Source organism: Prionailurus bengalensis, chromosome C2 (genome assembly GCF_016509475.1).
Source record: "Prionailurus bengalensis isolate Pbe53 chromosome C2, Fcat_Pben_1.1_paternal_pri, whole genome shotgun sequence".
In the NCBI taxonomy this organism is placed as follows: Eukaryota; Metazoa; Chordata; class Mammalia; order Carnivora; family Felidae; genus Prionailurus; species Prionailurus bengalensis.
The window spans coordinates 15,018,575-15,090,663 of NC_057350.1; positions in this window are offsets into that span (position 1 = coordinate 15,018,575).

Consider the following 72,089-nt stretch of genomic DNA (forward strand, 5'->3'; position numbering starts at 1 on the left):
ATTCAGTTTTAGATCATAGACACTGCCTAATAATTTACAAATGGTCTGGTTATTTCTCTTTCTTCAGAGTACCTTTTACCTTGGCAAATGGCCATAGATTTCTTTTGGGAAGACTGGAGGGAAGATTTTCAATACACACCTATTGCATTATCACAGAGTTCCTCCACATAGCCCTTAGCCTGTTGTAATTCAAGGGGATCTAGGTTTGGGAATTAACTCAAGTGAGATTAAATAAGAGGCCATAATTCTTTCATGTTGAATCCGTCCTCTGTATGCAATGCTAGATTTTTTTCCACCCATGGTGGAATTACACCTTTAGTGGACTGGCTTCTATTTCATTTCCATGAGTCCTGTGATCAGTTAACTACCTCCAAAGATCCTTTCAGGTAAAACCGTTCCGGTTATCGCTCCTGCCTTCCTGTCTTTTACAGGATAAGTATGATGGATATTTCTTGGCTCCTGCCATGCTGGGACCTTATTGGCCACCTTGGCTCCTTAATCTATGGTAAAACACACACGCGCGTGCGCACACACACACACACACACACTATACCTTTTCAAGGTCACTAGAGCTGCTCTTTACCATTATAACTTTCAATTTAGTTGGGAAGGAAGTGGGTATTCTGAACTCTCCCACAAGACATAGGAGAGTCATTTATGACAAATTCACTGTGACATTCCCCAAAGACAGCACAAAAGCCAAGCTTCGGGCAACTGAATGAAAACACAACCATAACGCTTCTCAGTTGTCATAGCCAGTACCTTGCATCCACAAACTTGGATAAGTACAACCATCTTAATAAATTCAACCAACACAAAAATTCTGTTTCTCCATTTCTAGTCTAACATCAATAATCCATTCTTATTCATATCACTCAAGTCTGTTTGTTTCCGAAATAAATTAAAAAAAAAATCTTGCCAAGAATTTTTCTTTCTAGGTGTTAATTCTTATTTCACCCAGAGCTTGCTGACCTGGTTAAAGATCTGTGAGAAATGATACCCGGGAGGGATAAAGCATGGACAGAAATTACATCCTCTTTCAAGACATTTTTCCCGATGAGCTTGTAACTAACCCCTTTAAGCATTGCAGGACCAGTCCCTTCACAAAGGGTGGGAAAGTCTGCTTCTGCTCACAGGCTTGATAGGGCTTGGGTACCTAGGTATTAATGAGTCATATAAATATTCCTAAATTGCTCTTCTAATTCTCAAGGTTTCCCTCTTGCCCAATAATCACTTAACATAGGAATTCAATTTATATTATAATTGAGTAATAAACAAAATTAAACTCTTAACTTTTTGCTACACTAGGCTTGAGACCTAAAGAAGTTAGGATATTCTTTAAGTCAGTCTTAGAAAACTTATGTTCTCCAAAAATGCCTTGAGTCAAGAATTTCAGATGTTGACTTTTAGCACTTTCTATCTTTAAGGTCCCTATTTCAGTTTATAGGCCTTCTGTTGTTGTGTTTGTTTGTTTGCTTGTTCGTTTGTTATTAATTAAGATTCATGCCCAGCACGGAGCCCAAGGCAGAGCACAATGTGGGCCTTGAACCCACAACCTGAGATCAAGACCTGAGCTGAGATAAAGAGTTGGATGTTTAACCTAATGAGCCACCCAGATGCCCCCAGGCTTTCTCTTACTTTAGACCGCAGTAAGATGGCCTGTCCGAACAGTAACTTTGTCCAACGAAATCTTGTCTTAATTTGGCATCTTACACATTCCTATGTTCTAATAGTTAAATGGCTTCTCACTACTTAAGATGCAAATAATTAGTGGTGACTTCCTAAATTCACATCTTCTTGAAGGTTTATTGTACTTTACCAATTCTGCTGTCAATTATGATGTTGGTCAGTGTTGAGTTTTTGACAACAGAATCTACTTTAGCTGGTTTAAACAAACACACATTTTATGTGAAGATTTAGGAGTTTACAAGGTTGTTGGAAGAGGTAGAGAAGGCATTAGATGACTTCCTAGAAATAACACCCCATCCACCAGTTATTCATGTTCTTTTGAATTTTCCCTTTCCCCGGTAAGAAGCTGACAATCTGGAAGCTGCTAATTCCCCACTCTTAAGCCACGCTTTGTCTATCATGTTTGGCAAGAGCTTTCCTCTTCCTCCACTTAGCTGATGAATCAAAAAGCCAATAAATGTGCCATGTCTGCCATGATGTGAGTCACCAATGGATATATCACACCATGCCTGTCTCAGTGATTCAGTTCCTAATCTGGATCTCATAGCAGAATGTCTTAAAGGTAGAATAAAAATCAGATCCCAAATCCTATTGACAAGTGGAGGAAGGAATTGTTCATTTGGTCCTTCCATCTTCAACATCCTGTAACTCTTAGAATGGGTATTAGCAGAACCAACCCAAGAATCCATAACAAATTTTAACACAATCTTTGGGCCGTTGCTTACTGTTGTGAAGGAACATCATATTCCCTACTCTTCCCATGTCCTTGTCTCCAGGTACTATAATAGAATGTTCCAGTCTTTGGCATTTATTTCTACCTTGGACTACAGCTTTTCTATCTCACTGAAACGAGATATAGTATTAGTGACCTAACCTAATAATATTCCATTGTATTTGTCCTCATCCCTCTTGATTCATGAATTAGTCCCATTATCCTAACAGTCATTCTCTGTTTTCCAAAGTCAACCATGAATGCCCTTGGTTCTAAACTCTGTAATTGAAATGATGCTGAGATGGCAGAGGAGGAGAAAGGATGGGTGAGGGTGCAGAGGAATGTGGGGTGGGAATAAATTGGGTGACATGGTTGTTTAGCATCTGTTTGCCAGACAAAGTGAAAACAACATTATCTGCCGAGAGCCAGAAAAATGAAAATGAGTCCTAGGGTTTGGAGATCATAAGGAACAGAACATTGTGGGAAATATCTCTAATGATTGCTAAATTTTTCAGTTTTCCTTCTGATTCATATTTCTTTTTTACTTTCCCTGATGTACAGAATCCTGAATTGTGGCGTCAAGCAGAGACTTTGTCAGCCTGGTCATTAAAGCCACCCCCCACTCAAGTGAACTAGCATGCAATCTACAACATTTGTTTTAACCCAGTAAAGTTTGAGGACTACATTTTCTGGAGCAAAACAAAGCCTTGTGTGTCTTTTTAAAACAGTAATTCAGCTAATTGCCACAGATTCAATACGATTGCTGAGAAAAATAGAAAATTCTGTTGTATGTATTAAAATTACAATAATTGGGGGTGCCTGGATGGTTCAGTTGGTTAAGCGTCTGACTTCAGCTCAGGTCATGATCTCATGTCTCATGAGTTCCAGCTCGTGTCGGGCTCTGCGCTGACAGCTCAGAGCCTGGAGCCCACTTTGGATTCTGTGTGTCCTTCTCTCTCCACCCCTCTCCTGTTCATGCTCTGTCTCTCTCTCCTTCAAAAATAAATGAACATTAAAAAAAAATTAAGATTATGATAATTGATGTTGTTAGTTCTTATTGATTACTTCTTCCTTTCTTCCTTTTCTTTTCTTTCTTCTTTCTTTCTTTCTCTCTCTGTTATAGCAATTCTTTTTTTTTTAATTTTTTTTCAACGTTTATTTATTTTTTTGGGGACAGAGAGAGACAGAGCATGAATGGGGGAGGGGCAGAGAGAGAGGGAGACACAGAATCGGAAACAGGCTCCAGGCTCTGAGCCATCAGCCCAGAGCCTGATGCGGGGCTCGAACTCCCGGACCGCGAGATCGTGACCTGGCTGAAGTCGGACGCTTAACCGACTGCGCCACCCAGGCACCCCTGTTATAGCAATTCTTGATAGCCAAGGTATGCAAAAGAAGAATATACTTGTAAGATATTGCAAAAGGCTAAGAAAGCAGGAAAATTTAAGTCCTTAGTAAAATCATTGTGGAAATGAATCATTGTGAAATAGAGGCTTTGAAGAAGTCAAGTCATGGAAGATCTAAAATATGGGGAGGAAATATATTTAGAAAAGAAATGAAAATCATAACAGAAATGATGATGTGGTTCAGTAGAGGGAAAGAACTCTGTGGTATCAGATACGGAATGAAAGCAGTTCAGGTGACAGTGATATCTAAGGACTGACTGCACCAAGAAGGCTATATAATGAAGTAGAGTAAGAGTTCTTGAAATGGAGAGATTGTGTGGAATTTGAAGAGATGTGCATGGGGAGTGCCATTAACGTGAGCATTGGTATTGCCCATTGTGATGGCAGAAAGCACTGGTGAGTGACTGGGCACATTAGAGTACATCATGCAAAATACCGCATTTGTGATTTTCTTGAATTGTATTTCCTATTCAGTACTTAAACCTTTTCATTTGACTTCTAAGACAAACGAGAACAAAACTTGCATGTCATAAGCAAGGTTTTGATCATGAGATGATCTCATTCAAGTGCTATGTGATACAAGAGTAGAAAATAGAACTTTTTCTACATTTTTTTCTGTTCTTTAAACTCTTTCTTTACTTTTAAAAATAGCTTGATACTTCAGTTTATTTGGAAAATTTGCATATATAATGTCAGAAAAATAGTATTTTCCCCTCAGTACTCTAAGACATGTCTATATACTTCAAATACAGCAAATGGAACAGGAGATGAGCACTTCCAGAAGTTATATAGCCCACTATTTGATATTAATAATGATGGTTTTCTTCTTGTAGTGGAGCCACACATGAATTTGTGACAATTCTCTAATGGAATGATCTGCAGCCATCCACCAATACAAATCTAAATTAGGATAAAAATAGGTTGCCTGTGAGTGGGTCCAACTGGAAACAAATAGAATTATCATTTCCTTCCTCAATTCCCACATACTACTTTGCTTTTCATACGAGCAGATCCTTTTCAGGATTTGAAACCACTGACCTCTATTATAATCCGTTATGCTTTTCAACTTTTCACAAAAGAGAAAGATGAGGCTATTAATCCCAATTAAGAGAGTTCTCTCTCTGTATCCCTATTTTGTAAGTTTAGACACTAACATTTTTATCTTTGCCCATAAATTGGAACGGGTTTATATCCACGTTTATTTGTAAGCCAGTTCATAAATTGTAGACAGCTTCCATTCATTGTAGCTATTTCTTGGGAATGTAGAAATGGATTGCCACTCAGAGACTGTGTTTGCAATCCCCTCACTTCCCATCAGCAAGCTCTTATCTCCAATGTCCGAGAGGAAATAACATGGAGTGAGTGAGTGGTAGCAATTTAATTTGTGTAATGATGGTCTAGGTAATAAAAATGAGTCTTTGGAGTAGAGAAACTATAACTTCTTTTCTGGGAATCAGAGAGGGGGAAAAAAAAAGAGAGAGGAGCATTTCAATGCCGGAGATAGCTACGTATGTGGGTTATTTGAGGACAATGATCCATTGATCCTCTTAGCTCTTTTGGTTCTCATGAGAAGGCATGCTGCACAGCAACTTTCTAAATCTAATTGTCTTGCTTTCTTACCTAAGATGGTTATAGCTGTCTATCACAGCACCCTGTGCCCCGTAACCAATTCATTTGCACTTGAACTGACAGAAGGAGAGGTTATTGTAAAAGGAAGATCTTAGAAGTAGATAGGCATGTGTTAAACTCGCTTGAATGTACACAAAGTAATTGAAATTGAAAAATAATGAAAACATCAACAATTTGACAAATATGGAGGGTTTTAACACAGAAATACAGTATAGGCAAGTCAAAGCACACTTTTCCAGTTTAGTTTGTAAGGATGTGAGGAGAAATTAACTACAAAGCCTGTGTCAGTATTACGTCAAAACATTCCATCAATCTGTTTGCTATTTCAGTCAATCAATGAAATAAATAAATGAAATGGATCGAAGAAGATCCATTTTAACAATGAAATCAATAAGTATTTGAAGGCTTGACTCTTTAAATGTCATATAGCAAATCTTATAAGAAATTGGTTGAACAGAAAAATGTCATAAGGGTAGAGAATTAACATAACATGGTGAAAATCACCAACATTTAAGTAACTAACAAAGCCTTCTCTCCTAGAGGAAAAGAAAAAAAAAAGATGAGTTCCAAGGCTTTTGTTTATTAAGAAACTCTGAGCAGTGACATGTAGTTCAACATATCAATTATAGCTAATGTCAAGCAATGCAACAGGAAAACTAATTAAACCAAATATTTCACTTCTTTCAGAAAGACATGTCAGTATAACCTAGTCTATCATTCACTCAGGATGCACAGAGGAAACAGAGACTACCATCTAACTGAGACAAAGACAAAATATTATCATCTCCATATATTGCTTTTGTCCTTTCAAGAGTAAATTTCCTCAAACACTCCTAGCTCGGAGATTCCTCACCTCAGGCAGGTAAAAGTGGAAGCTTGGAAGCGTGAGATGCTGTATGTCTCTATGGATAAAAGGAAAGTTCAAGCTGATAATTGTAAACACCATGAGAAATGCACCTCTTCTGACATAAGCTTTCTGAGGGGGAATAATAACAGGTTGTTTGTGTTCATGGCTAACTCTCTAAGCTTTAAAGAAAAATATGTATCCTATTTAGGGGAGCCTGCCTACCATTTAATGTATGCATTATAGAACAGTGATTTCCTAACTTTATGGGCATAGTAGGTCTGGGCCAGGGTCTGAGATGAGATGCTGTATTTCCAACAAGCTCCTCAATGATACCACTGCTATTGGTCCACAAAACACTTCAGGGGTACAGCTCGAATGTAAACTATATAAGGTAGAAGAATGTGTAACCTAGAAGGCACCTTACCTAATAGGTAGTGCAACATCTCATTGTATAGGTAAATAAATGAAATCTCTGGTCCACGCAATAACGTAATCCTCACAATTCTTTATTAAACTGAAATAATTAAAATCGAAACTCCTGAGTCATGGTCAAATATTCTTTCCCATAGGCAATGAACAGACACCGCCAGGATCTTAGTCCTCAGCGCACTGTAGCACAATATAGTGTTTCCCTTAGAGGTATTTAAAAATTTTGTCTCCCTGGTTCGAGCATCCTATGCAGTTTTCATCTATTGAATGTTTACATTCAGAGCAACGTTCCCCTAAAAATAGCAAATCATATTTTAGGTCCTGGTAGGATACATAGGCCAATTTGTAATGATGTCGATGAAACTAGACAGTATAATATGAAGTGAAATAAGTCAGAGAAAGACAGATATGATTCCACTCATGCATGGAATTTAAGAAACAAAGCAAATAGAAAAAGAAAAAGAGAGAGAGAGAGAGAAACCAAGAAACAGAATTGTAACTATAAAGAACAAAATGCTGGCTACCAGAGGGGGGGTGCGTGGGGAGCTGGGGGAAATAGATGATGGGGATTAAGGAATGGACCTGTTGTGATGAGCACTGGGTGTTGAATCACTATGCTGCACACCTGAAACTAATACCACACTGTGCATTAACCATCCTGGAGTTTAAAAACAAAAGATATATAGGCCACATGTGAAAAGCCTTAAAAGATAGGTCTGCACAAGTAAAGAGAGGCTATGAAACTGCAAAAGGTAACATCAAGCCTTCATTCACTCACGTACTCATGTAACCAGCCATTATTGAGCAATTAGTTAGGCAATATTGCCAAAGAAATATAAAGCATGACACCTGCTCTCTCAGAGCGTTTTTAATCCAGTGGAAGAAATCAGACATAGACGCAGGAAAGAGTAAATAAAAATATGTGTGGTATACAGTTCATGAAGTTCAGAGGAGAGAGAAGAGAAGGTTTGAAAGATTTTGGAAAAGTAAACTAACTTTAATGTCATGTAAGTTTAAATTGGGTCGTGAAGGAAAGAATAGACATACAGGAAGACCAGGGATCATGGTGGACACCTTTCCACACCTTGCAAAGAACGGCACAAGATCAGGCTGAAATGGAGTAAAGCTAAAAGAGAGTGTGGAAGCAAAGGTGGAATGCTTAAGCTCCACGTGCCCGCTGTCCTTCCTATTATTCCACGTATGGACCAGCTGGTGGCAGAGGACAGGCCAGGGGTGACTGCCTACGGCATCTACAAAATCTCTGAGCAAGGAAGGCAGTTGATGAGCTCACTTCACCATACTGCTTTATGACCCCAGGTATGATCTGTCTTGGTGAATATTTTCATGTGTACTTGAGAAGATTGTTCACCATGCACTCGTTGGATTTATTGTTATATAAATAAAAATTTAAATATTCAATCAGATCAAGTTGATTGATGATATTCCCCAAATCCGCTATATCCATATTTGTTTTTTTTTTTTAGTAGATTTATGCTATCAATTATTAAGAGGGGAGTGCTAAAATCTCTAACTTTATTTGTGGGTTTATTTCTAATTTATTTCAGGCAGCTTTAGCTCCATTTATTTTGAAACTCTGCTAATAGATGCCTACTTATTTAGGGCCATTATGTCTTCTTGATGAATTGACCATTTTGCCATTAGGAAATGACCCGATTTCTGGTAATACTCTGTCTTTAAGATCACTTTGCTGGATATTAACATAGCCGTTCCAGGTTTCTTACGATTAGTATTTTCCTGGTATATCTTTCCATTTTGTCACTTGTAGGCAAGGTGTGTCTATTTTTAAAGAGTCTCATTCCTTGTCTGCAAGCATGATTTTCATTTGAAGATCGAGAACTAAGTCACCTACACCTACAAGTCTTCCTGGATTCGTTAGTCCAGCCAGCTTAAGCTGTTAGTTGGACTAACTCTCCAGAGAATTTTATTGTTGTCTTTTATTTTCATGTGTTTGCTTGTTATTTTTAATTCAGTACTTGCCAGATCACGTTTGTATATACTTTACTCTTTTAGGATAAAAATTTTATGATCAATGATGAATACCCTCTTCCTTGCTCCAGAGTTATGTGGTATCTGCTTCTATATGGATTCTGTCTCTTTCTTGACTTTAAGCAGTCAAAGGGAAAATCTTTACTTAATTTTTTTTCTATGCAGTTTGGTCTAGCACCCTGTTCAATAAATGCCCTTAAAATACATGCCAAGTAAATGTATCACAGGCTTGGCATTGATGATAGTGGAATAATTCGTTTGATTAATTTAGCATTTTTGTGAATACAAGTGAACACAAGGCTTTCAGAAAAAAAATATATGTATATATATATACATACATATATATATATGTGTATATATATATATGTATGTATATATATATATATATATATCTCAAGGCCTTATCAAAAGATTACCTGAATTTAATCTAGTCTCTCCTTCTGATTTTCTTCCTTTACCTTCTAATTCTTGTCTCTGCAACACACAGAACTGATTCATTTCCCTTCTCTTTAATTAGCCTCTCCCTTCCTGGATTTTACTCAGTGACTCATATAATACTTAAATCTCTCCCCCAAATGCCAAACCCTCCCTAATTCCTTCTCCTCGGATTTGTATTTAGCTTCCTCCACCTTTGTTGATACTCCCAACATGAATTACTAGTCAATTAGACTTGAGGTGGCCAACCCTGCCTTGCTCCTGGGCCCCATGAGGCCCACCTTTACCCTTAGCAGGCCTACCACCAACTGTGTTCAGTGTAAGTTTTGCTTTCTTGCCTTCTGGTTTTTAAAATAGATACACAGTGAAGCAATCCTGTAACCTTGCTTAAGAGACTTTTCTTAAGATGACATTAAAACTCTGTTGTTGCCAGAAGAGTCAAGATAAGGCTAAGCTCACATAGTTCGAACACTGTCCTAAGGAGGCACTTGAGTGTCAAGTCTGAGTGATGAAATTAGCTTCATTTTACACCAAGGCTAACATTGCCCAACAATTACATAGCTCTGGGTTCAAATTTTGGTGGATTAACTCCAGGAAAATGATTTTACTCCTTGTGACTCATTGGGCTCATTCAACAAATGAGAATGAGCCTACCTATCTTAAAGGTATGCTGTTAGGTTTAAATGTAATAAATATGTAAATCAGGTCGCAATGTTGCTGTAGTGGGAGAGACAGGAAAAGCAATAGTTACGCTAGTAATAGACTGTATTTCTTTCTTTCTTTTTCTTTTTTCTTTTTTTCTTTTTCAAATAAGCAGGCATTTTCAGGTACATCCAGAGGGCAGGCTGTAGGAGTTCTGCCAGATGGCCATTGGAAGATGATAAAGAAGTGAACTCACTCCAAGGAAAGGGTGTTGCCATGACCTTTGTCCAAAGGAAAGCGCCGTCCTCTGAGAATTGAGTACATTTAGTCCACTCTCTGTGACCCACATCTCCTTACCATTCCTCCTACATTTAAGCCAATTTTCTAGGGAGAGAGAAATACTGGAAAACAGATGGCCATCCCACTACATATCTCCATAGATGTAGTCAGCTTGAGAACGCCTGTACACAAACAGAATGGAAGATGAAGCTGGCTCACTTGGAAGTCTCATTTGAAACATACAGGAGCATTGACCAGAGAAGAAAGGGAACAACGTACAACAGAAAGGAGGTAGAAGGAACAGTGAATACGGGTCCTTGAGGTCCGATCAGTGAGCCAACCCTCACTACTCCATGGAATTTAAAAACACTTTGCTGTGTGCCATCTGTAGTGCACATATGACATTTATAAAACAGTAGGATTCGGGGGCTGTGCTGTAGACCCTGAGCACAACCTCATGATGGTAACTTCCCGTGTATGTTTTAAACCTATAGTGGGAAGAAAACAGGATATAATGTTTGAAGTAAAGTTATAGCTAAAAGGACTACTTTTAGTATTCACCCCATAAACCAGCTTAAAGAAATTTGAAAGGATCTCCTATTTCCCCAGTCTGTTAGATGGGACTGAACTAAATAATAATAGTTTATGTATTTGTGATCCTGTTGTAATTTTAACACAGACTCGCTTGAACCAACATGTATTACATGACGTCTGGGGATTGTCGATGGCAAATTACTTTAAAAATATAAATAGCGATGGATAATTTACATTATTGATTGTAAGAAGGGCAAACAAACACAGAGCACTTGCTACTTCTAAATTCACTAAAGTATATTCCCTGAGTGTAGACTAGAGCATATACGTTTCAGTTGAATCTTGAGCTTGGAAAATACCAAATGTTCCATTGTTTAGATTCTTGCTAATAGGAAAATTAGAGTATAGTCTGATTTCTAGGAAAGACTATCACATACAGAATATCATTTAAACTTACTTTATAGGCCTTTGTCTCTTTTAAATTATTCCAGTTGACATGATTAAACACTTCCCAAAGTATGCCCCAATAAACATCTGAAGAAATAATATTTTAAATGGTTTTATGGTTAAAGAAATTTGGTGAGTTTACATTATATCCATGTTCTAATACTTGGTGCTTTGAGGTAGCCATGAGCATATTAAAATCCCAAAGAATTTCCACGGTAAAAAAGACTTAGTAGGCTTAACCTGAAATTTCCAGAACCCATCAACTATGGAACTTAGTTATTTGAAATAACATCTTTTAAGAACTTGGAAGCTCAAGGTTGGAAAATGCTGATATCACTATATTTATTTTGCAACATCTCAAGGTCTGAACAGTTGTGCTTCTATGTTTAATTTCCTTAACTTGTAACAAGGGCTTAATTTTAACTATCATCGCACAGAATTGTCAAAGAATTATCATAGATAAAAATGTGACAGGACCCACATATTACCTGGTACATAGGTGTCACTCAGTAAAAGAGTTCACTTAATTTAATACAACTAATCACGGGCAACTGATTCCGTTGGATATTGATAATAAAGAAGATACACCTTTAGAATAACTGCTTTCAAACTAATTTTTTATTTTGTCCACTGTTAAAAAGAAATACACACACATGCACATACAGTGTAACTAAAAGTTTCAATAACACACTATTATTTCTCCTTGGAATATAATCCATATTCTATTTTGTGTTATTCTAGTCAGCACCTTTTTTTTATGAATACAATTTATTGTCCATTTGGCTTACATACAATATCCAATGCTCATCCCAAGCCTAGTCAACATCTTAATTTTAAATCTGATCGTGTCCCAATAAACTGATTTTGTAGGCACTAGTGATTAGAAAAATTCAGCTCTAAGAGCTTAACGTCCACAGCAAAATTCTGTCGCCTAAAAATGGAACAAAACTATCTGTTTTTATTGCATAGATCTAGACGTGACTGTTGTGACAGGGGATGGTTTGCTCCACACCCACAAACCACAAGTGCTAATTAGGAAATTTATCCACGGGGTTAGTGTTTGGAATTTGTTTCTGAAAAAAATAAGTAGTTAAAGTGATCTGCCTTAGAGACTTGCACTGACCACCAATGTGTCTGAAAGGCTCAACCTGGCTGGTACCTCAAAGGTCCTATTAGAAATGAATATTTTAGGGGCGCCTGGGTGGCTCAGTCAGTTAAGCATCCGACTTCAGCTCAGGTCACGATCTCGCGGTCCCTGAGTTTGAGCCCCGCATCCGGCTCTGGGCTGATGGCTCAGAGACTGGAGCCTGCTTCCGATTCTGTGTCTCCCACTCTCTGCCCCTCCCCCTCCCCCATTCATGCTCTGTCTCTCTCTGTCTCAAAAATAAATAAATGTTAAAAAAAAAATATTAAAGAAAAGAATATTTTAATTGTCATAGTTATTTTGTAATTTTTTTTAATTTTTAAAAACTAGAGTCCCACATCCTTTGACAGTCAGAAATTCTTCCATGTGCTTGTATCATAGATAATTGCATTGGGATTTCTAAATCCATGCTTTAGATATAGATTCTTAATTTCTGGTCTTTTTTTGTTACTGAAAAATAAAATCGCACAAAATTTTCATATGTCAAAGATGGTAATGAAATTATTATTTTTCTTCCATTGCAAGATTTTTTGATTGACAAATTGATAAACAATGTTTATTCATTAAAAATTTTAATAGAAGGTTAAACTTTTTAAGTTCATTAAAAACCTTTAATGGAAACTGATTTTCCAGACAGTGCCCTAGGGGAATATACATATTTAATAATTAATATAATATTAAATATAAATATTTAATAATTAATATACTATATCACATGTAACATAAATAACAATTTACATAAAAAATAACAATTGCATACAAAATAAACATTTACTTTCTGTGAATACCTCCAAAAATTTCCTGAAAAACAACCACAACAAACACAAATCAAAGACAAATGTTTCAAATGTTCAGAGAAAAATCTATGAAATAAATAAATGCATTTTTAAAAGTCTCCAATTTGAGGTAGCTAAATTGATTTATAATCTCTAATTTGTTATGCTCTTCTGTGGGGCAGAGCATATAAATCTACAAAGCTTGCTCAGCATTTCTAATTATATAGCCATGCAATGCTGAATACAAACTGTCTCACTGCTATACAGAGGGCAAAGGAGGAGGAAAGTGTTGAAAATAAACAAGCATAGCACGTGTAAGCATGCAAGCCTTTATGTGCTATTGAGCAAAGTAAAATCATATGCATTTCCCAGACTTCATAAGTGTAGCCACTGTTTATCTTTATCTTTGCATCCTTAACTAGAGTTCGCCGGGATACCCCTATTAAATATTCAGCCTAAGTTCCCTCTCTCGAAAGAAACTGGTGGAAATGCTCCCAAGTATATGACTACACAGATTCAGGTCTGGATTTCAGGCAGGGCCTGCAGACAATGAACTAGTGAATGTGGCCATTTTGAATGCTCCTTGGGTGATCATTGTTTATTAATTTGCATGTTGCAAAATTTTGAACGGGATCAGCACTGATTTTTCTATTGTGCTGTTTACCTACGACTATAAGGAGTGATTCCTTTTATCTAGGCATCAAAACAGAATATCTGGGGAAAGAGAAGACATAAGGTTTGAATCTAGGAATTCTTATTGTCAGGATTCTTCCAAATGTCAAATAAATGCTAAACAAATAGAAACTTAACCCCAGAAGGCTTTCCAGAGATCACTAACTCTAATCAGGGTCCACAGAAACCTTTTCTACCAAATGAGTAACTATGCCATTTGCAAACACTTCCCAGACAGAGTAGTATTTTAGGCATTTTAGGCATTTCATTCGAATATTTCAAAGGATTTGTAGAATTGCCTACTGCTTTAGTTCAAAGGAGGCGTTCACACAGATAATACCTTGAGTATGAGAAAAGATGGGCGCTGCATTTTCTGTTAGAGTCTAAGTGCAAGATATTATCCATGCGGAAATAATAAATGTTCTTAACCTGTTTGATTTTCATTCTTTCCTGGGTTAACCACACCACTAGCCACGTGATTCACTAATACTGTCTCACAACGGGTAAATCTGTCATTTATCTTCTGTGGTTTTGGTATTGATCTATGATTCCAATGAAATATTTCCACGTAAACCCCAGTAATGGAAGTTGTACTTATTCATCTAGATTAAGACAAAAATCTCAGTTCATAAGTAAAAGGGAGTGTCATGGCCCTATAGCTATAATTTTTAAACCACAAATTCCAGAAAACGTCCTTAAAATTGATTTAACTTAAAGTTGTGTAACATTAAAAGTAGAAAACCCAAGTGAGATTTTTGGGGAAACATTTCTATATCATGAGCATAATGTCTCCATTTAAAGAGGGAGGGAAAGCAAACTATTATTTAAGGAGTAATTGCACAAATTAGTAATAAGTAATGATTTAATTGTAGAATTTTCTTAAAGAAAAGGTTAAGAAGACTAAAGAGTTTTTATTAGTGGAAATATTAACTAAGCAAAAGCTAGGATAGATCAAAATGCAAATTCAGAAAACACCTCAGATAGGATTTTTCTTTAAGAAACAACAGTTTACATAATAGCATGGGAATATTGATATTTGAATTCACAAGAAGCTTACTATCACCAATAAAGTAATACCAAGTTGGCATCTTATTTATTGAGAGGGTAGAGATTGTGCTTTATATTTTTCTTGTTGACCCCAGCACTTAGCATCATGTTGGGCACACAACAGGAGATCAATAAATACTTGGAGAGTGATTGATCTATCCACAAATAAGCGCATGCGGTGGATAATTAGTTGCCACAGGGAAACTAGTCTCTCAGTGTTAGTCTTCCACACTGATTAAAATCAAGGAGAAGAATATTCAAAGAGGCTTCTCAGCCTTTATAGTTTTTTCTTTGAAGAAACTCCAACCATCATATTGATCACAAGTTTGACAGTGAGAGTTGACTATTTCTTCTTACCATACCATGTGGTTGTTTATGATTTTGATAAAATTCATACATTCATGAAAAGTAGATTCTATCATTCCAGGCAATAGGATCAACTCCTAAATACTGAATTTCATCATTTATTTTGCTGAGGTCTTGCTTCTCTTGTTTCAGATTCCTTCATTCTGTTCGCTGTGCCTTCACCAAAACTTCTAGTCAGGGGCGCCTGGGTGGCGCAGTCGGTTGAGCGTCCGACTTCAGCCAGGTCACGATCTCGCGGTCTGTGAGTTCGAGCCCCGCATCGGGCTCTGGGCTGATGGCTCGGAGCCTGGAGCCTGTTTCCGATTCTGTGTCTCCCTCTCTCTCTGCCCCTCCCCCGTTCATGCTCTGTCTCTCTCTGTCCCAAAAATAAATAAAAAACGTTAAAAAAAAAATAAAAAAAAAAAGAAAAGAAAAGCCCTATGTTAAAAAAAAAAAAAAAAAAAAAAAAACTTCTAGTCAAACCTCTCATTGACCCAGACCGTCTGCATTGTTCCAGCACACTGGGTCTCTTTTGAAAGAGCCCAGATTCTAGGTTTGGTTATGTAAGTGCTAACTTAACAGCCACCTTTATTTCTACCCTAGACCCCACTACACACACACATATGCACGCGTGCGCGCGCATGCACACACACACACACCCACACACACCACGCTAAACATTGAATCAATTCTCAACCTTGAGTTTCTACCAATTTCCAAGCTCTTTCTTTGAATTACCTCTAGAGAAAGATGCAGAAATCATCACTTGGTCTTTGCTACCTAGTTTTAATCTGCTACACTATTTTAATCTGCCCTTCTCAACAATTTTATTCTTTCTTAATGATCTATAAGGTCACTCCAAATCTTTATTATTTCGCTTATTTGTTTGCATTTCCCCATGGCCAAACACTCATTCTGCAGAGACTCTCTGCCCTCATGTTTCCACAAAGAGCATTTGTACCTTAATTTCTCCATTTATCTTTTTTTATATTGATATAAATCTGTGTCTATGCCATTCCTTCCTTCACGTACTCAGTGAGTACTCACCAAGTAATTACTCTGGCTTCTGTTTTGGCAGATACATGGTGAACAAGACAAGTAATGCCCTCAAAGAATTTACCTTCTATTGGGGGTAAACAGGAGATTACAATAAATTGTTATCATGGTCATGAGCAATATATAAAGGATGTTCTGGGAAGCACATAGCATTGGCACCCAAGCTGGAATTGGTTGTATGATAGGTGACAGCTTCCTGGAAGAAGTGACACTCAGCTTGATATTACTGATATGGCATTTCAGTCAGTATGAATTAACCAGAAAAATGGATTGAGATGGGATGAAGAATGAGTTTCAGGTATGAGAAAGTATGTTCACAAGAGAAAGCACATATAGAGGCTGGAAAGAGCGTCACTCTGGGTGGAGACAAAGACGTGAAGATAGAGTGATAGAGATGTCTCTGGAGATGTCAGCATGGGTTCACCATGAAGGGCATGGGAAGCAGTTAAACATACTGTTTATGAAGAGTAACCCTGGAGTAACGCAGATCTGGTTTACATCATTCACAGGGTTAATGTGAATGATCATCACTAAGGATTAAGTGAGAATGTCTGGCATGTAGTTAGGTGAAAAAAAGTTAATATTGGGCACATTAAGGAGCTTGTATGTTATACAGAGCCAAGGGGGGAGCTATGTAAATATTTTATCCAATATTTTATCCATGTCACTTATGACATGGCTTGATTTATATCTCAAGGCTGTCTTGTGGCTTGAAGAAGAAATGGAAGGCGAGAGGTTGGGCAAAGTTAGCATCAAAGGCACGGGTTATGGGACTTTCTACAATAATCGAGACAAAAATTACAGTGGCCTGAATAAGGGTGGTGACAGTAGAGGTGAGAAGACATGGATGGACTTAGTAAATACTTAGGAAGTAAGACCAAAAGGAGTTGTCAATAGATGGGCTATGAAAAAGGAAGGAAAATGAAGGAGCAAGGACAACATTGTAATTCCTGGTTTGCCTGACTGGGGGTGGAGAGTGGGCCATTACTGAGATATAGAATGTTGTAGAGGGACAGGATGGGGATGTCGGGAAGAAATAGCTTCAGGAAGACATATGTTGAGTTGGAGGCTATGTGGAATCTAGCATCCAATCCGCAGGTCAAGAGAGAGATCTGAGCCATTATTCAGAATTAGGACTCACATGTATATGGGTGACAGCTGAGACCACAAAGGTAACACACAGGGGTATAGACCAAGCGAGAAGAGGAGAGGAGAAAGTTAGCCAAAGAACCCAACAGATTAGAAAGCCAGGAGTGTGGTCTAATGAAAGTCAAAGGAAAAGAATGTTTTCAAAGGCGGGGGGAGGGGGCAGCAGTTTTATCTGGCAACAAATGTCAGCAGTTTTATTTGGCAACAACAGGACATTAGTAATCTTGATAAAAGGTATGTCTGTAGAGTCATATGGCAGAGACAGTGTGAAGCTGTGACTAAGAAGGAAGATGTAGTAAAAGGGGGGAGGAAAATTCTATTTATTTTTATTTATTTATTTGAATGTTTATTTTTGAGAGAGAGAGAGAGGGAGAGAGAGAGAGAGAGAGAAAGGGAGCATGGAAGAGCAGAGAAAGAGGGAGACACAGAATCCAAAGCAGGCTCCAGGCTCTGAAATGTCCTCACAGAGCTTGATGCGGGGCTCCAACTCACAAACCATGAGATCATGACCAGAGCCGAAGTCGGATGCTCAACTGACTGAGCCACTCAGGTACCCAAAGGAAAATTCTATTTAAAAGTTTGGTTTTGGGGGGCACCTGGGTGGCTCAGTCGGTTGAGCATCTGACTCAATTTCGGCTCAAATCATAATCTCATGGTTCTGAGTTTGAGCCCCACATCAGGCTCTGTGCTGAGCGTGGAGTCTGCTTGCAATTCTCCCTCTCTGTCTCTCTCTGTCTCTGTGTCTCTTTCAAAAAAAATAAATAAGAGTTAAAAAAAAATTGAAGATTGGTTTTGAAGAGATAGCCTGTGGGTGAGAGGTATAGCGCACATCAGAGAAAATAACTTGTGAATGGGGAACCAGAGAACGCCTGCAGGGACAGGCAAGAAGTCATGGCAGAGGGCTGCTGGAAAATGCAAACCTCAAAGGCAGTAACCGATGATACAAGCTTTTGGAAGAGACGGAAAGAGATGCACTGAAAGATCCAGATGAGGAGGTTAACATGGGAAGGGAAAGAAACATGCCTTATCCTTTTACGTGCGCTTTAAATCCATCCAGCTTCCCAGGGATCCTTCCTCTTGGATACTTTTCTCACAGAGAGAGAAATCCCCTTATTTGGCAGGGGGGTGGGTGGGGTGGGGGCGTGGGGGGTGAGAGGGGTTGGGGGTTATGCTTTCTCTTCTGTGTCCTCTAGCTATTGACAACACATCTTTTACATGCAGCTTCAAAAATGTTGTCTCCTGCGCTGCCTCCATTTTCCCACCATGCCTTATTCCCTTTTACACTGCAGTTAGGATTTTGTTCCTGGAATTAAGTGAAAGACCTTTATTAAAAGTCATCATTCATCACTCCTGGTCTCAAGGAGCTTTTTTCCCTCTGCTTTCTTATTTGCTTTCATGTGAAAAAGGCCCATACACTTAACCAAGTGCTCTCTCTCATAACACCCTTCTACTTTGACTTCTATGACACTATTTTGGAAGATCTCCTCCTTCTCCAACAGTCTCCCTGTGATGTGTGGTCAGTGCCCCATCTGATAGCACTGGACATTGCCAACACATCCATCAGTTGCCCTCTATTTTTCTCTCTCTGTGCCCTGCTTTCTTTGGTAAGTCTTCTCCACTTTGACATTTAAGCTTTTATCTTGATGCCCTCTCCAAAATCAATATCACCATTCTAGCTTATTCTGGTTTGTAATGACAACCACCTTTGTAACATTCCCTTCATCTGTCCCCCCGTTACATCTCATTAGGTCAGGTGCTGACTTCATTGTCATTCTCTCTTAACAATCCCTTCCCCAGTTTCTCCATTTGTGTCGCTGGAATCACAATACTATAGGCACAAAATATGAAAGCCATAATGGACTCTGCTTTCATTTCTATTGTCCAGAGAGAAATATGCTGCTGCTAAATGGGGCTACCTGCATCGGACCCTATGCATTACTACATCTCCACTGTTTGACCATTTATTCACATTTTTTCCTGCCTCCACCCTAGTCCCAGTTCAAATCAACCCACATCTAGAAAGTTACAAGATCTCTTAAGCTTTGTGTCCCCAGAGTCAAGTCAGCTTGCATATCATCCCCATACTTGATTTTTATATGGTTCAGTTTTTCCTATGCCATTTTTTTTTTCAAGAATCCCATTACTGGGGCATCTTGGTAGCTCAGTCAGTAAGCATCTGACTCTTGATTTCAGCTCAGGTCATAATCTCACTTGTGAGATCAAGCCCCACGTGGGACTGTACACGGACAGTGTGATTACTGCTTTGGATTCTCTTTTCCCCCCTTTTTCCCCCCTCCCTCCATTCTCACTTTCTCTTTCTCAAAAATAAATAAATAAACTTTAAAAAATCCCATTACCTATTGGATCAAGAAACAACAAGGATTAGTGGGGATGTAAAGAAAAAGAACACTCATGCACTGTGGATGGGAATGCAAACTGGTACAGCCACTATGAAAAGCAGTGTGTAGTTTCCTCAAAAAGTTAAAAATAGAACTCTTAGAATCCAGCAATCCACTACTGGGTACTTACCCAAAGAATACAAAAACACTAATTCAAAGAGATACATGCACCCCTATGTTTATAGCAGCATTATTTATCATATCCAAGATATGGGAACAGCCCAAGTGTCCACTGATTGATGAATGGATCGAGAAGATGTGCTATATACATGTATGATGGAATATTATTCAGCCATTAAAAAAGAATGAAATCTTGCCTTTTACAACAGCATGGGTGGATCTAGAAAGTATAATGCTAAGAGAAATAGGTCAGACAGTGAAAGATAAATACCACTCTTTGGTATATGATTTCACTCATATGTGGAATTTAAGAAACAAAACAAGCAAGGGGAAAAAATGAGAGAGAGAATGAAAGCAAGAAAGAGAATTTTAATTATAGGGAACCATCTGGTGGTTAACAGAGGGGAGGAGGAAGAAGGGGTGGTTTAAAGAGGTGAAGGAAATTAAGGATTGCACTTGTGATGAGAACAGGGTGATGTATGGAACTGTTGAATTACTATATGGTACACCTGAAACTTATAACACTGCATATTAACTGGAATTAAAATAGAAACTTAAAAAAAAACTCCATATGTTGAAATCCTAACCTCCAGTAACTCAAAATAAGAGTTGTATTTGGAGATAGAATCTTTAAAGAGCGAATTCAGGTAACATGAGGTCATATGGGTGTGCCCTACTCTGATAGACTGGAAATTAGGGCATAGAAAGATCCAGAGGGAAGATCACGTGAAGACAGGAGGAGAAGATGGCCATCTGCAAGCCAAGGAGAAAAGTCTCAGAAAAAAAACAAATCTGCTGACACATTGATTTTGGACTTGTAACGTCCAGAATTATGAGAAAATGAATTTCTGCTGGGTAAGCCAATGAGTCTGTGTTATGGCAGAGTTGGAAAACTAATGTAGCACCCTTCCTGATGCATTTGCATATTGAAACTGAGAACTAAATGTTCCAGAGGGCTGAACAAAAGGAGTTTGACAGGGGTTAATGTGGCTAATGCTTTAGCCTCAGAGTTCCAAGTGAACAAAACAAAATAGTGTATATTGTCCATTCTAGCAGTTCACCTTTCTTTTTTTAAAAAATTTTTTAATGTTTATTTATTTTTGAGAGAGAGAGACCCAGAGTGTGAGTGGGGGAGGAAGGGTCAGAGAGAGAGGGAGACACAGAATCCGAAGCAGGTTCCAGGCTCTGAGCCGTCAGCACAGGGCCCAATGCGGGGCTTGAACCCATGAACCATGAATTCGTGACCTAAGCCAAAGTCAGATGCCTAACTGACAGAGCCACCCAGGCACCCTGATTAGTTCACCTTTCTGTAGGAACAAAATCAAATTTGGCGGTTTCAAGTTTTGGGTTATCTATTGGTTTAAGTTTTGTTTCCTTTTTTCCATTTCAGTCTATATGCTCTTGTAGTTTTCTGATGTCTGTATTAAAACAAATATGTATGTTGATTCACGGATTTATTTATTCTAATTGTTAAGTTAAAAATAACCCTTGACCCCAGGCTCAGACCTTACCAGGATGAAGAAAAGAAAAAATAATCACCAACTGACCAAAAGTAGAAGGAAAGGATGGGCAGGAAAAGAGAAGAAAGAGAAGAAGAAAAATAAATTTATATATGTGATCATTTGACCTTAGATTAGCCAAAATAAGCTATGTTGCTAAATATTATAATATAATATAATATAATATAATATAATATAATATAATATATTAATATAATTAATATAATTAATATAAATAATACTGTCAAATCAGGTGAAAATAATCTACATTGCTAAATACAATAAGGAATGTTGTTGAGGAAAGGGTGATCTCTCTAAGGAAGCACAAGTTTAAAGTTGGAATGCACTTGTCACGCCAAAATGATCTATCAATGAGTCATACCCAACTTTGACGTTCAAAGTCTCTGACTATCTAATGCTAATCCTCAAGGGAGACTGTTTGGTAGATTCTTGTCAGACAACTAAGTACTTCATAAAATGTCAGCTATTTTAAGTTCTAAAGACACCAAAATATGCAGAACATTTTTTTTCCACCTCAGAAATTGCATCAGAAGCATCATCAAACTACCAAAATAACAACGACTGTTGAGTTGCTCTCTAGGGGCTGATGGTTGGGCGCGAATGCCTGATAGACACCCAAAATGATAGAAATATTTCAGTAATATTGCCCCAGCTTAAGAAGAGGAGTGACTGGACCAAATGATCTCAATGATATCTTCAGAAGTTCTACAAGGTTATATAACACATGTCATGGAATTGAAGGACCTACAGGTTGGCAAAGCACTAAAAGCCACCTGGTCAGAAGATCACACTATAGCAGAGTCTCTGAATAATATCATTGAATGAGAGTTTAATCTTACTCTATTTCTTGGGGAAGCTACACAACTTCTGATGATAAAATTATTTGATTTATGCTGAATAAATCATTGCCTCCTAATTTCTAACCATGAACCTCCCTTCTTTCTTTTGTTATAATCATTATCCCGTCTTCTCTTAGGCCAACTTTCCAAAATTTAAAAGAACTGTAATGTTACCCTGAAGTTATCTATTTGTTGTATTAATACCCCTCAATTTCTTCAGCTCTTCCTCCACAAAAATATTTGCCAGAACACATACATTCTGTGTGTTCTTAAAAATACCTATTCTGATCTGTTAATTTTTTTTTAAATGCAACACCCAACATTAAACCTAACTCTGAAATGAGATATCTATATACTGAGCTTTGTCAATTTTATATTCCGGCTGCTCATTGCTGTGCTGTTGAAAATCCATGAATTACCCTTTCCTTTTAGCTTTATCCAAATGTAAATGAGATTGGACAGAGGAAGAGAATGGTCTGATAAGTTTAATTACATACAGTATGTACATGTACGTTGTACTAATTATTCTCTGTTTATGCTGTCAGCAGTTTACTCTTCACTGATCTTTCTGAAATTTTTTTATTTATATTCTATGGCTTCTCTCCCCCCCATTACAGGATATACCTTGATCCATTACCTGTAAACAAGGTTCAGAAAAATAACAATTGTCAATATTTTGAAGAATGTTGCTTATTTTTGTATTAAGAACAATCAAGAATAGTGTATTGGGCACTTGGGTGGCTCAGTCCATTAAGAGTCAAACTCTTATTTTTGGCTCAGGTCATGATCTCACAGTTCCTGAGTTTGAGCCCATATCGGGCTTTGCGCTGACAGTGTGGAGCCTGCTTGGGATTCTCTCTCTCTCCCTTTCTGTTTGCCCCTCTTCCACTCACTCTCTCTGTCTCTCTGTCTCTCTGTCTCTCTCTCTCTCTCTCAAAATAAATAAATAAAACTTAAAAAAAATAATGCATTGTAAAGATTGAATACATTAAATATCATGAGTTTATTAAAATCATTAGTTTTAGAATATACCCTAAAAAAGGAAAATGAGCCCAAAAAGCAGGTTTTTTTCTTTTTCTTTTTTAGAAAAATCAATAAACTACTTACACCTTAAAAAATAACAAAACTAAGCTCTTACATTTTGAAAAGACTATTTTGACTGTTTTAACTCCAGGTTAAATTTTTTCCCATATAATTGCAAATTTGACAAAGAAGACCAAAGCATAGGGGGGCCTGGGTGGCTCAGTCAGTTAAATGTCTGACTTTGGCTCAGGTCATGATCTCACGGTTCGTGAGTTCAAGCCCCGTGTTGGTCTCTGTGCTGACAGCTCAGAACCTGGAGCCTGCTTCAGATTCTGTGTCTCCTTTTCTCTTGTCCTTTCCCTGCTCGTGCTCTGTCTCTTTTTCTCTCTCAAAAAATAAATTAAAAAATTTAAAAATTTTAAAAAAGAAGACCAAAGCATAAGCAATATAACTGGACTATAATGTTTTATTTACAATAATTAGTAAACACAACAAATGGGAAGAATAATCTATAGTGGAAATTTGCCAGTGTTGAAAAGAAAAGTGTACTTTTTCTGTTCATCCCTTTTAAAGTTCTAGTGGTTAGTGACTAATAAGTGAACATGTATTAAGCATATTTGAATTGTTTAGGAGACTGCATTTGAGAAATAAGAATGAATAGGATAGAAACCATATGGGTAAATCTTCATGACTGTATTTGTCCAAGTGTTCTTTGACACCAAAAGGATAAGTAACCACAAAAACAACAAAATAATAGATAAATTGGACTTTGCCAAAGTTAAATACTGTTGTCCTTCAAAGGACATCACCAAGAAAATGAAAAGACAACCCATGGAATAAGAGAAAATAAGTTCAAATCATATATCTGATATACGGACCTGTATCTAGAATATATAAAGAACTCTCACAAATGAATGATAAGAAGACAACCCAGTTTAAAAGTGGGCACAGGATATGGATAGACTTTCTCAAAGGAAGGTATAAAAATGTTGAATAACCACATGAATATATGCTCAACATCACTAGCCACTAGGGAAATGCATATCAAAACCACCAGATAACACTTCACCCAAATTAGGATGGCTAGAACGAAAAAGACAGGTGACAAGTGTCAGCGTGTGGAGAAATGAAAACCCTCCTACACTGCTAGTAGGAAATGGGCATAGAAAATATTCCAGCAGTTCTTTATATAGAGCTATCATGTGACCTAGCAATTCCACTCCTAGGTATATACAAAAGAGAAACAGAAACATGTCCTCTCCAAAATTTGTACACCAATGTTTATAACAGTTCATATACTATTAATATACTATAATGTATATACTATAAGTTAGAATCTACAATTTATATATTACAAGTTATTTATAGTAGCCAAAAGGATGGAAATGACCCCAATGCCCATCAACTTATGAATGGAAACACAAAATGTATTATGTTCATACAAAGGAATATTATTTGGCCTTAAAAAGTAATGACAAGCTGAGGCATGCTACAATATGGACCATGTTGAAAACATACTAAGTGAAAGAAGCCAGTGACAAAAGACCATGTATTAAATGATTACATTCATATGAAAGTCCAGAAGAGCGAAATCTATAGAGACAGAAAACAGACTAGTCATTGCTTAGAATTGGCAGGACAGAGGTGAAGACGGGGGGGTGATAGGTAAAGAGTACGGGATTTCTTGGTGAGGTGATGGAAATATTCCAAAATGAGGATGGCGATGTTTGTGCATGTCTGTGCCTATACCGTAAGCCATTTAATGGCACAACTTAATTGGGTGAATTACACGGTATGCAAATCGTATCTCAGTAAAGCTGGTAAACGAAAACATTCTTCAGAAAGAAAAGCAAGTTTGGAAAACTTGGTCAGCCAGGGGTCGAGACTTACAGAGAGCCATAGTAATAAAGGCAGTGTGATAGGGTGCAAGGATCAGCACACAGATCAATGGAAAAGAGAAGAGACTATGAAGAGAGACACTTGTGAGTGCTCGATTTACAACAACCACAGTGCTGGCGAACAGTGGGGAAAGGATGGTCTTGTCAATACGTAGAAGTGGATTCATAGGGAAAAAAAAGAAAGAAAATATGGCACAGACCCTGTTTTCAAGGATCCCGTGGTCTTGTCCCATTACCAGACATCAAAAGGTAAACTCTGGTGTGTAAAGGGAAAATGAAGTCCTGCCAACCTGATTTAAAATTCTCTCTGCCCTACGTTATGTAGATCTACTCAAACATTCTGACAGTGGGGAGAGACACACAAAATGATTGTAACACAATGGAAAAGCTTACAGAGAATTCTGTTAATTGTTTAAGGTAGTTTTTCCAGACATTTGAGGAAGGAAATGGCTTTGAAGGAACAAGCTCCTATGTGTTACATTTGGTTTATTGCTTTCATCACTCCCTCTCTGCCTCTCTTCTATGGTAAAGTGATCTCTGGCTTTTAATTTCACTTACTACCTGCCGTGTTTTACCATAAGCTCTCTGCTGCCTTCAAAGGCCCCTCGTGTCAAACTTAAATGTGATAAGCAGCCTCACAAGCTCGGATGTTGCCTCAATTTCATGCAGTAATTTTTTATCATTTCCCCAATATGCAGATTGAGCACTTTATTCAGTTGCAGGTGGTTCTGGAATGGGGTTTCCAGCAAATATGAGCGGAAGTCAATAATACGTAATGAAGTGCTAACATGTTTTTACTTATGAGCTTCAAAGCCAGATTTCTGTCAAGATAGCCATACACTTACACCATATATCAGATTCGGATAGTTTTTCTTTATAGTGTAATGTGTGCATTTTGGGGAGGGGCTTTTTTATGCCTCTATAGAACTTGAGGCAATAAACTTCTCTCTTCAAAGCGCCATATATATTACTTCTAGTTCCATCAATGAGTTGGAAGCCATCTTCTCTTTGCATGCCTTACTGAAAACAGCTTTATAAATGTTGACTGTATTTAGAAAGTAATATGCTAATACCAATAAAGATATGCTAACATGTTTATAACATTTAGCACTGTAGTTTGTCTTTTGGGTATTTAGCTCAAAATAATCTAAAAGTAGGAAAGGAGCTATACATGTAAGTGTACCTAGTAGATTATTACCCATGCCAACCAACAAAACGAAAATAATCTAAATAGCCAATACATGAGCACGGGCTGCAGCAGAATGTCATTATGACTTATCTATGTGCTGAAATCATGGAACCATCAAAATAGGTGATATGAGGACTATATAAAAACATGGGAAGGGCGCCTGGGTGGCTCTGTCGGTGAAGTCTCCAACTCTCGATTTCGGCTCAGGTCATGATCTCACAGTTCGTGAGAGCGAGCCCCATATTGGGATCTGGGCTGACAGCATGGAGCCTGCTTGGGATTCTTTCTCTCTGTCTCTCCCTCTCTCTGTCTCTCTCTCGCTCTCTCAAAAATAAATAAATAAACTCCGAAAAACATGGGTAATGCTGAAGATTCATCCTAAGATCATTTTCTTAGTCTAACAATAGTCATGCAAACCTTAACTAGTTTTTACAGGTAAATGTAGGATAAGTTCTAGGATTCTAAAGACAAAATTTTGAATCAATATTTTAAAAAAATTATTAACAATGTTTTGATAGGTATATGATAGTCTCCAGTGTAAAGTCCAGTTAAAATTGTGAGACTGATAAACTTGCCTTGCTTGGTGAGCATTTGTCACTTTTGGCCACCCAATACCAAACTTCTTTTAGATCACAACCTCAATCTTCCCTGCAGAGGAATCTCTTATATGCATAGACTTTGGAAGTAGTGGCCATTCTTGCCACACCCTGGTGCTATCAACTGGCAGACATGTGATTGAGGATCAGGAAATCTCAGGTTTTCTCTTAGGACTCTGAAGTCTTGAATAAGTTATATAACAATAAGGGGTTTGTTCAAGTTCGTCATAAAAACAGTGCCTGGTTATCCAGCCTTTTCCTTTAGCATAAACTTCCTTATGGGCCATGTATGGTTGCCCAACACAATGGGGCTGTTCATATTCTGCCTATTTCCCCCCAACCTTTCCCTTTTTATTGCAAGAATCTTGAATTGTTCCCATTACCCATAAGCAAGATTCCTTCCTGATCTGTGGGCATGCCTATGACTTCACATATTAAAGTTGTGCTCAATCATACATGTTAGAATAATACATAGCAATTAACGAAGAAATTTCAAACATGAGGAGAATGTTGAAGTAAGATAAGAGAAGCATATAAAGAATCAAAATCAAGGAAACCAGAGAGAGAGAGGACAAAGTTTACAAATTCAGTTTATAATCAGTGAGAGAAATGTGAGTTAGCATGAGCTATTTAGGTAGACTTGATTTAGCCTAAGCAAAAGCCTGTTTGGTTTTGAAAGAATGAACACCATCTTCTGCCCTGAGGTTTCTCTAAGGTATAAAGAAAGAGCTCTATTTCCTTTTTATTTTGTTTTGGCTTGGTTTTCTTTAATTAAAGTATGTGTGGTGGTGGGGGTGGTGGGGATGTTTGTTGATGGTGACATCATTCTTGTTTGGAAAGCGTATCTTTCTGCTCAGGCATCTGGAAAGTTGACTGGAAAGAAGAACGTAACAATTTTCTGTTTTTGATATAATCCAAGAGTTTGGGTCTGATCTCTTATAGGAAAAAAAGATGTTGGATAAAACTGAAGCGTTTGTTTTGACAAAGGAAATCAAACACACAGACGTAAGACTGCTTATTTCTAGAGCCTATGTGAGAATATTGAAGACCCAGTTGAGCAGTGGGCCTTTTCTTCCATTCCACCATAATCTGCCATTGAGCAAGCCTAATGCGCCTAAATGCGCTAGGTAGTTATTTCTGGAGAAATGCTTTGCCTAGTGGAATCATTCCCAGAGGAACAACAGTTCATTGGGTAAGGCAATCTCATGTTCACCTTTTGACCCCTACTTGGCCACTTAAGAATGGGCCTTGGGCCTAGAGCTCTTCCTTAGCAAGAGATAGAGTCCTCCCAGCCTGTGCTTATCACCTTGTATGGGAATATCCTTTGTTTCCTGTTCAGTGAATGCTCCTTTGTTCTGTATATGCATATGCCTCAATGGCCCTTGGCCACCTCCCCAGATTTAAATTTTTCAGACACTATAGGGAAGGGATTGGAGTCTTATTGTGGCACAAGAGGGATTTTCATAGGCCATTTGGCTGCTGGAGAGACCTGCTGGCCATGAGGGACTGACATACATTATTGGAGCCGATCTTGTTCTGTCTTCTGTGGGTGAAAATGTTGTTCCATCCAGTAGTTGATCATTTTATTTTTCCCTGACACCTCCCATATCAAGACTCAGTAACCAGAGGTGTTTGGCTTTCTGCTCCTGTTGGCTGACATTGTGATATGATTCTTCTTATCCTCCATGTAGTTGGAGCCATTCCTTGTTAATGGTAAGTTGTCCACAGTGTTCAGTTTTACACATCCCATCTGGCTAAATTGTTAACTCATGGAGAAACAAGCATGGTGGCTGTAGTCAATTATTTCCTGGAAGTTTCTTGTTGGGCTTGTAAGAGATTTTCCCAAATGTAAAGGAAAGGAACTCTGAGAAACGAAACTAAGCCCTGAAACAGCTGAAAGACGAATTCTAAATGGGTGAAATTTAGATATAAATATTAATAGAACTCTTCTGTTTCCACAGAGCACAGTATGGGGACATTTGGGGTTATATTTAAAGTAAGCTATATGATTATTTTTAGTATGGTAGCTTATGTTTGCTAATCCCCACTACCTTGAAAATACAACAAAGACAAAAATCACAAAACCATTTCTCTCTCCCTCACCACACCCTTCTATCCTCTGCTGCCCAGACTCATAGAAGCTCAGACTTGGAAAATACTGCCTATGTGTTGGCATTCTCAAAGAGCTCTTATGTGCTCCCAAATGTTGGCCTCCTGGCTGCCATGTTTTTCCTTCTAGATTGAATCCTATAACAGGATGGCAGTCTTTGCTACCACACAGCTTCATGTTTCATCTTTGACTCACTTGCTAACAGCAAGAACTGGTCTCTGGATGCTTCTTCTTTGTGGGCTGCCAGTTTCTAGGTTTTTGAATTGCTGTGAGCTAGTAGCACTATCTTCTCAGCAACCCCTCTGCCCTTTCCCCTCTCAGTAACCCAATGGGCTTCCACAGTCATCGCCTAAATCAGTAAACATATTGTTGGCCCACCATCACTTGTTTACATTCTAGGACCTGTGTCCTCAATGTCTGAGAAAGGTTTTAGGGACACCTGGGTGGCTCAGTCAGTTACCGTCTGACTCTTGATTTCGGCTCAGGTCATGATCTCGTGGTTTGTGGAATTGAACCCCACATGGGGCTCTGTGTTTGTGGCATGGAGCCTGCTTGGGATTCTCTTTTTCCCTCTCTTCTTCCACTCCACTGATTGCATGCACGTTCTCTGTCTCTCTCAAAAATAAATAAGTAAATGTAAAAAAAAATACTTTAAAAAAAAACAAAGATTTTAGCCCTTAACACCATTAGAGTGTCCTCTTCAAGGCATCCAGGGAAGTTCCTGCCTGTGACTACATTTCTATGGGTCTATTTTTTTTTTCAAAATTTTCTCTTGGATTTGTAAGGGGAACCAGAAGGTCGAAGCATTATGTGTAAAAGCATAGTCTTCCTTGGTCAGGGTCAGAAAGATAACATTATTCTTTTACTATAATGGGAGGCTTTAAAAGATAATGGTTCTAAAGCGTATCATAAGGAAAACTGATTCATTTCTCAACCTATTTGATAGTGAGCCTGAGATGGTTAATCAGGAGGTTAACCTGGGGTCTTCAGTGAAACTACAGTCCTTGTGGGTACTTCTCTCTGTGCCGTCCCAACCGAGACTTTACTCTTCTTCACTACTGAGTGTACATCATGCTTTCCAATCAGTGCAAATAGGAGAGAAAAACAAGAGTGTGAGACACATAGCTGGACTCTCAGATTTGTTAAGACACAACTGGAGCTCTCCCAGGTGAACAATGAGAGCCAGGAAGCTATCATTTTGTCAAGGCTGTTGGAGAAAACAAACCTTAACAATAGTAAAAGTCTTGGTGATAAAGGGAAGTGTGAAAAATGGCATAAATACAGCCTGAGAACACACAGCAAATATTATTTAGTGAGACCTTGTATGAAAAACTAACATCCCAGTATAGAGTAGCCTCGGGCAAGAGTAGGGTGGGACACTGAGAAAAGCATTTATGTGACCTGGAAAAAGAGAAATTGAGATGTAAGGTTTTCTAAAAACGTAAGAAAGAGAAGAAATGGCACTTTATATCTGCACCTCTCCTCTTATCCTTACTTCATATTCTTTATTTTTTTGTGTGTGTGGTATAAAGTGTATCTTTGCATATATTGTAAAAGAATAGAGTAACTGAAGATTGATCTCCTTAAGGCACCAGCCCCAAGGCCTAGAGAGAAACCTCACCTAAGAGACCTCAGAAACATAAAAGGGGGCTATGAATGAATGGATATATGGGTTTTTTATTATTTCAGGAGGCGCCAGGAGAAAAAGAAAAATAAACAAAATAATTGGTCTTACTGCCTTCTTTTGTTATTTAGGCTTTTGATTGTACTCTTTCCATAAAATTAATCATAGCTATTAAAAGTGTGTGTGTGTGTGTGTGTGCATGTGTGCCTGTCTGTCTGTTTTAATAGTTTCCTTCACTAGGGGAAAACTGGCTTTCCCCTCTTCCCACTTTCCACTCTTATGTTTTATTGGACTTGCACCATAAAGTAAAATTTACTGTCATCACCAGGCCTGGAACCCAAGGGAACAGTACAAACTTGATAGTTCCGACTTTAATGGAGACGAGGAAAGGGAGGTGTCTTGGGCAAATGTCTCAAACTCAGACCCTATAGGGACCAGGTAACTACACAAATAAAGCAATTGCTCAATCCACAGGACCCGGCTCCTTGTCAACTCTAGTGCATCATTGTAAGAGGCTCTGGATTTACTAGAAGACTCAGAAATTTGGATTTTTATTTAATTTCTTTTTATTGTGAAATATTGGCTTCTTTAAAAGAAATGGTGTCAGCCAAATAACATACTGAAAATACAAATTCCAGGGCCAAGAGTTTTGATGTCTCCCTTGTTTGAGTCAAGAACTACTTTTCAATGGAAAATAATGTGGAAAGAGAGGTGTTGAAGATTAGCATCCTCGAAATAAAGGACATTCTGGTAAGAAAACCTTCCCCTGGAGAACAAGGGAAGCTAGATCTAACACTAGTATGTAGATCTTCAGGAGGAGGACATTAGAGGAATCCTTGTCCTTAAAAACAATTTAGCTTTTCTTTCCTTTTTATAATTAACTCCGTAGTTAATTAGTAGGGAAATAAAGAAACATGCACAACCTGGTGCAAAGACAAAGCATTACTCTAGCCCACCTCCTACTGGCTTCTTTTGAGGCCACACATCATTCTAAGGAGCAAGGTTCAAATAAATTGAAATAACCAATGAGCAGCGGTAAGCAGCGTCCCAGAGATGGAGAAAGAACTACTCAAGCTGAGAGGTACAGCTGAGCGAGGACAATTCAATAGGTTCAGTGAAAACAAATATTGTTTTTAACCCACATAAGATGCTGACTTTAAAGGGGGCAGATGAACAGACATCCAGACTGCATATGTAATTCCTGCAGAATATAGTTTCTGGATTCAAAACAGGGCTTGTGATCAAGCACCCAAAGAGCCCTTTCAAAAACTGGTATGGATATAGATATATAGATGATAGATGGATGATAGATAGGTAGATAGATGGATGGACAGACAGACAGGCATTGCCACATAGACATAGACACAGGCAGAACATGACGTGGTCACTCTCAGCATCCATTATTCCCAAGAGAAGACAAATTACTCTCCTTTTACAGAATATTGTGTTATATTCTGTACTATGTGCCACACATTACCCTTTCGTAAGGTATCTGAATGAAACTGGAAGCCATAATTCTCCAAGGATATGAATATATATAAATTAAAATTTGTGTATGTGTATGTGTGTGCAATCTATCACACAATGGGAAGGTAACACGGAAGTACCTAAGCTTGGGGGTAGCTTCTGATAAGAGTGGGAATTTCTGACTTACAGATATTTCCCAGAGCTTAGTCCAGGGTATAAACTCCAGCAAACATTTGTTGATTTGACTTATGCTGTCCCTGGGACTGCTGACTCTAACAAGATGAATCATTTTTTCAAGACCTACTATGCAACAAGGTGACTTATAAACATTTTCCATACTTAGTAAAACCACTACTAAAAACTTAGGGAAAACGGTTTTAAGAAAAATGTTAACTCATTATAGTTTTCAAATAAAAATATAAAATTGTTTTTTTTTGGTTTTGATTACCAAAGGCATACATGATCATTATAGCCATTTGCAAAATATGGAAGAGGTTTAAAAAACGCTTAACAGCAGGGGTGCCTGGGTAACTCAGTCAGTTAAGGGTCCAACACCTGATTTCGGCTCAAGTCACGATCTCACGGTTTGTGAGATCGAGCCCCTTGTTGCTCTACGCTCAAGGAGCCTGCTTGGAATTCTCTCTCCCCTGCCCTCTCTCTTCCCCTTCCCCTTCACACTCTCGGTCTCAAAAATAAACATTAAAAAATATATTTAAATAATAAGAATAACAACAACAATCCCACCCACTGAGTGATAATCTCAGTCAATTGTCGAAGTTTCAATTTTTTTTTTCATGTCTGAACAGTCATTTCTAAAAATATGCAATAAACACATTTCTCTAAAATTTTTCCAGGTTAGGGCACATTGCGGGATAAATCTATAAGTAAGAACTTATAAGAATCTGTATACTTAAGTCTTTTGATGCATTTTGCTGAATTGCTCTCTGAAAGTTTGTACCCATTTTACTCCTACCAACATTATATAAAGAGCTCACTAATTCAGGATTTTTAATTTCAAATTTTAGCAGACCTGATGTCAACATAATACGATACTAGGTCATTTGATAAAGTCATTTGAAAGGCAGAAATAAATGGGGTGCCTGGGTGGCTCAGTCAGTTAAGCATCTGACTTCGGCTCAGGTCATGATCTCACAGCCTGTGAGTTTGAGCCCCGCGTCGGGCTCTGTGCTGACAGCTCAGAGCCTGGAGCCGGCTTTGGATTCTGTGTCTGCCCCTCCCCTGCTCATGTTCTGTCTCTCTCTGCCTCAAAAATAAATAAAAACATTAAAATTTTTTTTAAATAAAAAACGAAAAGCAGAAATAATTAGTGTAATTTTTCAAGTGAAATGTTTTCGTCGGTTAAGTTTACTTACACCATCTTGCAAGATTTTATTTTGATGACACATGGATAAGAACAGATATATTTCAAAGAATCAAAATACGTAGCCCTGACTTCAGGTTTCCTTGTGTGATTTACATAGAACATTTTTAGGTTAAAGTCAAGTCCAGAATTTCGAAGGTAATGAACTTACGTGAGCTGACAAGAGTTCAAAAAAATCCAAATGAATACTTGTTTGCAAAGCCATCGGCACATTGCTCTTACCAAACTTCCCCTGCCCACCTGAGACTCACTCACTGACAAAAGATGTCAGCGCTCTCTGATTTAATCAGTGGCAAAGAAAATTATTATTATTGTTATGCCAGACACTTGATGAAGATTTTTAAAAAGCCACATTTGCTTTCACTTGAATTGAAAACTAGCCTTCAACACTGATTAGTTTATTTTAAATCGTTCACTCTCATTAAGTCCAAAGAAAGTGGGAGCTCTCAATTCTTTGCTGTATTAAAGTACACATTAAAGTACACATTAGTCAGAGGACAGAACGTTCCAGGGTGACTTCTCTTCAATATGATATACCAGCTCAAAAACTAAGGTTAGAATTTAACGGCAAAATAGCAAGAATCAGATTTTTGTATCAAAACCCGTCTCTGGCACACAATCTGTGCTCGCCTCAATTCTTTTCCATGCGACAAGTATTTATGATGTGCTTACTCCATGTCGAGTTAATCCTTAAGTCCTGGGATTGCAAGAATTCCTACAAGCCCCCTGCCCTAGAGTTCCCCACTGTCTAATGAGAGAGCCGGCCCTTAGATACCAGCTGACAAAACCATGTAATGATGGACCACGCTCACTTAGTGGCATGACAGATAGGCACCCGGAGGAGGAGCTTAGTCTGAGAGCCTGAAGCGTGCTTCTTAAAATATATGGCACTTTTGCGGTGACTTGAAGGACCTCATGTCAGTAGCCTGAACATGGGTAGAGAAAGAAAAATAGAAAGGTACCTATGACCAGGTCTCGAGTCAGAATGCAGTCCTGGGAACTGAATGGTTTCCAGTCCCAGCCTTCCAGGAACAAGGCTGCTAGGCTAGGCGGGCTATAGGACAAAAAGGCAATGACTTCTCGCCTTGACTTGATGATGAATCCTAGACTATTGATGTATTGACTGGTTTTTGTTGTTGCTGTTGTTGTTGTTGTTCCTATCTCACATCTCTCTCTCTCTCTCTCTCTTATTTTATTGAAGAATAATTGACAAATTTGTATACATTTAGTGTGTGCAACATGATAATGCGATATATGTATACACTGTGGAACAATCACCACGATCGAGTTCATGAACACATCATCATCCCATAGAGTTAACGCTCTTTCTTTTCATTGTTTTGTGAGAGCACTTAGCCTTAGAACAACTCTCAGCAAGTTTCAAGTACATGATGCTATATTAGTAACTATAGTCATTAAGGTATACATTAGATCCTGAGAACTTACTTATCTTATAACTGGAAGTTTGTACCCTTTAATCTAAATCTCATTTTCCCCACTCATCAGACCCTGGCAGTCACCTCTATACTCTGGTCCTATGAAATCAGCTTTTATTTTATTTTTTAAGTTTCATTATGTGAATGATACCATATAGTACTTGCCTTTTCTGTCTGGCTTATTTCATTTAGCATGATATCCTCTAGGTTCTTCTATGTTTTTGCAAATAGCAGGATGCTTTATTGTGGCTGTAATATTCCATTGTATATTGGTACCACATTATCTTTGTCCATAAATCAATTGATGGGCATTTAGGTTGTTTCTATGTCTTAGCTGTTGTGAATAATGTTGCAAGGAACATGGGACTGCAGATATTTCTTCAAGATACTTATTTTATTTCTTTTGGATATATATGCTCAGAAGTAGGTTGCTCGATCATATGGTAGCTCTATTTCTAATTTTTGAGAAACACCCATACTATTTTCTATGATGGCCACACCAATTAACATTCTCACCAACAAGGCACGAGGGTACTCTTTCCTCACGTCCTGGCCAACAGTTAGTATCTCTTATCTTTTTTATAAAGGTGATCTCTCATTGTGGTTTTGATTTGCATTTCCTTTATAATTAGCTATGTTGAGGACCTTTCCATGTACCTACTGGCCAGTTGTATATCTTCTTTGGAAAAATGTCTATTCAAATATTTCACCTATTTTTAAATGTTACCATTATTTCTTTGCTATTGAGTTATATGCATTTTTTTAAATTTTTTTAACATTTACTTATTTTTGAGACAGAGAGAGAGAGAGAGAGAGAGAATGAACAGGGGAGGGTCAGAGAAGGAGGGAGACACAGAATCTGAAACAGGCTCCAGGCTCTGAGCTGTCAGCACAGAGCCCGACGCGGGGCTTGAACTCACAGACCATGAGATCATGACCTGAGCTGAAGTCGGCCACTTAACCGACTGAGCCTCCCAGGCGCCCCGAGTTATATGCATTTTTTAATATATTTTGGATATTAATTTTTATCAGATGTGTGGTTTGCAAATATTTTCTCCCATTCCATAGGTTGACTTTTCATTTTATTGATTGCTTCCTTTGTTGTGCAGAAGGTTTTTAGTTTGATGTAGTCCCATTTGTTTATTTTTGCATTTGTTGCCCGTGCTTTTGATATCGTATCAAAAATAACTCCTTGTCAAGACCAATGTCAAGGAGCTGGTTCTCTATCTTTTCTTTAAGCAAATTTATGGTTTCAGGTCTCACAGCTATACCTTTAATCCATTTCAAGTTAATTTTTGTGAGTAGTGTAAGATCAGGGTCCAGTGTCATTCTTTTGCATATGTATGTCCGGGTTGTCCAGCGCTGTTGTTTGATGAGTCTCTTCTTTCCCTATCGGGTGTTGATTGTGTTTAAGGTTACTTTCAGAATGTGTTCTACAGACAAGAAGAAGAAAGTATCTGAATTTGGAGATTAAATGGGGTCAGCTATGGGGAAAGGAGAACTATTTACAAATAGTAGCAGAGTCTGATAACTTTCGTGAACATAAGATTCACCTGAGATTTCTTTTTAATGTAGCAACTAAGACCCAGATATTATATTTCAGTACGTTCTGAGTAGGGCTCATGAATCCGGCCTCTAACAAATCATCAGAGAGTGATTTTGCTGTCGATACTACTCGACAGAAGAGTCAGAATCTCACAGACTTTGAATCCCAGAGAGAATAAGGACAGAAAGATTTAGAAACAGAAAAATTTCCTCTAGAATCTCAAACGTCCACATGTCAGTAGTTCAAAAATTCCCATCGTCTGCCCTCTGCACCTAGAAATGATGGTCATTGATTTCAAACAGGATGGCTTATTAACGTTCAGATAAGGAAGCTAAAGTCGTCAATTCATATCATACATCTTTTTATTTCAATACTTACATCTAACCGTCTGTTTGAATACATGGCTACTTATTTGATCATGAACATTAGTAAATCAAAATATATTAGCATTTCCCAGGAATATTTACATTTCAGGCTCGACTCACTGTCTTTGTCTTCAAACATCACTAATAAACGTATTCAAACATAAAATCTTATACCTTAAAACACATGCCTACAGCACTAAAGCAGACCCACTGTATAATAGCCCATGTTTGTGCAGGTAAATTAAATAATATATGATCATAAAAGGGGTCTGGGGAAAGATACCAGCAGCGGCCTGCCCCCAAATAGGTAAGATGGTTCCGCAGAGAATTATTGAAATGAATGAATCAGGAAAAATCAAAGACAGTAAAGTCCAGAAGTGGCATTTATGACTCAGGATTAATGAAGAGCTATTGTGCTCAGATTGGAAATGTCAATGCATACGTCTTATTTTCTGGCGCAGACGGAAATTTTTAGTAATGCCGTCACCGCCTACTGCAAATGCCACAACTGCAAAGCTCCTGCGGGAACCAGAGCAGGCTTTGCACAAAATCGACCGCAGAGAGAGGGAGGTCACTGAGATCAGAGAGCTGTTATGAAAAACAAACTGCACAAAATAGAAGAAAAGGAAACTTTCCAGTCGGTTAAAAAATAAGGTATACAAGGTGAAAATTCTGGCTAATTTATTTCCCCCGATTTTTATCAGACAGGGGGCAACTCGTCCCAATTTTCTTGCTCCTCAGGCCCCTTCTCCACGGCTTCGACTCCCTCGAGGTCAATCATATGCGTTGGCACGTGGTCCCAATGAAACGGCTGTGGGAGTCCTGGAGAAGAATGTGCCCTTCACAATGTAAGTTATTTCTCTTAGCAGGATTCACCCTAAGTGCAACCATTGGATGTGTAGCTCAAGGCATTCACTAGCCTGTTAGCACAGAAAAGTTATATAGCATAGTAATAAAAAAGCCTGCAGAAGTGAGAGGAATCACGAGCGGAGTGGTGGGTATTAGCTCTCCCACACTGTGTATATACTCTGGGCGGGTCTCTAAATGTTGAGGCCCTGCCTGGACAAAAACTTAAGCCATTGCTTCTGAGGACAGCTTCCCCCTTGTACCCCTGTATGGCCATGGAATGTGCATGTGGCCTGAGCATAGACGGTCTCTCATTAGACTCTGGGTATCAGAGGAGTGCCACGCAAATTGGAAATAATTTGATCAAGTTTATCCCTACAAGAGGCAGGGCTCTCCTGAGATCTCTAAGGAGGTCTCTAATACTCTGGTTCTTGGTCTGTTTCTAAGCCTTTTCTGTAGACCCAGCTTCCCCTTCAGAGAACTGAGGGTGGCTAAAATCAAGATTGACTTTTAGTAACATAGCATACGGACAAGAGAGTCATTCACATTTCACCTGTAATTTAAATAGAAGGTATTGTGGGGCGCCTGGGTGGCACAGTCGGTTAAGCGTCCGATCTCAGCCAGGTCACGATCTCGCGGTCCGTGAGTTCGAGCCCCGTGTCAGGCTCTGGGCTGATGGCTCAGAGCCTGGAGCCTGTTTCCGATTCTGTGTCTCCCTCTCTCTCTGCCCCTCCCCCGTTCATGCTCTGTCTCTCTCTGTCCCAAAAATAAATAAACGTTGAAAAAAAAAATAAAAAAAAAATAAATAGAAGGTATTGAGACAAAAAGACATAAAAGTAGTTAAAAAACAAAACAAAACAAAACAAAACCCAAAGCAGAGATAAGTCGAGACGCTCCGTGTGGCTATAGAGAAAATTGAAGCAGTGGGAAGGAATATTTAAAATATATTAAATCGATAGTTGAACCAAAAAGAAACAAAAACAATTTACTACTGCTAGAAAGGGATATGCTTTAAAATTGAGAAGCAAGAATGAAAATGAAGGGTGAAATATACAAAATGAGAGTAGAGAAAAGAGATGAGCCTGAAGAGGACATTCCATTAACTGTGGGAGGAGATATAAAAGTAGATTTAAGCCCCTGAACTTAAGGGAAGCCATCTGAAATACTGTTCCCAAAGGAAACCGGTGTAAAGGTTAGGGTAATTTTCTCATTGTGGCCTGCCTCAGACCAGCAGATGACAGAACAGAAGAGTGGAAAACAGAGGGAAGTTTTGCGTCTGAATTAACTGACACACCATGCAAATCTCTTTGAATGTATATACGTTCTAATGCTAATGTGTGCCCCTGCTTGTGCCTTAATAACAACTATATTTTTATACCAAGTTTTAAGTAAATAACATTAGGGAGTTATTTCCCTAATAAGAACAAAAATTCCTGATTGGCAGATAAAAGATAGACCCTAAAGTCCTTCTACCTCTTGCCTTTTGCTTTCTCTTCTATCTTAGAATCTCACATGCTTTCCTGCAGAGAAAAGAGAAACCTTCAGGGCCAAGAAGGTTCAAGGGCAGTCATCACCGTCTTACAATTAAGTATGCTGCCTTGCTGGTCCATGGGCCCAAAGGGAAAGATGTTTCATTTTAACAGGATAGCATGTCAGGGAGAGAAGAAGAAGGCCCTTTCCAGCATGCCAAAGAGAAATGTCTTTTCCTTAAAGTTTTCTTTCAGTAGTTAAGCTGTAACTATTCTTTCATGCTTAAGTGCAGGACATCTCCTGCCTAAGTACTAGATGCTGAACACCAAGAAGTTTATCAGTTCAGTTTAGCTCAAACACATTCAATATGCAACTTATTATGTTCCGGATACTCCACTGGGCTCATGGGGCACAACAACGATGTAAAAGACGTTAATCTCTGCCAGGGAGCACTTTAAAAGGCAGTAGGAGAGATAAACTGTGCACGTGGGTAATTATCCATTGGAAGGTTCTATGATCACCACTATAAATGCAACCACCCTGTGGAAGTTTGCCATGGTTGTGTTTGTGTTATTGAGAGAAACTGCTAAGTTTGGTGGGAAACAGAAGTACTTAAGATAGGTTGACAAGTTGCAGGATTTGGTTTCCTTTTGACAGTATAAGACCCGGGGAAACCAACACTCAGTAACACACAAGCACTCACACACACACACGCACACACACACGCACACACTAGGATAGAGATTAGAAAATCAGAGTTGAGAGAAGTCTCAGGAAGCAGTGAAACGAAATCTCCATCCTCAGTTTAGCCACAGCCTATCCTGATAAATAGGTTAGGTAGCAAGTCAAATAAAAGTCAAAATAAAAGGCTGGGATTTTTAAAAGTATAATAAGAGGAAAATAAATTAAATACATCGACCACAAGTCCTCAGCTAAGACATCATGAAAAAGTTTAAGAGCTGAAGAGTCTTCAGTAGAATGAAAAGCTTGCCAATGGCAATACTCAAAGTGCATAAATTAAGATTTCTTCTGCCCTGAACATGGGGAAACGCCCCCTTACTGAGTTCAATATTTCTGTCTTCCTTATTTCAAAGTAACTATGTGAATGAGAATCTTTTGTTCCTATCTTTTTGTTCTTTAGATATGTTAATATTATTGAATAGATTTAATATGCCAATAAATATTTTAACTTTTGTACATTTTTGGTGTGAAAAGAACTAGTAGTTAGTCACCGATTTAAGCCATTGAGTTAAAACAGTAGCATATATGAATATATATTTACTGTAATAATTTCATTTTATTTTTTTTAATTTTTTTTAACGTTTTATTTATTTTTGAGACAGGGAGAGACAGAGCATGAACAGGGGAGAGTAAGAGAGAGAGAGACACAGAATCTGAAACAGGTTCCAGGCTCTGAGCTGTCAGCACAGAGCCCGACGCGGGGCTCGAACTCACGGACCGCGAGATCATGCCCTGAGCCGAAGTTGGCCGCTTAACTGACTGAGCCACCCAGGCGCCCCAATTTCATTTTATTTTTAATTCCCAATCTGGAAAGAGGCTTTCATTCTTCCATCCTTTAGTATCTGGTCAGATCTTTTTTTCCCTTATTTTCTTTTTTTTTTTTCATATGGGTGTGGTGATTGGAGCTCCTTTTAAACCATATAAATCATATTAATAAACCATAAACCATATTAATCACATGTCACCTATAATTTCCAGTATTGGCTCCATTAAAGTGAATCAAGAACCTGAAATACATCTAATTATCTATCTATCAATCATCTATCTCTTACATGCATTTAAATTTTAAAAATAAGTTTATTTATTTTGAGAGAGAGAATGTTTACAATGCTTAATTAGTATATATGATGAAAAAAGGTTGGAGAAAAAAGTAACTACTGGTGACCAATAGCTAAGGGTAAAAACTGCTATAGCACAGTGCACTTTGCCAGCTAATCAGTTCACTGAGACATTACAGCTTGCTTTATTATAATATTATAAAAACATTCATTATCTGGACTTGTAATCAATTGTTTAGGTGATATTTCACAGTCAATCAAATTCCCCTAATGTGCACTGTTTTTATGGGTTTATATTCAGAGATAGACTATATTCTACTATTTCTAAGTTCTCCAAATACACAAAATTCCATGAGAGTAGAGAGATAGGAGAGCTTTTGCTTATTCCAGGACAACCATAACCTCTGCAGAGCGTAGGAGGCATTGGCACTTGGCACTAAGTGGTAGGTAAGATTTCGATGTAGAAGCGGAGATAATTGTGAAAGACAAAGGAGAGGGACATGAACATTAGGAGGGTTGCCAGATGACGTACAGCATGCTCCGTTGCGATCGTATTTCAGACAGACAACACATAAGATATCTTAGGATAAGTATATTCCATATGTTGCGTGAGACACACTTACACTCACGACAAACCATGTGTCGTTCATATGAAATTCAAAGGTAACTGGGTCTCCCACATTTTTGTGTGTTACGTCTGCCAATCCTATTTGTGAGGCATGTAATTAAATCTGACATCCAGGTTCACTGTGACGTAGGTCTGAATCCATACGTGAAAGGCTTGGAAATCATGGCAAAGATTTTAGAGTCAACTGAAAGGATGTCGCCAATCATATTTGCAGTGGAAGCAAGCGTGTAAGAAGGCAGTGGTACACTGGAAGAGAGAGCTCTTAGTTCAGCTCCCATAAGTGTTGGTTTGGATGTTAGTGAATTACACCCTGCAAATTTACACCTCGTATTCCTTATTTGTCAGGTGGGAAGCACGTGGATACTGTCTACAACTTCAGCAGGCATATGTAGCATCAATCAGCCCTTAAAGATCAATGACAAGTATATGAATATAGAGTGGATTTTACCCTTCACCCCGTAGTTACCTATTACCCAATTTATAGATTAAACACACTCATTTGTTTCCTTTCCTTTCCTTTTTCAGTAACTTCACAACTTATTATCATCTTCCCTGATGAGCAGGTAGGAAGAGAAAAGGCAGTAGAGATCAAATCATTCCATTTTGATAAAGTTATTAATGCTTCATGCCGGGCACTGTGTTAGACTCAGGAAATACAGTGGTGCATGAGATCATTTCTAGATTGAAGGATCTCATCCTCTGATACGCAGACCTGTAATTATTTCTTGTAAATTCTAGTCAAAACATTTTATGATAAAGACAGTTAAACTTGTGTATAAAATAAAGTTCAGGGCCTTTCTTAGAAGTTTTAAGTATTCCCGATTGTATTTCCATGCTAATAAAACAAAGAATTGGTCTTTTTTTACTCTCAGTCAACCAACAAGTGTTGTGCAACATACTATAAACAATTTTTGAAAAGCAATAGAAAACATGGTCTTAAGCGTATGGTAGAGTCTGACAAGAAGGTGATTTGAGTGATCGGGTTTATTCTGGAAGAATTCAAGAAGGAGGTTGGTTCTAAAAGATAGACACCATGTAAGTAGTAAGAGGAAATGAGGAGAAAAGGTGTTACAGAAGGAGGGGTATATATGCAATTAAGGAGGATATACGCTGTAGCAGTTGGAGGGAAAGTTTTCTGCCCTGGCAAGTATAAAGCACTCCCATGCAGTGAATAATAAAGCGGATTAAAAAGGGCATAATCTGGAAAGACATTAAAGCAGGCAGATAAGTTTAATGTTGAGAGAATCGGAAGTAATGAGACACTTATAGGTGTTTTGTTTTGTGTTGTTTTAAGAAATCTCTGTTAGTTACATATTACAGATTACTCCAAGCCCGGCAGTTTAAAACAGTATATATTTGTTATCACAGAGTTTCTGCGGGTGAGGAATCTGAGAGTGACTTAGCTGGATGGTTCTAGATCAGGAACTTTCAGGTTGCAGCCAAGCCATCAGCTGGGTTGCACTCTCAGATCAAAGCCTGACTGGAATTAAAGGATTTGTTTCCAGGTTCACTCCTGTGGTGGTCGGGAGGCCTCAGTAACTTGAAACATGGACCTCTCTATGAGCTGCCGGAGTGTCTTCACCACATGGTAGCTGGTCTCCCCCAGAGGAAGTTGAGGGAGAGAGGAGAGACAGAGACAGAAAGTGAGACAGCTACCAAGAGATAACACCCAAGAGGAAAGCAATAATCTTGTAAAGTCTAATCTGACGGGTGAAATACCATCATTTCTGCTATGTACTACTGATCACACAGAACAAACCCAAGTCAGTGTAAGAAAAAACTACACGTGGTTGTGACTCCTGGAAGGAGGGGATAATTGGAGGCCATCTTGAGGCCTGTGTACCACAGAATGTTATCAGGAGAACAATATCTTCCATAAACTTTGTTTCTTTGTTTCACGTTTTAATTGTTTATGTGAGCATGCCGGATAGATTTGGAATGGCTAGTGCAGAATTTGGAAGACAAGATAGGAACCTGTTGTAAAAACAAGAACCTATAAACAGAGATTAAAGAGCAGCTCCAAGATTGGGTCCATTGATTACAGTCTATTGCAGGAATCAGGGAATCCTATTTTGAAGTTCAGCCTCATGAATTCTGGAAAGACAGCACACATATTTTATTTTGTCTTGTACCTCATCAGGACCATGAATGGTATCCCTACACTTAGGCTAAATTAACAGACGGTCTTCCTGATTTTTGTCTATACAGTAAAACCTTGGTTTACAAGCGTAATTTGTTCCAGAGACATGGTTGTAATCCAAAGCACTTGTATGTCAAAGTGAATTTCCCCATAAGAAATAATGGAAACTCGGATGATTCATTCCAAAACCCAAGAACTTCACATAAAGTGATTACAATACTATAATATAATGCAAAATAATAAAGAAAACACAAAATATGAAGAAAAACAAATTAGCCTACAGTTCCCTTTCCAAGCCTTTGTGGCTGGTGTGAGGGAGGCAAGAGAGAGGAGGGTTATTGTGTGGGACGACTTTCACTATTACTAACGGATGTTGGCTACAGTACAACATTAATAAACTCTTGTCATATACTGTATTTCATGCAACTGGCAATAAGGCAGCAGAGGAAAGGGTCTCTATCTGCAGGCAGCCTGACCTAGAATGAAGCAAAGCATTCCTAGGCTTACTTTTGTCTGGAAAAGCAAAAGACTGTCCATGTGCTTTGAAGTGACAAAAAAATACTAGTGCCAGTTGTGGGCACCTTCCAACGTTCTGAAAAAAATCACTGATTTCTGCCAAAGACCACAGCCTGAGACTGAGCATCTGATCATGGGAGACGATCACCCACAATCCCGCAGAGAGAGAGAGAGAGAGAGAGAGAGAGAGAGAGAGAGAAAACCATTGGCTAAGTTGTGGTCATGTGATGTTCAGCATCAGGTACTCCTCTTACTGTAAGACATCGCTCTTTTGTCCAGTTAAAATTTATTGGAAATGTTTGTTCGTCTTGTGAAACACTCACAGAACCAGTCATTTGCAATCCAAAGTTTTACTCTATTTTTCCACAGGTTTGTGTCTCAGTTATTCTCACAGTGACTAAAACTTTGTCTTGGGCTCCTGGAGCAGTCTTTGAAATTCTGCTTTGTCTTTTATTTACTTTCTTGAGCCCGGGAGCATTTTGGATACTCCTCAGAGCTTTGAAAGCAACTGGTTTTTCTCCCCAGAGGACATTCGAACAGCTCACAACAGCTGGTAAAATAGCTCAATTCTTTTTTTCAGAAGATGAAACCAAAGATGAAAGACGGTGATTTTTCTAACCACTGTCTCAGCGAGGACTCCCCCACCACCTAAAAGATCAAACGTATGAAAAACAGAAAGTTTTTCAGCACAACGATGACTTCTCAATAGAGAATGAAAAGAAAAAGGTGAGGTGGTGGAGACACGTCCACAGTGGGATAAATTGAGTCTTAAGAAAAAAAAAGAAGTATCTAGAAATTCATTAAAACTTAATAAAATGTAAAAGAATGGATGGCCCTAAGAGTTACTGGTTTAACCTTAAAAGTTTCCTTGGGTGTGATGGATATTGTTTAAAAATAGAAGTCCTGATGTTTCCAGTGATCTTTGATGAACCAAGCTGAGCTAAATTAATTACTTGAGCAGATTTCCAAACTAGAGTATGATTATGGAGTTAAGGAGCCATTAGCAGTGGAAATTTAATTTATGTGTCAATTTGTTACACAACTACAGATTAGTTTAGGTGCAATCGTAGCGATATTTTTGTCTCTCTGGTGTATTGGGAGCTATATTCACAAGATCTACTTTCATGAATAAAACATCACTGAATTTATTCCAATGTCAGTTGGGGTAACTAACGCAAAAATTGCCTCTGGGACAAAAGGAGGCATTAGAATGAAGACACCCTCACCTTGGGCCATGACATCACACAGCCACAGGGCCTGGAAAATAAAAGCTCTTCATTATGGTCATTTTTCAGGCACCACACTAGCTGCTTATAAGCCTAGAAACAGGGATTGGTTCCCCAGTACATTCTTTATGTTTCTACAGATCATCTTTAATACATACAACTAATAGTCTCTCTCTCACACACACACACACACACACACACTTCTTTTCAAACAGAGCATTAGAAAAGATAGGATAGTCACCAGAACTAGAAACTTAGAGTTCAGAATATGAGTCAATGAAATAATAACAAAACAAACTCAGAATATAAGTATTACAAAAGTTGGGAAAGATTGGTTTCATTTATTTGTATTTGAAATGACAGTGGGTGAATTTTTTTTTCCAAAAGTCTTTCCTTCTTTCATTGATTCATTCACAAATAACTAGAAAGTACAAGGCCAGTTTTCAGGCATACTAAATTGGGTCTTTGCCTTCTTATGGGCCCACAGCCTAACACAGTAGTTCCTAACCCTGTGTGTAGGTCAACATCCTCTGAGGACATTAAGAGTACAAGATTATGTATACTAAGCCCCACATGCGAAGATTCAGGTTCAAGAGGTTTGGGTCTGCAGTTTTGTTTGATGTAATGAAAATTTGTCTTGTAGTGTATCAAACAGCTTGTTTTTATACACTGAACTACATTCCATTAAATCTTCCCAGAAGACTTACATGACCAATTAGTCAAAATTTAGGGAATTAATGAATTAATTCCCCTAACATCTAAACATTTATTACAAACTCATTTAATTAAAATTTCCTTGGATATCTATGATGGGATGAATCGTGCCCCCCAAATATGTAATAATCCTAAACGCAGTTACCCCCAATTACCTTTGGAAATCAGGCCATGGCAAATGCAATCAAGTTAAGACAAGACTATCATGGATGAGGGTGGGCTGTGATCCAATGGCTGGTGTCTTTGTAAGGAGAGGGACATGTGGAGACACAGAAGCATGTAGGAGGAATATGGTCACAGGAAGGCAGCTGCAGAAATGGAAGGGATACAGCCATAAGCCAAGGAATGCCAAGCATTACAGCAATCACCAGGAGCCAGAAGAAGCATTTTTTTTAATTTTTTAAAATATTTATTCATTTTTGAGAGACAGAGAGAGGGAGAGTGTGAGTAGGGGAAGGGCAGAGAGAGAGGGAGACACAGAATCTGAAGCAGGCTCCAGGCTCCGAGCTGTCAGCACAGAGCCCGATGCAGGGCTTGAACTCATGGACCGTGAGATCATGACCTGAGCTGAAGTCGGACGTTTAACCGGCTGAGTCACCCAGGTGCCCCCAGAGGAAGCATTTTTCTGTCCAAGAGACAGAACACTGCCGGCTGTCATCTTCATTTCAGACTTGTAACCTCCAGAACTGTAAGAGAATAAATTTCTTTTGTTTTAAGCCACCCTGTTGGTGGTAATTTGTTTAGGTCGGCCTAAGAAACTGACACACAGACTTTCCAGAAAGAAGTCTGAGTAAATGTACAGTTTTGTTTCTGTGTATGTAAGGTTTCTTTTTTCTCTGATGCCTGTAAGATTTCCTCTTTGTCCCTGGTTTAAGTATAATATACTCAAGTTTGACTTCCTTAATATTTATCTTATTAAGGTTTCTTTAAAATTCATAGATTTGTGGTTTGTGGGCTTTCTTTAATTTAGGAAAATGCTTGTCCATCATGTTTTCAGTCATTCTTTTCATCCTATTCTTTCTGTCTTCTCATTCTGGGACTCCAGTGATACATACACTAGATCACAGTTTTTAGATGCTTTGTTCCGTCTTGGTGTTGTGTTAGTGTTCATTTTTTCTCGCTCTGTTTCTGTTCGGTTAATTTCTGAATCCCTTCAGATTCACTTACTCACTTAGCAGTTCCAGTCAGCTGAAAAGCTCATCGAAGAAATTATTCACCTTGGATACTAGGTAGTTTGTTTCTAGAATTTTCCTGTGACTCTCATCTCCACTCTAAAGTTGTCTAAGTGTTTACGCATTTTGTCCACCCTTCTAGATTCTATACCATCTCAATTATAAGGTTTTGACGAAGAGTTCCAGTGTCAGTGAGTCTGATTTTTATCTTGCTTTTTGGGTCCTATTATTTTATTGATGCCAAGTTTTGTATGTAGAGTATCAGTGAAGACTAAAGGAAATAGCATGCATCCTTGAAGAAAGGTATTCGTCTTCTTTGGGGCAAGCTGTTGTATGTGTGAGTGAAGATGGGGAGGGAAGCTTGAGTCACTCTGTTCAGTGGTTGAGGGTTCGTGCACTGTCATTGCTGTCATTGCCCTCAGTGAACCACAAACATCAGAGCCCTTTTGTTGTGAGCGGTTGTTATCGTTGACTGGGCCAGAATGTTTTTCTTGGTGTTCCTGTTCTGAACAATGTCCATGAATGCACTACACGGGGACTCTCCAAGCCTTTGCCCCTTCCCCAGTGACAGACTATATACTATTTTTTTGTTATCTGGTAGTAGCCTTGTGGTGAAAACAGAGAAATTCTTGATTCTTCTGGTCTAATTTCTGCACCTGGGTCTTGGGTATGGGCCTCTCCTTGCTTCTTTTCTTTCTTTCTTTCTTTCTTTCTTTCTTTCTTTCTTTCTTTCTCTCTTCAAGGTTTATTTATTTATTTTGAAAGAGAGAGAAAAAGCACCAGTGGGGGAGAGGCAGAGAGAGAGGAACAGAGAGAATCCCAAGCAGGCTTCTCACTGTCAGCGCAGAGCCTGGCAAACTCATGAACCATGAGATCATGACCTGAGCCCAAGTCGGATGCTTAACTGACTGAGCCACCCAGGTTTCCCGGGGGTGGGACTTTCTCAGTGTTCCTGCTTCTTCTGCCCCTGGCAGGTAACTATTTCTTGTTTCTATGGTAGATTTGGGGCAACAGAGATTTTTCCCTTCGCTCTCCAGAGGAAGCAGAACTCTGTTTTGTATTCCTGTAGGGTCCAGGTTCTATGAGGGTTTCCTGCCTTCTAGAACTTTTTTCATCTCTAGCCCTTGCATGGAAGCAAAGAATCTTTTGTCTGAGTTTTGGGGAGTGTTTCGTGCCCTTTCCTTTAGAGAAAGATCTGAGAAGTGAGTTGTTTCCTTTAGAGAAGGATCTGAGAAGTGAGTTGTTTCCATGCCTGCCCTCCAGTGGCCACTGACCACCTCTTGCATATCTTTGACACTAAGGGGACTCCTTCTAATTCTGAGTTCTAGCAGGGGCCCTTGAACAGAGCTTGAAAATGAATACAAACTACCCTTGTGTCTGGGACTTCCAGCTATTCCAAAGGGAAACACTAGCCCACACTTGACCCTTAGGAATTTATTAAAATTTTAGCTGATTTCTTCTCATTAGATTCTATAATGGCCACCTCTTCCTCATGCTTTTGAGGCAAAACAAGGCATATGTCAATAATCCCTTGGAATGGCTTATTGTCTTTGGAATTCAGTATATTTGGCTGCCATGAGACATCTTCTCTCTGCTGAGCTCAAAACAAAGCAAAATAAAATAAAATAAAATAAAATAAAATAAAATAAAATAAAACAAACAAACAAATAGTTATGGCTTGGTAGATCATCCAGACTTTTCTCATTGTCAGATGAACAGTGATGTTCTCTTGGGGCTTTCTACATCCTCAGATGAGGCAAAATTTAGAGTGTATTAATTAACTCCACAAGAATATTGTTTGGATGTACATTACAGGTTAAATGTCATTTTTGTACAGTATATGGTTCTTGAAATAGATATTTTAAAAAATAATTTAACATTGTTCAAGGATATATAAAAAGTCTATGAGAACATGTGGGAAAACATAACTCGCTTTAGGTTAGGGGACTTAGGCTTCCCTGGAAATTCACTCTAGAACAGATGAAATTTGTTTGTGTCAAAAGATGAAAGGAATTTATTAGGCAGAATAATTTTGATGCACAGTCACGTTTCAGACCATGAAGATACGGGCATATTCATGGATAAAGTGCACAAAGATTTGTTCCAAAGAGAATTTGACACGGTTATTTTTAACAACCAAGATCTAGAAACTACCCAAATGACCAACAGTATAAAAGAATATTTAAACAAATTAAAACACATTCATTAAATACAATATCACGTGGCCATGTAGCCATATTTAGGAAATGTAACTGACTTTTTTTACGTTTACGTATTTTTGAGAGAGAAAGAGTGTGAGAGGGGCGGGGGAAGAGAGAGAAGGAGACACAGAATCTGAAGCAGGCTCCGGGCTCTGAGCTGTCAGCACAGAGCCCGACATGGGACTCAAACTCACAAACCACGAGATCAAGACCTGAGCAGAAGTCAGATGCTTAACCGACTAAGTCACCCGGGGCCCGGAGGAAATGTAACTGATTTTTAAATTAAAAAAAAAAAAAGCACTTTACAAAAATATGTACAAGACAAATATGTACAAAGTATGTATGATTTAAATTACATATATACGTGTGTATACATGCATGCAGATATGTAGAGATACACAACAAATGTGTTGAAGGTTTTCCTTCTACTGACATTTTTCAGTTTTTAAAATTTGAAATTTTAATTTTAATTGACCTGGTTTCTTTTAATTGCCTGTATTTTTTAATGTCGTACATATAATGTCTTTAATCTCTATGTCTAAAAAACTGAAAGCTGGGGCACCTGGCTAACTCAGTCAGTGGAGCATGTGACTCTTGATCTTGGGGTTGTAAGTTAGAGCCCGATGTTGGGTGTAGAGATTACTCAAAAATGCATAATCTTTAAAATGAATATATACATTAATAAATAATTAAAAAAGGAAAGGTCTTTTTTTTATTTTTTTTTATAATTTTTTTTTTCAACGTTTATTTATTTTTGGGACTGAGAGAGACAGAGCATGAACGGGGGAGGGGCAGAGAGAGAGGGAGACACAGAATCGGAAACAGGCTCCAGGCTCCGAGCCATCAGCCCAGAGCCTGATGCGGGGCTCAAACTCACGGACCGCGAGATCATGACCTGGCTGAAGTCAAACGCTTAACCGACTGCGCCACCCAGGCGCCCCAAGGTCTTTTTTTTAAATGTTTATTTATCTGAGAGAGAGAGAGAGAGAGAGAGAGCACAAGCAGGGGAGGGGCAGAGAGAGAGAGGGAGCCACAGAATCTGAAGCACAGAATCAGAAGCTGTCAGCACAGAGCCTGACGTGGTGCTTGAACCCATGAACCATGAAGTCATGACCTGAGCTGAAGTCAGACGCCTAACTGACTGATCTGCCTTAGGCACCCCTGAAAGGCCTTAAAAATAGGTGGGAATGAACACAAATGCTGGCGGGGATGTGTAGCAGCAGGAGCTCTGGCTTGTGGCTGATGGGAACAGAAAGTTTGGAAGACATTTTGGAAGACAGTTTGGCGATTTTTTTTTTTTTTTATAAAACTAAACATAATCTTATCAGACAGTCCACCAACCATACTCTTTGATATTTACCCAAAGCAGCTGAAAACTTATGTCCGCACACAAACGTGCACACAGTGTTTATAGCAGCTTCATTCATAATTGCCAAAACTTGGAAACAACCAAGATGTCCTTCAGTAGCTAAATGGATAAACACACAACAGTCCACCCAATGAAAAATTATTCAGTGACAAAAAGAAATGAGCTATCAAACCATGCAAAGACACCGGGGAAATGTAAATGCATGCTACTAAGTGAAAGAAGCCAATCTGAAAAAGGCTACTTGCTACATGATTCCCATTGTATGCCATTCTGGAAAAGGCAAAACCATGGAGCAGTTAGGGAGGGATCAATAGATGGAACACAGGGGATTTTTAGGGCCATGAAATTACTCTGTATGAACTAGAAGGATGGATACGTGTCATTATACATTTGTCTAAACCCACAGAATGTACATCAGGAATGAACCCACATGAAGGTTCATCAACTGTAACAAATGAACACTCTGCAGGGGCGTTAATTGCAGGGAAGGCTATGCATGTGTTGGGCAGGGGAATGTATGTGAAATCTCTGCTTCTGACTTTTAATTTTGTTGTGAACCTAAAACTACTCTAAGAAAATAAAATCTGTAAGGAAAAATAGGTGAGGAAATTAGAAGACAAAGAAAATGAAAGTAAAATGAAATCTGGGATGAGATTAAAGCCAAAAACAAACAAACAAACAAACAAAAAACAGCATGTCTTGAGTACTGAACTTAAACCTGAAAATAACTTTAGTTTGGAGCCAAATTTTGCTCAATATTTTCAAGTTTTGCTCTGAGCTTTCCAGCAAACATTGAAGAGATATAAACATGTCATAAGATGTATAGTATTCAGAAAATAGGTAGAGAGAGATTTCCAAGGGGAAACATAGGTAACTTGGTATTAGGATTCAAAAGAAATCTCTGGGTCTTTGCAAAAAAAAAAGAGGACTCTGGGTAATGGAGTGCACAACACTTTCAACAAAATCCTTCCAGTGAATACAATCATGATTTCCATAACACTGTTTCTTTGGGAATTATTCACATGAGAATAAAGAAAAGTATAACGGGGGTGAGGATGCCAATTTAAACTAAATAATATAAAATGGCCCAGATGAGTGCCAAGTTCTATAGTGTTCTGGCTGATATTGCAGATTGAGTTTGGATCATAAAGGAGTAGATGCATGGAAAATTCCCTCAGTATTTGTCCATTTGTAGTGCTTTTCTTGCCTGAGCTTTGGCAAAGTGTTATGTAATGACAAGTTCTAGGTTGTATACTCCTGTGAGAATCTGGAATCCAGCTATCCCACACAGAAGTCTTGTGGGAAATGAAGAATCCGATACAGAGAGACGCTTAAACAGAATTCACCTGCTTCCGCACGGAGGGACCCCAGGAAGGACTTGTTGATACGGTCTAAAATATCATCTAGAACCAATTCTGGTTCCACTTTCAAAAAGTAAACCAATGACCAATCAAGACCCCCCAACTTTCAGCCCCACAGTGTCTGTGGCAATAACTTCACTCCAGGAAAATTATAAAGTTAATGTAACCAAACAATCATGTTAGATTATTAAACACACACAATTTATCAACAATCAGAGCCTGTCAAATAGTAAGCAATATAAATTTAAGGTGTCCCTCCAAATTAAAAGGTTTGAACAATTAATTTAAAAATTAATGAAAGTATAAACTAGTTTTTCAAAGCAGTTAGGTATACAAATTGGATAAATGATGTGGAGCATCCACTGAAAATTTCTAGAATACTTGTTTGTTGGTTTTTCTCGCAGTAATTTAACAGCATGGCTTCTTGTCAATTAAATCCATTCCATTTCATGACAATAAAATCATGCCATCTGCATATATAACTACAGAGCTATGCTCTTTTTCTTATTCCAGTAAACGAGCATGTATGCATGAGCTAAGTGAAAGTGACCCAGAGTAATTAAAATCATTAAAAAAGAAACTACGACCTTGTTTTACTCTTCTGGTACAATTGCCTGAACTATGTATGAAAGTCCTGTTTTTACTGAGCCTGAACTTCAGAAAGCATTCTGTATAAACTTTAAGTATCTTTCTACAAGCTCGTGGATTTTAGCCTTGAGGTTATTACTGTCCCAGAAAAAGTCAGAAGAAGGTCAGAGTAACCACATGTTATATTTTATTCGAGCAAGTGGTAATATAACTAAAGAGCTACCACAGAAATGAAAAGATCATGAAGTCAAAAATTACCTTATGCCCACTCCCATACAGTCTTGCCAGTTGGGACTGCTAAAGAAAGGAAAGAAAGACCATGAACCTAGGAGAAGTTTCTACTTAAAGATAGCAACCTGAATGCGCAAGTAGGTAAGACACCCCTCTTAAGGTGGCCAGATAAACTATATGATGCCCAGGGTCAACCCGCGAAAGACACAACTGCAAGTTGCAAGTTAAAACGTGTGCATTGATTTGGAGTCTTAGGGATTGCAGTCTGGGAGACTGACCCAGAGTTGAAGGAAATCGAAAGTGCTCTCTGGAGGGACAAAGGAAGTTGAGGTTATTTAAAGAGGGTGGGGCAACTTACATAACTCATTTTGAACAAAATATGCGTGGTGCTGGTATATCTACAGTTACACCGATCTATACATGATTGGTCGCTAGGGCTAGTGCTAAGCAGAGGGTCCATTTATGACAGTACTAACATGTAGCAGATGCCTTGGCTTTTAGCTGAGTTCAGAAACAATTCTGAGAATTTAAGAAAGAAGATGTGCCTAGGTCCCACTTGCCGTATGGCCCTCTGACTCCATTTTTTTTTAATGTTTTTTTTTTTTTAAAGGATTTTTGCTTTTTTTTTTTTTTTTTTTAATTTTTTTTTTCAACATTTATTTATTTTTGGGACAGAGAGAGACAGAGCATGAACGGGGGAGGGGCAGAGAGAGAGGGAGACACAGAATCGGAAGCAGGCTCCAGGCTCCGAGCCATCAGCCCAGAGCCTGACGCGGGGCTCGAACTCACGGACCGCGAGATCGTGACCTGGCTGAAGTCGGACGCTTAACCGACTGCGCCACCCAGGCGCCCCTTTAATGTTTTTTTTTTAACGTTTATTTATTTTTGAGACAGAGAGAGACAGAGCATGAACGGGGGAGGGGCAGAGAGAGAGGGAGACACAGAATCGGAAGCAGGCTCCAGACTCCGAGCCATCAGCCCAGAGCCCGACGCGGGGCTCGAACTCACAGACCACGAGATCGTGACCTGAGCTGAAAGTCGGACGCTCAACCGACTGAGCCACCCAGGCGCCCCCCTCTGACTCCATTTTAAGATGACTCTTTCAGCCATAACTTACTCCATTTGAATCTTCTTTCACACCAGTTACATCTTCATTTCAGATAAAATTTTTCTAATCTAAGTATATCCCTAATACCGCATGAAACATACTTATGCTAAATGTTTTTTAATGTAGTTTATCCGAAATTAAAATGCAACCGGGTGTCCTGTATATTTATTCACTAAATCGGACAACCCTATCCCCTCTCTTTCTTGGGGCCTTTTTACAATTTCAGAGAACAGAATAAAAAGGTATAAATGCACAGTGGCGAAGTGAGTGTATGTTGGCTGGGTGATTGGGGGAGGCATCAGGAGGGGAAGGAAGTTCGACAAAACTCGTCTTGAAAGAAAGGGGATGTTGGGGCATCTGGATGGCTCTGTCAGTTAAGCATCGGACTCTTGATTTCGGCTCAGGCCATGATCTCATGGTTTGTGGGATCAAGGCCTGTATAGGGTTCCGTGCTGACAGAGCAGAGCCTGCCTGGGATTCTCTCTCTCCCTCTCTGCCTGCCCCCCATTAGTGCCACACCCCCCAAAAAATAAATAAAATAAACTTAAAAAAAAAAAAGAAAGAAAGAAAGTGTCCAAGGTAATCTTGGCAAATTGTAGAGAGTTACAGCCTATCATACCTGAGAAAAAACCCTAATGAAGGAGGCAGCCAGCCAGCTAGCCTGGCACAACCCAGGAAAGGTCTGGACTAGGGAATATGGAGGGAACGAATAGACAAAGTCTGAAGAGCTGACGTTCTATCACTCCCAGCACCCCTTGGAGAACCACAGACAGCAAAACCTTTGCATCTCTGGGCAACGTAAAAAAAGAACCATAACAAGAAACAGCTTTTCCCAAAGAAGTTAAAAGGACTGTTTGGCAGAAAAAAAGGCAGGTAGGAGGGAGTGGTTGCCTTTGACTCAGAACTGATTTCTCAAATCTTTCCCTCAAGCAAGACCTTTGAGTAGTCTCCTCCTCAGAGATCCCATTCAACTTTTCTCCCTGGCACATGGCAAGAGCTCAGAAGAGGCTAGCTATCATTATGACGAGGAAGAGTACTTCTTAATGCTAGAGAGCAACTCAGGCCCAGTGGAGAAACGCCATACAAGTCTTTCTAGGTGTTAGCTCCACAAAGGAAAATGGAGGTCACTCAGACTGGCTTCTCTAGAGTAGAAAAGCAAGCAGGAATTCAAGGTAGACGTTATACGAAAGAAGGTGTGTGCCATGGGCTGGAATAACTTCAGTGCTTCATCTCTTAAGAAACTAAAGTTCTGGGGAGTGAAGGGGGTGGGGAGGGGCGAGGGAGTCTAACATAGATTGCAGCTGTTTTTTATTGTTTATCCACCACGATATAGGATTATTGCCTCATAAAAGAGCAAGACCCTTTTCCCACTTAAGGGAAATTCAGAAGTAAGGTTGTGAAAGATTAAGAGCCTTTATCAAAAATATCCCCATTGGTTAACTGAATCCGTCTAGGGCATCCATAATTAATCAACACCAGAGAAAAGCCCAGAGGGGCCTGTGGCCCTTTACAAGCTATTAACAAGAATGCGTCGTAATTAAAGTAAGTCTTTTCCTGCAGGTTTTTTTTTTTTTTGGCATAAATATTTGAAAATGAGACTTTAGTAGCTACAAATACATTTTTAAAATATAGAAAGGGGAGAAGGCAAAGAATGGCTTTAGGAACTATTTATATATCCCTTAGGTGAGATTTTTAATCTGGTTGTTACATAACAATTCCTTGCTCTACAGCCTGTGTGGGGCCTCGCTGAAAGAAGCAGACTTTCTCCTGAGAGACAAATGGCAAATTTCTGGAGAAATGAGTGTGCAAGAGTTATGTAGACTTGTTTGCTCCTTTAGAAATTGTTCATTTAAAAATTACACGGAGAGTCACGAAAGCCCGTGGAGGCTAGAGATAGAAGCTGGTTCCCGACAGACCCTGGCTGATATCCTTATTAGGAAAAGACACCCTGAAATATCAAATAAAAAGTGCACACCTGAGGTTTCTGAGAAGAAGAATCATATTCACTCCGAAGAAACAATGGCAATTTCATTCTGAAACATGAAGAAATTACTGAGTTTCAGAGGGTAGATAGGTCTACGTGCCAAATAATGCCTCCTGGCTGTGAGGCATTATTGTCCATGGAAATTGCCCATGGTTTTTCCTGCACAACGTCCTTGCTTTATTAATTGAAGCAGCCTACTTACTTCATGAGGTAATGAAAGTTTCCCATCCAGAATAGACCGCACATGAAAGAACTCATAATAATAGAAATAGTTGATATTAGTAGAAAGCCTACTGTTGAAGCCAACAAAGGGATGCACTTCTTTGCTAATTTGATGAAGAGCCAGAGGTTTTATTAGTTTTTGTTTTTTAATATTTTTTTAAAGAATGAGGTAGGGTTTTTAAAAAAATTTTGTTAACATTTATTTATTTTCAAGAGAGAGACAGAGTGCATGCAGGGGAGGGACAGAGAGGGAGACACAGAATCCAAAGCAGGCTCCAGGCTCAGAGCTGTCAGCACAGAGCCCGACGCGGGGTTCAAACCCACCAACCACGAGATCATGACCTGAGCTGAAGTCAGACATCCAACTGACTGAGCCACCCAGGCTCCCCTGTTTTTCAACATATTTTAAATAAAAGGCACTGCAGGAGCAAAGGTATATTCTGATGAACTTGAAGTATTAGAACCCACATACCAGATTTATTTTATTTCTTATTCTATTTGGGAGCAGTTGATTCACTGTATTTGGGGCAAAATCTGAGCAAGAATTAAGTGATGGGTCATGTTTTCAAAGATTTACATCTGGATGATGAAAACCATTGAAATCCAGTGTTCAAAGCCAGAGTCCAGGTGTAGGAAAAGTTTCTTTGTTAAAGCAGCAACAGGACAGGAACTAGCTTTTCCACATAGGGAGTTGTGTCAAATTAAGTGTAAAAGTATTCCCAGTGCTCTACCCCCAGCCCCACCCCCACCCCAGCCCCATTCAGCTCCTCCCTTCAAAAGGAGGAATATATTTCCTCTGCCTCAGGCAGACCTTGACCTTGTGATTTGTTTTGGCCAATAGAATGCCGTAAAAATAAGGATGTGCCAGGTAGGGGTGCCTGTGTGGCTCAGTCATTTGAGCTTCCGGCTTTGGCTCAGGTTGTGGTCTCAAGGTTCATGAGTTTGAGTCCCTCATCGGGTTCCCTGCTGTCAGTGTAGAGTGGCTTTGGATCCTCTGCCCCTCCCCCCCCCGCCCTGCACCTCTCTCCCTCTCATGGTCTCTGTCTTTCTCAAAAAATAAACACTTAAAAAAAAATGTGCCATGTGAGGGAACCCAGGCTAGCCAGATGGACTGTGAAAGCATGTGGAAGACATTCCAGCCAGCTGAGGTCATCTCAAACCTGTCTGCACCCAATTGACTCTGTAACTACTGATTCGCCACTGACAGCTGACCACAAATGTGTGCCTGAACTTAACAAAGGCCAAAAGAACCATCCAGCTGATCTGCAGACCCCTAAGCAATGATCAATGCTTTGGGTTTTAGCGCACTGAAGTTCAGTTGCTTTGTTACACAGCAATAGCTCACTGATGTAGCAGAGCAGTGTCACCTTCAGACACAGATCTGTTGGAATACATTTTTTTTCATTGTCTGTAAATGTACGTAGCCAAACCCACTGAAAGTTTTCCAAAGTATGAAAAATATACAAAGAGCCAGTGCAGATTCATCCTTGGGAATCATGTAAGATGAGACAGAGCAGGTCCCTGAGAAAGATGTATCTCATACAGGGAACCAAGTATGTCTACTCTGATTCTGGTGGTTACATATTAAAGGAAAAATAGAAGTTAAAAGCACAAAGGTAAACTGATTCAGCAGTCACTGTCCTCTAAGAAAGGCACAACTCTTTGTAGGAATGGGCAGTAACACTTGCATAAGAAAAGTAAGTAACAGGAGTTGTTGTATCTTTTTGTGTTAAAACAAAATTCTATGATCAAGTTACTCCTTTTTATCCATATGTGTCTATCCTAATCTGTAAAAAGGGTAGAAGCTTGTGTCTTCCGTGACTCCAACTTCCTTTTCTAGGGTCTCAAAATATATCTTCCGTTAATTTGTGTCTCTACAGAAGGCCCAGAGTGTCCAGTTTCTCCCTATAAGAAGTTGCTTATCAGAAAGAGTAAAAATTAAGGAATTATGTAGAGTAAGTTACTTCTTTTCCTGTGGACTTATTTCTTTAAAAAAAATTGAATGTTTTTATTTTATTGTTGAGAGACAGAGACAGATAGAGTGAGAGTAGAGGAGGGGCAGGGAGAGTGAGAGACACAGAATCCAAAGCAGGCTCCAGGCTCTGAGCTGTCAGCACAGCCCAATGTGGGGCTTGAACTCACGAACTGTGAGATCACAACCTGAGCTGAAGTTGCACACTTAACCAACTGAGCTACCCAGGCGTCCTGGACTTGTCTATTAAGGAAAGCAAAATCAGACTCTAAATGGAATCAATCAGTAAGGACATGGCTGACACATGATTTTTCCGTGGGAAATGGAAGTATTTAGATTCTAATCAGTCTGTCTCCACAAGACAGAGAGGGCTCTGAAGGGTGCCTCTGGGTGGAGAGAATTGAGGACTAGTTGTCCTGTCCTGAGGCTGAAGCAACACAACCTAGAGCCATCAGTTACCCTTTGATTTTTTTTTTTTTATTTTAGAGAGAGAGATAGTATATATGCAGGCAAGTAAGGAAGAAGGGAGATGGAGAGAGAGAATCTTTTTTTTTAAAGATTATGTATGTATGTATGTATGTATTTATTTATTTAGAGAGAAAGCATGAGCAGGGGAAGGGAAGAAAGAAGGAGGGAGAGAGAGAATCCCAAGCAGTCTTTGCACTGTCAGCATGGAGCCTGATGCAGGGCTTGAACTCATGAACCCAGAGATGATGACCTGAGCTGAAACCAAGAGTTGGATGCTTAATCAACTAAGCCACCCAGGTGCCCCAGAGAGAGAGAGAGAGAGAGAGAGAGAGAGAGAGAGAATCTTAAGCAGGTTCCACACTCAGTGCAGAGCCTGAGGTGGGGCTCAATCCCATGACCCTGGGATCATAACCTGAGCCGAAATCAAGAGTTTGTCACTCAGCTGACTGACCCACCCAGGTGCCCCAACTCTTTGATCTTTTGAAGGACTTTATTTCTGATAGTATTTCCTTAATTTGCCTCTGCTCCCTGCCTGGAGACTCAGAGGGATTATTGCTCCCAAAACAAAAATATGAGAATCCATGACATTCAACACTGGTAGAGCTTCCATGGAAAACAAAAGTAAGGCTTCCACTTGCTTTCTAGAACACCTATTATTTCTTGGAAATGACTGGATCTTGCTTGCCAACATCACTCTCCCACAAGAACAAGAACACAGGTGTTTTATTTTTCTCATTATTTCCTTAAAGCAATGCTGGATAGTATTTACACAACTTAAGACTTAATTACACTTGACACTGAAGAAGCTATTTATACAGAAATTCATCTTTCTTACAAGTAGCAATGAAGCTTGCCTTTTCTCCCCTAAAATGTCTCATCAGCTGATTTTACCTGTTTATTATAGTTTTCACTCTATCTGGCTCATTCTGTCCTTGTTTCCTCCCTCCCTCCCTCTCTCCCTTCCTTCCTTCCTTCCTTCCTTCCTTCCTTCCTTCCTTCCTTCCATCCTTCTTCCCATACTTTCTCTTTTTTTTGCATTGAAAAAGCAGTGACACAAAGCTATTATCTGTTTTCTAACAACGCTTCTGAGTATGGACTCACAGATAGAGCAGCTACTAACCCTGAAGAATTGAGAAACTGTCACAGAAATTGTAGAATTTTGACAGAAAGGAGTGTATTTGTTTCCTATTGCTGCTATAACAGTTTATCATAATTCTGTAGCTTAATGCAATGAAGATTTTTGTTATAGTCCTGAAGTTCATAAATCCAAAATTGGGTACTATAGGGCTAAAATCAAGTTGCCAGCAGGGAGTTTCTAGGGGGAGAAATGGTTTCCTTGCCTTGTCCAGTTTCTTTTTTTTTTTTTAATTATTTAATGTTTATTTATTTTTGAGAGAGAAAGAGCAGAACGAACCAGAACATGAACGGGGGAGGGGCAGAGAGACAGGGAGACACAGAATCCGAAGCAGGCTCCAGGCTCTGAGCTGTCAGCACAGAGCCCAACGTGGGGCTCAAACCCACAAACTGTGAGATCATGACCTGAGCTGAAGTCAACCACTCAACCGACTGAGCCACCCAGGGTCCCCAGCTTTTCCAGTTTCTAGAGCCTAGAGGCTGCCTGCGTTCTTTGGCTCATGGCCCCTACCTCCACCATCAAAGTCAGAGACAGCGTCTTTTCTCTCTGACTCTGTTTCCCTCTGCTTTGTCATCTGTCAACTTCTTTCTGACTCCAGTTATCCTCTCTCCCTCTTCTTTGGAGCCTTGTGACTACATTGGGCCCTCCACGACAACCCAGTGTAATGTCTTCATTGCAAGATCTTTAACTTAATCACATCTGCAATCCCCCTTCTGCCACATAAGATAATATTCACAGATTCCAGGAATTAGGTTGTAGGCCTCTGTAGGGTCATGAATCATCTGCTTACCACCGAGGAGTAACCAGCAAAATATATTTTGAATAATTTTTTGAGCATGAACTATGATTTAGGCAAATGTAAGTCCTTTCCCACCCACTACTCAAATCTTTATAGAGCTCAGTGAGAAATGGCTTACTTTTCCATTTCATAGAAAATTAAATAAGTTATTATCAAAATTTATTTGGCAGAACTAAAGCTCTTACAAGAATACCCCTAACATGTATAAATTTTTCAATTAAAAATTAATCACACAAATGTCTATTTTAGGATATTTTTTAATCTTAGAAGACTTTAAAAATCTTATAAAATTTCAATATTATTTGAGAAGTCATTAATATAATAAGTTCATTGTTTTCCTACTAATATTTTGACTTGAGTTAAATATCATCTCCAGATGAATGAGTATCTGTGGCTTATTGTAAGATTTATGCAAGAGGGCATAAATCGGAATGATATTTCTTGACTTTCCATGTATAAATTGGTATATACTATCTTCTGGAACTGTAGCCTTTGGAAAATGTCAATTCTACCATTACTATGTGGTCAATCTATTGCTCCCTAACAACAAAATTATTACATCTGTGAGCCATGTGAAGAAAAGATGTTCTATAAAAACATTCATTCAGAAACCATTACCTGTTGTTTAAGGGAAGCATATTACAGATTTTAAATACTGACTTCTAAGACTTCCCGACCCTGGGTTTCTTGTATATCCAAGAGATAGCAGTTACATTTACGGAGTGTTTTTCTATCATGGTCAGAACTGGGGAATGAGATGATGAGAGAATTAAGTTGGAGAAACATACTGCTTAAAGAACTTGGCTCATATTTAAATTCAAGAGTCTCCCTAGGAAGATTTGGGCACCCGAGATGAAGGTATAGCCTGCCAATACCGTTCATTTTTAAATTCCATTTATATGGAAATGTTAACTCAAACTATCTTGCCCTCAATTTCTACATCCCGATGTTATTTGAAAGGATCACCGGTACACATATTGATGTAAAAGGCCTGAGGATGAGCAGGTTCTACAAGAAGGAGCAGAGGAATAGAGTAGACTCTAAGAAGCGTCCTTGTCCTTGGTGTTTGAAGACAGCAATATCTGCCAACAGGGATGATGCTACCCAACAGCTTCAACTTACAGGATATGACAGCAAACCTGAGTCACATATCTGTCTATTACCGGATTATATTCTGCTGCCGGGTAACTTTATGGGAAATGCATGTTCCCTCTGTATCTAGCCAAGCACATGCTTTCCCTTCCAGGAACAGTTCAGTTTGGCAGACCTCACGCTTAACCTGGTCTCACTCTTCTTTGTTCTATTTGCTTATTGATCAGAACTTTCAGGATGAGTGAAGCTCCTTACCCTCTCGAAATCAAGAACAAAGATTTCAGCTGCTCGGGTTAAGTGACCAGGGACTTTAACCCTTGTCAGCTACATCACCCAGATGACTTCTTTCTCCTATCTAAATATGTAATGTAAGTTTTTATGGGTTTTTTTTTTTGACAAGAAGGGGAATAAACGGTGACATGAACAGGTATTTTATTTATGAAGACTATTGAAAAGCAGGAGAACTAAAACACAGGGGTTGTCTATTTTGTAGAAAACACTGCTTTAGTTTCGATAAAGATCCATTTTTGTGATCCTTTCAGACCATAAAATATTAAAATTCGGGCTCACTAGAGAAGCAAATAAGCAGTCTCTTTCATTGCTCAACCTAGGAGCACCACCAAGCTTGATGCTCCATAGCACTACCCTCTGGCCTCTTTCATTTACGCAGTTTTGAACAAGCACTTGAGAACCTACCATGAACTTGACACCATGCTAATCTGGAGCAGGCGCATAGGAAAGGACTCACTTCTATCCTTGGAGAAGGGTGTCCAGAGACTTAATATCCATCAAAATATTCAGATATAAAATATATACAAGTGGTCCATAAGGTATATAAAGAAGGAGAGGGATAAGTAAGAGAGAGTTAAGGAGAAGGAACGGGCAAGAAAGATAATGACGTGAGCTTAAGAGACTCCATAGCTAATTGGTGAGGGGAGCCTGGGTGACACAGTCGGCTAAGTGTCCAACTCTCAGTTTTGGCTCAGGTCACGATCTCGTGGTTCCTGAGTTCAAGACCTGTGTTGGGCTCTACACTGACAGCGTGGAGCCTGCTTGGGACTGGCTCTCTGCCTCCCCGCCTCCCCCCACCCCACCACCCCCCCCCCGCTCTCACCCACCTGAGCTCTTTATCAAAGTAAATAAATAAAAACATTCACAAAGTTTTTAAACTTAAAAAAATCTAACTGGTGAGCTAAGACATAAATTAAAACACATAAATAAGTTACAGCAATGCATCACCAAATAAGGTGAAGTAGAAGTAAGTATCGTATGGTAAGGCTGATGGAAGTTTATTTGGAATAGTGACCAAGTCAGTAAGGAGGCCAAGTGACTCTGGTCCATGAGACATTTTGGGTGAATTATGTACACCTTTTGGAAGTCAGATTGTCAAGTTACACTCTTTGAAGCTTATCCCCCATTGTCTTCCTCTGCCTCATCTTAAATGTTGTGCCCACTCAACAAATATCGAGACTGCTCTTTTCTACTCCTAGAACATGTATTTTGTTCAACAGTCTTCCATATGACCGTGTACTTCTTTGGGAAGCTGTGATAGTCTCCTCTTGCTTGTCAGTACTCAGTCTAAGAATGAGCGCGTGAACAAGTCTGGTCAATAAAGACATAGAACATTCTGGAGGCTTCTGGGAAAAATGTCTGTCTCCCGTCTCTTCAACTCCCTTAAAAGGGAGACTGGATAAAGTCGTACCTCTTCTTCTCATGGAATTTGTCAGGTCTCTATAGAACTACAGACGAAATCCACAAGGAGAGCTGCCCTGGAAATAAAGTCAATCCATGACGTATAGAAGAGGATAAGGACAGAAAGAGCGTGAATCTTTGAGGAAGCCATTGAACCACTAAATTCACCCACCTGGGAGCTGCCCTCTTTTGACAGACCTTTCAATGTGTAGCAATAGATTTTTTTTTCATAACATAAAATACTTTGAGTTTTTTTATTGCATGCATCCAAACACATCCAAATTAGTATATCCTCTAACTTGTCATTTGGCAACTTCATGCTTCATTAAGAATGTTATATGGTGACACACTAGGGAAATGAATCTCCTTGGAAATTAAGTTAATACATTTAGCTATTTATTCAAACAGTTGATAAACTGGAAGGGAGACGCCATAGACCAAAAAGAATTTTAGAGACTGTATATGACTACAAAGAGGCATAATATATCTTTCATTTGTTATTTTAAAATTTAACAAAAATACCTTCAAGTGGAATTGTATCAGACAATATAAACGTGGCATCTGGCATTTTCCTTACAAGTTATCTAAACCAAATATGTATATTTGATTCTAAAATCTTGGAACATATACATAAATTTTTTTATAATTTATAAAGAAAAAGAAGACCAAAATCTTTTAAGTGCATAAATAATCCCACATGATATTCTCATGAGGGGATATTTTGTAAGTTTAATCTCGAAATAGAGTCATGTATCTGTCACATAGTTTTGTGTTTTGTTTTGTTTTGTTTTAGTCTCTAAACATTTCAAAGAAAAAGTAAGCACATTATTCATTTAATGTTATGTCGATCAACGATCTCATTTTCAATATCCCTTTACAATTCATTTAGTGTCAAATAGCCACATCGTCAACAGAATGGGAGTTTGCCTGTGTTTCCTGATTCCTTGAACAAGTTCATGTGCTAGATGGCGCTGCCTCCATAGCTTCTTAGTTTCAATATGCATATTTATTTACACGGTTGTGTGCATATCCTGGACAGAAACTAATTACTAAATGAGTCTATTTATACTTTGTCAGCTGTTAATTTTCCATTAGCTTCACTTTTTTTCCCATTTATATCGATTCGGAAAGAGTGTGTTTGTCATTTTCCCAAGGAGAAAAGTAAAACGTCATCCATTAGATCACTCTGGAATGAATCTGTGGATAAAAGCAAAATAATAACCTCCTGAAAGCCGCTCAACACTCCGAAACGTCATTACAACCTTTGCAGTCCCTGTTCTTTTCAGAAATATAATGATGGTTTTGCCTTTTTATTTTGATAGAGAAAGAATAAAACTGGTTTTCTCCCCCAAAACGTCTGACAAGTGGGATGCGGTACGACCCTGGGAGTCATTATGTAAAAGTTAAGCCCACAGGTTCACTAATTTATGAGGCAAATAGAGAAAAGCCTGTCAGAGTCATAAGGAGAGTGACTTTTAATTGGAAATGTGCACTTACAGTATAAAATTAGGCTCCCAAGGTTGTTATGTTCTGAGTGGATAGAGGGAAATAGAGTAATTTAGAAAAGAAAAATGTCACTCGCTTTCTGTCACTTTTCTGGCCACGTATGGAAGTAGCCCTGCTCAGTTAATGGAATTGTTGAAATTCAGCAGAGGTACACAAAGACCTCTTATACTCTGATATAAGCATCACACAAATGAGTTGAACCGATGGTTTTTATTCCCTCATCCTGTCCGAAGTACACAATAATGTTAACATTTTGTTCTTGCCTGCCGTTTGAGAAAGCTCTGTGATATCCAACTCCAGCTAGGTTCTGGCAAAAATTATTTTAATAACTACCTGGAGAGCCATTAAATGTTATGTAAGTTGGCCAGTTTGCAACTCTCAGATGAATTGCTTATTTAAAGGTAACAAGAAGAAAAAAAAAAAACAGCAGAATGTTTTCATGGCACACGTCAAGGATATGATTTTTTGTTTTGATATTTCAACATTTCTGGTTTATATATGTGTTTTTGTATGTTGACATCTCTGCAATTAGGAGGTATCTGATAATTAATGCTGGGAAATATTATAATTGACAGCCTTTTCCTTACTGAAATAGAAAATGCTGCCAATTACTAATAGCATCTAAGTCTAGATGAAATACAGTAATTTCATTATGACAAATGGCTGGTGTAACAAGGATCTCTCCGAATTCAAGTTGTATGATCTTTTTATCTACGTGTCCAATTCACTTGGACTTTGAGTTTACCTTTTTCTGTGCCTTTCCTACAGCCCTCCTTTCAAGTTTATCCTCCTTGGTCACTCCTCATTCTTCACGTTCTGCTCAAGATAGATTTCAACTGCTACCTCTTCCTGAAAGCTCTCCTTGGTTATCCTAGCCGAAAATGTCATCTCTGGTCTGTAAGCTATGACTTCTCTGTTTTGAATTACAGCTGTAGCACTTTTCTTATGCTGTCTCCTATTGAATGCGTGCACGTATTTGTGTACCTTTTAAACTACATTGCGCGGCTTTTCATTTCAGAGATAATGTCTATTATATCCCGATCCTTAATCCTGTATTCAAGGATTTGAATGATCTGGTCCCCAAATAACTGCGCACTTTCACCTTTCACTGGTCCATTAACATTTTTGTGATGTTGTCACAGTGAACTAGTCAATATTCTTTTAACAGTCAAAGCCTTGATGTTTCCATGATTAGTACATGATGCTTCCTCAGGCTGTAATTCCTCTTCCCAATTACCTTATCACAATCTTTTTTTTCTTTTTTTTTCTTTTTTTTTAAAATACTGCTCAAAGCCTATGGATTAAAAATATCCTTCAAGGCTCTGTCAGAATTATTTATTTCTTCTGTGCACATGTTGTTATGTTGGTTTAGCTCTCTACAACATTAGTCAACCTTGTTTGAGAGATTTTTTTTTTTCTTGAAGGATTACAAGCACTTTTAGGACATAATCTTTCTCTTACATATTTTTGTTATTTTCAGAAAAAATCTTGTACATAAAAGGTACGGTTTTTCTATCGAGTCTTTTTATTTATATGACCACCAATAAGAATCCCTATTCTTTATCATGTCTATAAAGTAAAAATTAAAAGTTCCTCTGTGAGGTAAAGAAGTAATGTCTCATGCCTCACTGAGCAGTGTAAAATATTTAAGTTGAGAATCAAAACTCGATTGTCTCTTTTTCTGCCATTGGGATGCTACTGGGGTCCATTCTAAATAGAACCTGATATAAAAATTTAGTTTAGTACTTGTTCATCTGTTTGTTTAATGCATCACCCAAGATCTGATTCAAGGTATCTTTTTTCAAATTAAAGAGAGGCCCAGAAAAACAAATCCCTGACTCTATGAGAAAGTGGCTCTCAGAGGGCATTGTTTCTCCAACAGCAATTTCTCCCTCAATCCCTGTTGTTAACCTAACTCTAATATTTTACAGAGAAGGAAGTATTTATGGAAGTCGGAATTATCTTCTCAACTCAAGGAGAATCATAATTGGTTACGAGAAGGACATGTGACCAAATTCTGGTCAATTACAAGCAAAAAGTAGTGCACGGGAGCAACTTACTTGGTTGAAAATAAGCAGCAGTTTCATTTCTGGCTTTGCCAGTTAAGTTCCTTTTCCATCAGCCCTCCAGCAGATAGGAAGTATGAACTCCAAACAAAATACCAAAAACAACTACCTAAGCCACTGGAAAGTAAATAGAACAGAAAGAATCTAGAGAGGAATGGATACAGAGAAGAAGAAAATGACATTGTGTGAGTTACCAATTTTAGCCTTTTAACTTGCAGACAAGCCACAGTTAGCTGCCCAGAATACCTGAAACTCTGATAGAGAATTTACTCTTCCTGGGGCACATGGGTGGCTCAGTTGAGTCAGCGTCCGACTTCAGCTCAGGTCATGATCTCATGGTTCGTGAGTTCAAGTTCCTCGACGGGCTCTGTGCTGACAGCTCAGAGCCTGGAGCCTGCTTCAGATTCTGTGTTTCCCTCTCTCTCTGCCCCTTCCTTCTTTGTGCTCTGTTTCTCTCTCTCTCTCTCTCTCTCTCTCTCTCTCTCTCTCAAAAATAAGTAAACATTAAACATTTTTTTTAAAAAGAAAAGAAAATTTAATCTTCCTGGCCTAAAGAACTAGAGGACAGACTTCAGGACACTACAGCTACTAGAACATGAGGAAGAAATCTAAGAATAAAGGCATAGAAAGAGGTTGAGCTAAGTTCTGAGTATGAGCTCTACTCAAGTGAACTGCACATGTATAGCTCATATTCAAAGAAGCTCAGCTAGGGGTGCTAGCTCAGTCAGTAAAACATGTGACTCTTGATCTCGGGGTTGTAAATTCAAGCCCCATGTTGGGTGTAGAGATTACTTAAAAATAAAATCTCAAGGGAGTCTAGCTAAAACTAAAATAACGGAACTGAAATTTTGGCCGTTGCTGAAAAGACAGAATTTATAATTGGAGTTCAATCTGATAAAATGAACAAAAGAACAACAGTAACAATGACAAAAATATTTTCTGGAGTAATAAAAAAAAATTCAGAGTCTTCACATTGTAAGTCACAAATTCATGATACAATCCAAAAGTATACAATATACAAAAAATCAGTAAAATGTGTGCTTCCACAAAAGAAAAAAGACTCATATAAAACAATCAGATCCATTTTGAGTTAGCACACAAAAATGTTGAAGTAGCTAGCCTAAACAACTAAAGAGGTAAAGGAAATTATGTGTTCAAGTAAAATGATAGTAAAAGCAGAGAAACCGAAAGCATAAGAAAGAATTAAGTAAAAATTTCAGAAATCAAATACAGTCTTAAGAAATACTGGGTTTCTTTTCTTGTATCAAAAAGAAAAGAAAAAAAATCTAAGATTAATGAATTAAGAGTGCCTTTAAGAAGATAGACAACAAAAATAACTTCAAAGTAAGTGGAAGGTAGAAAAATGACACAGAGCAAAAATCAATAAAGTGGAAAACAGATGGTAAGAGGACGTCAACAAAAGACAAAAGTTGGGGGGCGCCTGGGTGGCGCAGTCGGTTAAGCGTCCGACTTCAGCCAGGTCACGGTCTCGCGGTCCGTGAGTTCGAGCCCCGCGTCGGGCTCTGGGCTGATGGCTCAGAGCCTGGAGCCTGCTTCCGATTCTGTGTCTCCCTCTCTCTCTGCCCCTCCCCCGTTCATGCTCTGTCTCTCTCTGTCCCAAAAAAAAATAAATAAACGTTGAAAAAAAATTAAAAAAAAAAAAAGACAAAAGTTGGTTCTTTGTAAAGATTGACAAGATGGATAAACCTCTGACTATATTAATTTTAAAAATGAAAAAAAATGGAAATCACCAATATTGTTACTGAAAGAGGGGTCATTGCTACAGATCTTACCTATTAAAAGGATTCCAATAGAATGTTATACTCTATATTATACCAACAAATTCAGGACCTATAATGAATGGGTGGAAAAAATTTTGAAAACAAAAAATGAAGATAAAGCAAAAAATCTGAATAGCTCTATCTCATAAAATAAATAAAATAAAATTAATTTAAATTAAATTAAATTAAATTAAATTAAATTAAAATAAAAAATGTTCCCACAAAGAGAATTCCAGGTCCAGATGTTCCTTTTTTTTTTTTTTTTTGGTTAAATGAAGAAATCACAATAATCTCACACTAACACTTTCAGTAAATAAAACTATTCCTTTACTCCTATACCTCTTTTCTCAGGTTTTGAACAGATTTATGTATTTGCTTTTTGGTGTTAAGTCAGCCACTTTGCATGCAAGAGGGGAAAATGTAGAGCAAAGCAAAGAAGCTGACCCTAATAAAAGCTCTATGAACACAAAATCTATGTCTATTTTATTTACTATTAATCCATAATCCTAGGACAGGGCCTGGGAAATACTACTTACTCGATGAATAGGTTATTCATTGGATAAATGAATGTGCCAGAAAGATCATAAATTTTCAAGTCAAGTATATGAATTCAAAAGTGATCTTGATTCCATGAGGGCCTCATTTTATCCACCTATAAAATGGAAATAATGAAATCAATTATAAGAAATTATTTTGAACTTAATTCCTGATACACAGTTTTTAAAATATTTTGAGCTTAATTATAAGAAATATTTTGAGCTTAATTCCTGACACATAATTGGTCAGGGAATACTTTATTTGCCATAATATAAAGTGTGACAAGTTTAGCCTGTTGGTTATTACAACTGAGATGCAAGAAACATCACCCTTACTTGATCAAGGCTATGAAGATCATAGGCATGAAGTCTAGAAAAGAAAAAATAATCCTTGAAGGATAAAAAAAAACTGTATAACATAGCTTTAACCATCTGGATTATTCTTGTTTCATAGACAGAGTGCTTTACTTAATTTTGTACTGTCTTGAAATTGAAATGTGTCATGACACTAAAGAAAAGGGTTAAGGTTAACAACGTGAAAGAACCTTTTAGTCCTCACCCAAGTGCAGCTCTTTTAATAGAAACTGAAATAAAAATTGTTTACTAATTGTTTTAATGTTCTAGAAACCAAAAATTGCCTCAAAAGGCAAAGAAGATTTATGTAGGGGGGGAGTGGGAAGTCAGTTTTTAGAGAATATATAACGGCAGTGCTATGCAAACTTCATGTGCACAAAAACCATCTGGGGATATTCTGATCCAGTAGGTTCTAATTTGGACTGAGATTCTGCATTTCTAACAAGCTTTCCAGGTGATGTCATCAGTACTGATTCATGGGTTTGGATTATTGAGGTACCAAACAATGAGCCGTCTGAGGAAAGTTGGGGAAAACAAAATTCCACCTACTTTCATGAGATGAACCGAAACTAGGTGGAGATGAGAAAAAGCTAAGTCTCAAAAGGTATTTTGACCACAATCCTTTGACAAACAATTTTGAGAATGTATTATTCTACATTACTACAAAAGAAATCAAAAGTATATTTGGCTTTTCAAATTCTTTTCCTTGTTCTTGAAGTTGAATGGAAAATTAGTTCAAATTTAAGTTGAATGGAAAATTAGTTCAAATTTAAGAGTACTCTTAATTCCCACCAACAGTGTAAGAGGGTTTCCCTTTGTCTGCATCCTGGCCAACATCTATTATTTCCTACGTTGTTAACTTTAACCATTCTGACAGGCCTGAGGTGACATCTTATTGTGGTTTTGATTTGTATTTCCCTGATGATGAGTGATATTGAGCATCTCTTCATGTGTCTGTTAGCTGTTTGTATGTCTTCTTTGGAGGAATGTCTGTTAATGTCTTGTGCTCATTTCTTAACTTGATTGTTTTGGGGGGTGTTGAGTAGGTATTTATCTAAAGGATACAAAAATAATGATTTGAAGGGATACATGTACCCCAATGTTTATAGCAGCACTATCAACAATAGCCAAATTACGGAAAGAACTTAAATGTCCATTGACTAATGAATAGATAAACAAGATGTGTTATATATACATACATATATATATATATATATATACACGGAATATTACTCAACTATCAAAAAGAATGAAGTCTTTCCATTTGCAACAATGTGGATAGAACTAGAGCGCATTATGCCAAGTGAAATGAGTCAGTCAGAGAAAGACAAATACCATAGATTTCACTCATAGGAGGAATTTAAGAAATGAAACAGATGAACATAGAGGAAGGGAAGGCAAAAATAAAATAAGATAAAAATAGAGAGGGAAGCAAACCATAAGAGACTCTTTACTATAGAGAACAAACTGAGGATTGCTGGAGGGGAGGTGGGTGGGGGATGGGCTAAATGGATGCTAGGCATTAAGGAGGGCACTTGTGATAAGCACTGGGTATTAAAGGTAAGTGATGAATCTCTGAAACCAATACTGCACTATATGTTAACTAAGTTGAATTTTAATAAAATCTTCAAAAATAAATAAATAAATAAATAAATAAATAAATAAATAAAAGTACTCTTAATTCATTCCAACAAACACTTGTTCATGAGCACTCTACCCAAAGATTATGCTGAGCATTTGGGGATTTTCCCAGATAGATTATACAGGGTCCCTGACCTCTTGTTTTTCATCACTTGAGAAGATGCTCATAAACAATTTAGTCTCAAGGAAGACTTACAAATACTGAATTAGAGGGATTGTTGAAGTATCATAATTTGGGAAACAGAGAGCCATTCCCCCTCAGGACAGTTGGGATGAAGCTTCTTGTGAGAGACAGAATTGGAATTGGTCTTCGAAGGGCAGATAGGCACGGAAGACAGGGCTTCTGGATGAAGTGCTTAGAAGCAAAGGGACACAGAGTTTAGTCCACAAACAGTAGGGAAAGAGTAGGCCTCCAGTGAAGGTTGGAGGCAAAGGGACTGTACTCAAAGACAAGGCTGGAATAAAGGAGGAGCCCCACAGTGATTGGTTTAAGTATAAGACTAAGAGAGTCACATCTTCCTGTAGAGAAATTATGTGTGTGCACTGACGTGACTGAAAGCCAATTGTACAAATGCTGTGAAGGATCACTGAAGAAGCCAGGCTAATGATTGGCCGGATTGTTTAGAGAACCACGTTGGCGTGGGAAGGGGAGGAGGAGGATGTGGTAAAAGGTAGACCGCAGATGTTTGCAGGAGTTACTTTCGTGCTCTTTTTGGA